This window comes from Dermacentor albipictus, chromosome 8 (assembly GCF_038994185.2).
Source record: "Dermacentor albipictus isolate Rhodes 1998 colony chromosome 8, USDA_Dalb.pri_finalv2, whole genome shotgun sequence".
Lineage (NCBI taxonomy): Eukaryota > Metazoa > Arthropoda > Arachnida > Ixodida > Ixodidae > Dermacentor > Dermacentor albipictus.
This window is the reverse complement of record NC_091828.1, coordinates 96,553,170-96,624,971: the sequence shown is the minus strand read 5'-3', so window position 1 is coordinate 96,624,971 and position 71,802 is coordinate 96,553,170. Positions and strand designations below refer to the sequence as shown.

Genomic DNA, 71,802 nt, shown 5'->3' with positions numbered 1-71,802 from the left:
AGGCACGGATGACTTGATTCTCGGGCGATAACTTGCAGAAGTATAGTTTCGCTTTCGCGAGACTTGGCTCGTTTTGGCACCGATTTCCTCGAAGTATACGGCCGACAACGCTCTTGACATTGGTAGCGAGCTTGGCAAAGCGCCTGGAGCGCTTGCCTGGGACGCTTTCGGTGCCGAATCACGCGAAATTTCGCGAAAATGAAAGCATCGCCTAAAGTCATCGCCCGAGAATATAGCCCAAGGAAAGCTCCGTCTCCTTCTCAGGCGACGATGATAAGTGAGGATAACTCGTTTCCGAATTGATTTTTTGAATAAAGGTACCATTTCACTTTCCGTTCATCTCGCGTTACATCAGCGGTTCTTTTTTATTTTTTTCGCTGACTGAGAAGTGGGCCCTCGCATTACAGTCGAGGTCGCTTTGGATTCGAGTAAATACGGTAATTGTGTTTTTGAGATGTCATCCTGGTGTGTGCAGTGTACAGGCAATGTGTGAAGGTAATATGCAGAGATACGTGCTGTGGCCCGTATTATACGTCAAATCCCTCGCTTTCAAAAAGTCAATTCATATTTCTATTTGTGAAGTTAAAGTTGCCCTCTCAGAGCATGTGTGATAGCGCACGAATCTGCTACAAGATACCAAAACCAACTCACCACTTGACACCCGATGCTGATTAGCCATCCATCAAACCGGCACACGGATGCAACATGTGCTAGCTGGGCTGCCACCTGGGGCACGAGACCTAAGTTTTTGATCTCATCAATAGTTTTGCCATCGTCCTTGCCTAAGATGAAAGTTCCTGGAAAGGCGGGAGTAGTGAAAGAAGAAAATGCGACGTAACAATAAGCCGCTTTCTGACATAATTATGGCTGTGCAATTTGAAAAGCGCGAATTTTAATTAAATTTCACGCTCTATAAGTACTACAGTCGTCTGCCTTTATAAATATAAACATGACGAAACCACAGACTCTAGTTTGAACTATCTAAAGATTTCTAGAGTTGATTGAAATGCACTTCCAAATGCAAATAAATTTTGTAAGAATTCATTACACACCTGACTCTGAACAGATGTATGGCTAGAAGAGAAACACAAACTGACATGCGGCCATTTGAATTCGTGGAAACCATGTCAGCAGCATCACCCGATAGCTTTGCCCATTAGTTTAAGCGACACCCTTAGTATCCATAGAGTATACACTGCCAAACCTAAATACAAGTAACCATAAAAACGCAGCCGACTGTGTTTGACTAGGTATAAGACTAGAGCTGTAGATATACAAATATTCCAATTACATTCATAAAAACTATGTTGGATATGGCTGAATCTCATAGAGCTGTGACCACGAATTCTCATGGCGTGAATAATGTGATTAAGTAACGTGATTGACGTAAGCTGGAATGCTCACATTCAACACATCGCCACAAAAGCATGCAAAAAACTTAGTTAATGCCTTCATATATTTGATTTGTACACATTCCACTTACGCTTGAACTTTTTCGTCCGCCCCTATGTAATGCCCTAACGGGCCCTTAGGGTACTCAAATAAATAAATAAATAAATAAATAAATAAATAAATAAATAAATAAACGGTGCACGTTATGACTAAACAAACTTGGTCAATGCTCCCTCAGTATCTACGTTCAGCCACGCTTCTTTCTGCTCCCTGGCGAGCCAAAAAGTTTTAATTGACCAAAAGTTTCAACTATATGAGCGGCTCCACAATGGAAACTGAAGCACAGCGTCTCAGCTAGTATACGTAACATTTGTTTCAATAGAACAGAATTTGAAAACCATATTTGCTTTGAACGACTTCAAAAGTCAATTCTTCCGAGAAGCTCCACACGACTCACCTAGAACTTTGACGCCATGCTTGTGGGCAGCCGAAATCCAGCCCGGAGGAGGAACCGTGACCATGTGGTGCGAGTAATAAATGAACGTGTCGATAATCTGCCAGTGGTGGAACCGGTACACGTGCCGCTCACTACAGCCGTGGATGAACCTGCAGTTGCAGTCAGCGCGAAAAGTAAGCCTAACTTCGTCTCCAAAAATACCGCATGTAAAGCCGACAGCCTGTAGTGCATGTGCACACATGTGCGGATCCTGCCCCAGCCCTAGCGAAAATATTCGTACGAGCCGCCTCCTTGGACTGACGTAGAAGACGACGATGGCCGGGGTGTAGCACGTGTTCAGTCATCTTGGCCATCCCTGTAGATAGTCTCTGTTTATAAATCGTGCTTCACTTTACTCGTTTTCACGGCCCGTCACATATTGGTGGAGTTGCGGGGTATACTCTCACCACTAGACGGAGCTTCGAAGCGGTCGGTGCTGCGGCGTGACCACAATGGAGCACGAGTAGGAATTTGCGTCGTCGCCACGGACCACGATTGTCTTAGCCCACCCTCGAAACCCCGGAACGTTAAATGGGACCGATGGCACCGACGTTGAGTAGTGGCTGACGCAATACGAAGCGCAATCACTGAGACCTGCTGGTCGTGCTGGCCAATGTGGTCTCTTATCTGAGTGGAACGGCAAAGTAATTGTGTTATGACAATCTTGTGGCCGCATTTGGGAGCTGTTATACATTTCAGCGAAAGCTCCGTGATCTGTTCGGTAAGGCATCCAGTCGCAAAATCGCTGCGAAGAAACAGCTGTCAACTCGAGCCCAAACGTCCAGGATGCCCTACGCACATCCTGTGTGCATATACGACGTGCCTGTACTACACGCACGACGTGCTGACACTGTGCCGTAAAGCTGACAGCGACATGCCAGAGTCTGACGAGATTGGCCACGAATTGAAAGGGATAGCGGACGACGCATTCAATCTATTCATGTGCAGAAATTGTCCTACCGTCGATGCCGTGACCGAGGAGTGCCATCGCTTGGAGAAGGCCAAGAGCCGCCGTATTGAACGACCATTCGCGCGGCTTCCGAACACCGCCGCGGCGTCTCCATGGGCAGAGCGGTCGCCATCTCACCTTTCAACGCCTTCGGCCGAATTGAGAGAGAGAGAGAAACAACTTTACTGGTCCATTATGAACTGAAACGCGTTAAGCGTCTGATGGGGTGGCTCCCTCTTCGCGGGCTCCATATGCTTCCAGCAGTGGCGTAGCCAGAAATTTCGTTCGGGGGGGGGGGGGCTCACATTGCAGCTCGGTCTCCTCCTTAAGAGGAAGCTTGAGCTCGGGTGCTCGTAGCTAAATACATGAAAAACGAAAATTCGTTTTTCTCGGCAACCAACGCACCGAATTTGACGAGGTTTGTTGCATTTAGAAGGAAAACTTAAATTCTAGTGACTGTTGGTTTCGAATTTTTCATTTAGGTTGTCAATTCTTTATTGAAGATTCACCGAAATAGCACATTTTCAGAAATCTAAACTCAAGTTTAAAACTATGCAACTCACCAATGAAACATATCACAATTCTGTGAATTGCAGCTAATAGTACATCTACAGCGGAAAAAATTCTATGCTACACGTGAATCTAAAAAAAATTTGCATTAAGGAAATACGGCTTTTGCAGAATCCTTTTACACAACGTAACCAATTCACGTAAGATACGAATTGACACACCAAATTTGTCCGCTTTGACTGTTATAACAGACACCGTTTACTGAACAGCGACATGTGTGCTTGATCCAGAGCTATTAGTTTGTAAACGTCGTGCTTCTATTTTTTTTTTAACTTTCGAGTTTTTCAAAATGTTTAAACAATGTAAAGGCCCTGAATCGAAATTCCGCTTCCAACAGACACTAGAATTTAACTTTCTCTCTCAAATGCAACAAATTTCATTAAAAGCGATCCGGAGGTATCAAAAATATCACACGAATTTTACAACTATGTTAGTTCGAAACCAGGAAGGCAGTGCATGCCGCTGATATGAAAAATGTAAAGGCCATGAAATTAACAAGCTGATGACAAATATTAATGAAACATTGTCATTAAAGAACGTTCTTTGGATTCTTGTACATATGCAACGGCCAGTGAAAAATCTCAATGACGCTGTCATTTGTTCCAATGTATAACGCAGGAGCAGCTGTCACTGTTCGTGTATCGTGAGTAATTGCACCGAAATAATAGCCGCAACAGAGAGCGCGTATACAAAGCAGAAGTTCTGCAAAATAAACGAAGGCGAGCCAAATGAAAGTCAGCCAATGCGAATATATGACAAACGGGGTACCGTATTCAAATGTAGTCTCCATGATCATTTAGACATTTGCGCCTTTGTCTAACGAGTCACGTGATTCTCGTCTCATTAAATTCCTTGGGTTGCTGCTTCAAAAAGTCTGCAACTGACTCTTCCACGTCATCGTCCGACAGGAATCTGGTTCGCTTGAGCTGTTTTTTCAGATGCTCCAAAAAGTGGAAGTCGCAAGGCGACAGGTCTGGGCTGTATGGCGGATGTTGCAGCGTTTCCCACTTGAGCATTGCAAGTTTTGTGTTAACCACATCAGCGACGCGGGGACGGCATTGTCGTGGAACAAGATGACCCCATTCGGCAATTTTCCACGTAGTTTGTTGTTGATTATGACACGCAGTTGTTCTGGCGTTTTACAATCACGAAAAAAACTGATAGTCTCTCAAGATTCATTAAATTCTATCAGTAATGGCCCCTGACGATCGAAACAAGAAAGTCAACAACACCTTTCTGGTGGAAATGACGGCCTTTCCTTTGTTGGGGATGGTGAATTCGAATGTTTCCACTGTAAGCTTTGCTGTCGTGTTTCAGGCTCGTAGAAGTGGCACCATGGTTCGTTCCCGATCACAATTGGAGACAAGAAGTCGTCACCCTTATTGCGATACCGGATCAGATGAGTTAAAGAAGGGCTGAACTTCTCCGTCTACTGGCGGTAGTTCAAAATCTTGGGCAACCATTGCGCACACGAAAGCGGATAACCGTCATGATGTTCATGAATTATGGCGTGAACCAAACCGTGACTGATGTTCACACGCTCTCCCAGTTCATCGATACTTATTCTCCATTCTTGTCTCATCAGCTCATCAACCTTTTCAGTTTTGTTAAGGGTGATTGCACGATGGCTTTGGCCCGGCCTTGTATCGTCTTTGCAACTTTCGCGTCCTTCTTTGAAGCGTTGCTCGAATGCTTCACAGTGGCCCATGAAATGCAATGTTCAACGTACACGGCAGCCATACGGCGACTAATTTCTTTTGGGGAATACTTTCAGCTGTCAAAGACCTCAGGGCACCACACTGCTCAACTTCTAGAGCGTCTATTATGCACTCAACCATGTTCAACCTAGTGTATGAGAGCATTAAACAACTTTGATACTCACACCTGCGTGTCACTTTTGTAATAGAGAGATGCCTCTGTGTCACGTGCATGCCTCAGATAATGGACCGAACAATTATTGCGCGGGCTGGGTTGGCTCACTTTAGTTTTACTTCCCTTCGTACATTAGAAATGCGAAGATACAATGAAATATATAAATGCGAAGATACTGCTTGATAAAATGCAAAAAGGTGTCACTGGAAACAAAGTTCATTGCATGTGTACACAAAACTCCGCAACAAGATATTTAAATATAGGTATAAGTCTCCAATAAATCCACGTATTTAAGAAAGGTCACTGTATACAATGCGTCAAACAAGGCAAATAAACATGTTGCGCAATTAGAGATTCACAGAATCCTGGATCCCATCCCCATTCCATCCACTCCCCCTGATGTATCGCGCGCGACGGAAGGCGGCGCGCTTGCTCCGCTTTTTCTCTTTTGCGCACACAAGACTGAGCCACCATCGTCGTCTCACCAATTCCAGCCCCCATCCCCCTCCCTACGCTTTCACTCGCACATACAGCGTGTGGCGCGTGGTCACCACGTTGTCGCCCTTGAACTTTATACGAAACATGTGGGCGACGGCCGGAATGCGCCTGGAGTGTCCATACAATTGCTATCGCAATGCTATATAATAAGACTATCCGGCAACTGAACCGTCCTGTGGCCCATTACAGTCCGCAAAAGTAGTAACAAAATCGAGCTTTCACCATACAACAATTCGCTGCGCCACAACAATGTCTTCTTTCTTTTTTTGTGTGGAGCCGAGGCACCGAAATTAAAAAGCGCAAAGTATGTTGGCCACAATCGAATGCCTACTTTGGGCACCTAATGTAGCTACGGAAAGAATATCGAAGAAAACGTGAGACGCGTGGTCCACCGAGAACGATACGCATACTGCTCGGTATATCCTACACTGGCGAGACAAGACGTTACGGAGAGGTTGCGCTCAAGCGAACGCCATGCAATTCGTCGAGTCCCCACAGTGATGGCGGCGGGCGACGATAGTTTATTTTTCTCCTCTGCTAGCCATAAAGTGCCCAAAACTCTGCACGCGAAAATCCACTCGGACAGAGAAAAGCGAATGCGCACCGAAGTGCGCCGCGCGGTGGTCGGAGCAACACGAGAAAAACGCATGCGCGCTGGCTGCCTCTGGCAGCCCGTGGGTAGGGTAACGAGGACAAAAAAATAGAAGAGGCTCAATGTTTCCTCGCGAATAAAAGTCGAAGTAGAAAAAATAAATAGGAACGTAGTTACCTTGGCTCACTTTACTGTCTTGACACGGATGCTTTGGCGTTAGTGGAGGAAAAATGTTGATATTCTTTTATGTGTCATGACGGCACAAATGAACTACCACAACGCTTCATCTCATCCGACGTCGCTGCTGGCTTTTTCAACTTGTCTGATAGTGTGTTGATTTGGCTTGTCTCGTTGTATGGTCCGATGTAAGACTTTAGAAAAATCAGTGCACCTTTGGCGTCCAATATTTATAGTAACATCAAACCCACAAAGTTCCGCAATTGAAATTCTAAAGCACAACTTTGGAAATGTCAATGCAACTTTCACATCAAAGGTTTATGAGAACTTTATACCCATAAATTTCGGAATTGACATTCATGCGCTGCGTAGGTTCCGCGGCCTCCGCAAGATGCCGTGGCGAGCCAGTTTGCCATCAAAACGCCCTTGCAACTTTGTGCTCGGATGGGGCTGATTGCGTTATGTGACTCCCGGTGCATGGGCGCGTCCGCGAAATCCAGCCGGAGTTCACATGGTTCGCGCTGGATTATGTTTTCGAGCGTGAAAAATACATTCTAGAGAAAATTCCGAATAATTTCCGGCACCGGGGATTGCCTGGGTGAGCGGTGCATGGACAGCACGACAAAATTTCGGGGGGGGCTGAAGCCCCATAAGCCCCCCCCTTGGCTACGCCCCTGGCTTCCAGGGCCGCCTGGTCCCTGTGGATCAGTCGGAGCTGGTCTTCCAGGGCGGGGCTGGACAGCATGATCTCCCATCGCTCGGAAAGACTGGGGATAGCAGGGGAGTTAGTTATGGTTATAGGTGGGGTGTGGTCTATGGAAAAATTGCACTCTCCTATGACGTGCCGAAGGGTGCCTAATGCATTTCAGTGAGGACATGTGTTCTTATATCTCTCTGGGTACATTTTGTTCTGGAGGCAGGGGTGGGGAAAGGATCCTGTCTGGATTTGCCTGTATTGACGAGGATTGTCCGCTGCGGGATCGAAGCGATGGCTCCAGCTAGCCTCTTGGCCGACTCTAACGCTGGCGACTGGAACGCACCGACGATTTGACTCGTCCAAGCCATTGTGTGATGCAAACTAGCGAATCTCGGGGTTCACGCTGCTTAGGGCGTGGATAGTCGTACGTCCACTTCTGGGACTTCGACATCGTTACGCGGTCATCAAAGGTTCGTTTCACGGTGTCGGAACCCTGCTGATTGGAGAACTGAAGACGATCGGCCTACCTGCTATAACTGCCGCCGTGTCCGGCACGTTGCTCGCTACTGAAGCAACCGTTGGTCGTTCCAGCAACGCACTCCATTCTTTACCCGTGCTCGCCGCCTTGAGCCACTTTCAGCAGCACACCCATACAAACCTGACGCTGCCACGACACGGTCCAGCCCCTCGCCGTCACCTAGACGTCACCAGTCGCGTTCGCAACCTTTCCGCCGTCCGTCCTCCCGCTCTTCGCCACCTCGCCGCGCGACGTCGCCGAGCAACCATGGCTCCTTCACTGCAGAAAACTAGACGGTGCAGCGCCCGGAGGTAACGCTGCATCCACGACTCCGCTCCAAGACCCTCTAGTTACTCTGCCGACTCGACGATGTGTGCTGGACGTTGACGTCTACGGCGTGACCATCTCTATACTTTTCGACACCGGGGTACATATTTCTCTCGCGAGCTCTGGCCTTCGTAGCTGTACACCGCTCAGTAAGAGTGGCGGATGTAAGAACTCCAGCCGTCCTTGGAATGTGCACCGCCCGCATCACCATCGCCGGTCGCCCAACTTCTATCTTATTTGCCGCTCTTGAACAATGTCCTTATGATGTTATACTTGGCACGGACTTTCTCACAACTTATTCTGCCCTAACTGACTGTGCGACTGGCCTCCTGCAGCTCGAAATACCTCACCCAGCCGATGCTCCAACCACGTCTTCGGCCCGTCTCTACCCTCTCGACTATGTGCGCATGTCCCTCCCCCCAAGCCGCCATGTATATTTCCGTGATATGGAGCCCTCCTGTGGCTGATGTTAATTACGTGCTCTCCCCGGTAACAGACTTTCTGCTCACACCCTCGTGAATGTAACCGGCAATCGCATCTGCGTTCCCGTTTTAAACTTCAGACCCACTCCTGAATTGATTCGAGCAGGCATGTAACTCGCCGCCATCCCTGCTGCCGAAGACTGCGAACTGACAAGCCAGCGTTGGATCCCTCCAGTCCCTCCAGTTCATCCTTAATTTGTACCACAACCAGTTCACTGCGCGATAACTTTGGCGAAATGACCCTTGCTGACCTTTTTGCTGCTCAAGCTACCGACCTTCGCCTCCTCCTGGCGGCATACCACGACGTTTTCGACTTCAACGATCGTTTTTTGAGCCAAACGTCTGTTGTCCAGCATCGAATCGACACCGGGGACGCGACCCATATCCGCCGCCGTCCCTATCGTGTCTGACTCGCTGAGCGCCGGGTGATCCAAGGAGAAGTTGACAAAATGTTCACAAAAGCTGTCATCCAACCTTCTTCCAGTCCATGGGCGTCCTTGTGGTGCTAGTCAAAAAGAAAGACGGCAGCTGGCCCCTTTGTGTTGACTAGCGACACTTGAACAACACATCACGCGCAAGGACGTATACCCACTGCCAAGAATCGATGACCTCTTGGACTGCTTCCACAGAGCCGCGTACTTTTTTTGTCCGTCGACCTGTGCTCCGGATATTGACAGATTACCGTTGATGTCATGGACCGCGAGAAGACTGCGTTCGTCACACCAGATGGACTTTACCAGTTTGAGGTTATGCCCTTTGAATTGTATAATGTCCCCGCAACCTTCGAGCGAGTGATAGATTATCTCCTTAGGGGCTATAAGTGGTGTACTTGTCTTTGCTATCTAGATGAATTGATTGTCTTTTCGCCTACTTTTGAGAACCACCTGACCCGCCTGTCGGCCATTCTCGATGTGTTTCGCTGCGCTGGCCTGTAACTTCTCTAAGTGTCGTTACGTTCGGCATCACATCACCGTTCTCGGTCACCTTGTCCTCATGGTGTCCAACCTGACACCAACAAGGTGCGTGCCATCGAAGACTTCCCTGTTCCTCGCTCAGTCAAACATGTCCGGAGCTCTGTGGCCTTGTGCTCTTACTTCCGCCGCTTTGTCAGAAACCTTGCCGACATTGCCCGGCCGCTTACTGATCTACTCATAAACGACGTCCCGTTTTTCTTGGGGTCATGAGCAATCTGCCGCATTCACAAACCCTACTCAGTTTACTTACATCGCCGCCCATGTTGGCGCATTTTGACCTTTCGGCCCCTGCAGAAGTTCGCACCAAAGCTAGTGGCCACCAAAATAAGTGCAGTTCTCGCCCAATGCCAGAACGGCCAGGAACGTGTCATTGCTTACGTCAACCGCCTTCTCCCGTCGTCGGAGCGGAATTTTTCGATAAAATCTATTGAATTCATTTGTGGCCATTGTGCATTGTTCATCAAAATTTATGACACTAAAATTGAATTGAACTGAACGTGAGTAAAATTTTCTCGAATTTAGACTCAGACACTTTTTGCATGTGCTATTGGCTCTCCCTATAACAGTTTACCAGGTTTCTAAGCTAACGTAGTTGTCGATAACTGCGTATGGGCTCCGGGTGTACTTTTTGCTAAGGAGAGAAAGCATTGTGACCATTACGTATAACTATACTAGAGCGTTTAAAAACATACCAGAGCGTATTATCCGCGGAGAGAGATTGCAATGCTATAAATATTTTCATTTTTTGCATCGTGATTGTATAGATGGGGCATGGACTGCCACTACAGTGCTACCATTCAGTTACTTTTCTGACAACTTTGCAGTATTATTTAAGGTATTATATTTTCCTTAGATTACAATTTCTTAATTGTACGAGGCTCCACATGACATTATGAAAACACGCCACGGAGGAACACTAATGCGGCTTAGATGGGCACATTATTCAAAGCGCTATTCGCATTTTTGTGACGCGGAGGAGTCCTGAAGCCAAAGTTTTAACGTTTTCGAATTTCGCGCCTAAAGCACGACGCAGGTGACGTCGAAGTAAAGCTAAATTTGGCGATCTTTACGCGTATTTGTGCACTTGATGATTGTTTTGTAGACAAGGTGTTCTTGGGCGACTTCGTGCGGGTTTCGCATATCTGGGAGCTGGCTATCTATAATACGTGACCTCTTAACAAAACGGGCAATTACGTTGCTTTGGAATGCCGCGCGAACCTGGACAAGGCATCAAATTATAGATCTCAATGAGCCGAAAGCAGAGAAATAATCGGTAAGCGCCTTAATTACCAGTATGTGCGTAATTTACCCCAATATAGTCGAAAATTAACCGCATCGTACCGTAGACTGCGGTCTCCGGGATTAGCCCACTTGGCCTAGCTCTTGGTCTGGCAAAGTGCGTATTGGTTTCATCAAAGTATCATAGATATCATAGATATCATGGTATCATAGTAGCCAGGTCCCAGATATGCGAAACCCGCACGAAGTCGCCCAAGAACACCTTGTCTACAAAACAATCAAGTGCACAAAACGCGTCTTGCGCTTATGGGCGATTTAGGTTCGTTCCTTCTTTTTCAAATGCTTCATCGGTAAATAAGTATCTATAGTTCTTTATTCAAACTTGTGGGGGAAAGTGACGTCAACGTGCGGAAAACGGGTCGCGCGCTAAGCTTCGACGAAGACTGTAGCAGCAGAAATTGCGGGACGCAGACGGCAAAGAGGAATGAACAGACGTGGGCGTGGTAGGCCTCGAATTCACTCGCCTGTCCTCGTTGTAGCCGCCACCCATGTCGTGGCAGAAGATGGTCCTCGGGTCTCCTGGCTTACCGCGCTTGATCGCCTCTGACAGCGGCTCCACGGCGCACAGGAAGGGCTGCTCCTTGTACGCGAGCAGTTCGTCGAGCGTCCTGAGCGGTGCGGCCTCCCGATCGGGCTCCCATTTGATCTCCCTCACCTCGGCAGGGCCGCGCTTGGCCCGCGACAACTGAATGCCCATCTCAGGAACGGCAACCGGCGCTGTTGTGACCGAGCGGCCGCCTCGAACGCAGTTAGCCTTAGTTTTGTGATGATTATGAAGAAGAAGAAGAAGAAGAAGAAGAAGAAGAAGATGATGATGATGATGATGATGATGATGATGATGGTGATGATGATGATGATGATGATGCACAAACCCACTGTGGGCGGTGCGCCATGAACCGACTGGTAATATGATCGAGAAATGAAACAGATTAGTTAATAAATGTATAAGCATGTGATAAAAGAAGAACATCAGTGAATAATGGAAGATGGAAAGTAAACCGATAATGAATGATTTGGACGGCAGCGCGCTTCGTTTCGTCTTCCTTCTATGATGACGCACACCCACAGTGCCTCGCTCTGGACTTTTGCCTTCTTCTGGCACACCATCGCGAGCTGCCCCTGGTGCGGCGACACACGCCCTGCACTCTTTCACATCTCGTGCGGGTGCGGGAGCAAACGTCAACACGCCTACCGTCAGAGCTGTACCTCCTACCGCTCAAATGACGCCTAGCACGTCATTTGAGCGGTAGGGGTACAGCTGACCGGCGATACCCTGGCGGGACAAGAAGTTCTCGTCAAGCAAGTACGTCGAGCAGCCATGGCCAGTGAAGTCCTGGAATGAGGACACCACCCGCTCGACCTCAAGAGCAACGACCTCGATGGTCCAAATAAATGTTCTCTCTCTCTCGGCTGTTGTTGTTGACGTGAGTGGTCGTGGCGCATACCCACAGTGGGGGATTGGCCGTGAATCCGGTCGAGACCAAGCTCGTGTCCGTTAAAAAAGTGCTGCCTCCTTTTATTCTGACCTAGCCCGTCTAAAATTATATAGCCGATTTCTGGTCGCAATCCGGTGTGCGACTATACATAGGCGTGCTCGTACAACGTGCTTTGAAGGAGACAGTGATTCTTCATCGTAAGCATGACTCGGAGGCCTAAACAGGGGTGTGGGTAAAAGGTGGATTGTTAAGCAATAATAGAAAAATTCGTAGCATATTGATCCTTTGGGGAAGATCTGCGACGTACGGCGATTAGCGATATTTCTTGTGATGGGTGGGTAATATTGGTGATGATACATAAGTTGCGATGCTTATTCCACATGATGAATTGTTGAACCACCAGAGGAACTGGGTCCTACAATGACCACTGGAGGACTACTAGAGGAATGGCGCCATGCGGACGTCATACCTATGCCTAAGTAAGGCAAGCCACTATCGCTTCAGCAACTGCGACCCATATCATTAACTTCGTGCTTAGGTAAACTTCAGCGAGTTGTACTCTTCCGGCTACAACCCTTTCTCGAAGACGGCGAATTCCTTTTTCTATAGACTCTTGTGCTACTGCCCTAGCCTCTCTACGAAGGACGACAACGTCTTCGACATCGCCCCACTAGATATTCTCGACAATCTGGCTTTCTCGCAATGCGGCGCACGCACATGCAGATACGTCAGAGGTCCGGTCGGACGTCATCACATTTACAGGCAGAGGAACGTCACCGGGCTAGATTCTATCGCCCACCCTCTTCAGCGTTGGCTATGGCTAAACTGCCCCTCTTACAAGGCCAGACATGTACCATCCAGCACGCTCTCTACGCTGATGAGGTTACGATCTGAGCAGCTTAGGGATGACACGGTGTCGTCCAGGAAGCTGTGCGTGTTGTGCGAGAACTAAGCCGAAAAGTCCGAATCGCTCCCATATGGCACAGGCGGCGCCGCGGTACCGACGAATCCACTAGTACCTCTCTGTTTTTACACGGCAGACCTATCCCTCAGATAGCTGGACCCCGGAACTTAGGACTCCGCATTCAACCTGATGGCAAAGCCTCGCACGCTCCGCACTTTCTGTGTCAGCAAATAACAGGGGCGACACATGTGATACACCGCATTACCAATCGTAGAAGAGGCCTTCGCGAGGAAGTTGTCCTCCACATAGTGCAGGCTCTGATAATCAGCCGGCTCACCTTCCCCGATTCCATTCTCGCCCTCATTCAGACTCCGAAGAGGGACGCCCTTGTACGGAGAGCAGTGAAAACGGCTCTTGAGTTGCTTCTAATTGCTTCCGCACAACGCGTTCTTCAGCTCGGTATCCACAACACCGCGAGCGAGCTTTTCGAGGCCCATCACAGCGGTAAGCTCCAACGTCTCAGGCGCACCCGGCGGGGAGGCGTTCTGAGAATAGAAATGTTTGGAATAGCTTTACGTTATAGCGCCCCTAGCGTCCTGAAGTGAAAAACATACTGAAGCAAACATTGACAACAGGATAGGGCGTGGATGTGATGCAGCGGAAATCGAGCACAACGCGGAACATCCTAGTTGAATTCGAAGACGCTCCGCCAGCGAGACCAGTAGGTAAAGTCCACCTTACAGGAAGGGTGGCATTGGAAGATGATGCAAGCATCAATTTTTCAGCAGTCGAGACAAGCAAGAGAGGTTTATAGTATAGGTGGGGGGGGGGGGGGAAAGCAGGGAAGATATTCATAGGTTACATGCCCATTTAACTGTACAAGAGCCTTTTGAGTGAGAGAGAAAATATTAAGCAAATTTAGACAAAATGCTGAACTGATAAGCGAGCATAAATTACCTGATTAGCTCAAGCAGGCTAGGTGACGATTTGTTACCGACGCGCTTCAAGCCGGATGCCAATAAAATATAATTATCGTATCCTTTTCATACAATAAAATATATTTGAGAGCAAGTGCACTGTTTTGTTTGTTTTTTGCACCTTTTTGGCGCTTTTGCATCATGTTTATCTGATATTTGTTACGAACCATGTGCAGTCAAACCCTATTATGAAGAACAGGTGTGCGTGCTAAAAATAGTTCGATGTACCATGTGATTCGAAATACCCAAACGCGACTACAGACAACCGTAACACACTTTTGTGATGCAAATTTTTACGCATGAATTTGTCATTTTAGTGGAGGTAAGCCCTGAAGAAATCTATTTGTAGAAAACAAAAGTAAGCATAGCAGACCGTAATTTTTACCTGTACCTCGAACTCTTTCTCACATTCACTAATGGTATTCTCGATTCGAGATAATGTGCGGGCCTCTTCCACTTTCCTGAATGTCCACACGTACCAGCACAGCGCATTCACCACAACAGTGAGTCTTCAAGTGCCGCGCGAGACAGCCCCTCACATAGCAGCAGACGTCCCATGTTCGATATATCGAATGTCCAGTTCATTACGAGGAAGTTAACCTCCATTATTATCCATAATTCAGTTTCGCGCGTTCGATATACAGAACAATTTACTTTAATCGCGTTAGTCATGTAAAGTGCGATCTCGTTGCTACGATCTTCACGAGAACTGGAAATTAAAACGTATCATACGAAAATCGTAACATCCAAACCAAGCTCCAAGAAGTACGAAAATGGGTGTACTCGGTCCCAAACAACAGCAAAGGCTCGTGTTGCGTCGAGTCATGCTGCTCCACACTCCGTGTGATGCACTCAACGCCACACGAACCGAAAACAACGCACTTTTATTCAGCAACGTTGAAATAGCTTGTCCGTTTGCGCTGAGGTTTATTCATTTCTATGTCCGTGAAAGGAGTTCTTGAAGCTAGAAGGAGCCGCCGTTCCCTCACTCAAGTGAGCAGTGGTGCACCGCCAGTCGGGGTGGCCCCACTTTCGCAGCGGCGTTTTTCATGCAGTGTGCCTGGAGCTTAACACGTTGTTCGTGGGTCGTTTGAATGGTATTAATGCTTATACATTAAAATATAAAGCCACGAGTTTTGGAAATACCAGTGAAAGCCCACGTGTGCCGTCGCATTATCCAATTTGACGAGGTGAAAACGCAATTGGAAATACCGAATGGAAATATATCGCTCCTATGTGTAGTTGGCCGGGAACATTACAAAAACTATTTATCCGCCGAAAAACGTACTATGTGGAACGTTATCAACGATATCCCACTGTATATTTCGGTTTGGAAGCATTTGTTACGTGCAGCTATTTGCAAGGGACTTCGTTAATTCGTACTCGTTATATTCGACTGAATTAGCCTCGGATATTTTTATGCATCTTAAATTTTTGAGCGCTTCGTAGCTTCCTCAACAAGTCCTGTGTGTTTAGCATATCTTTATGCCTTTTCCTCTTGCGTCGATTCAGCAAAACCACAACACCTTGCAGGTTACACGTTTTTTTTATTACTCGAATTCAATCGCTTCAAGTCCGTCCTGGTCGTCTCGCTGCCGCTTCTTCTCCGGTTCGTAGTCGTCGTCGCTGTCGTCGCTACTGTGGATAACGTTTTCAGCGGCTGGCCGTGAGACGTCAAGTTGGCCCAGCAGGCAAACGGTAGCTTCCCTATTGACGGAGAATAAATGGAGGCCAACCTCCACGAGAATGGCACCGTCCGCACCCCGCACGTCTTCTTCCAGCCGGTATTTCCTGAAAGGTGAATCGAGCCCGACAACCAGTTTCAGTGGGCACGGGAACGGCCGCCGATTACCTAATTGTACGTGTGCGCAAGTATGCGAAATTTCAAATATCAATAGCTTTTTTTTCGGATACTTGGTTCATATTCGATGTGAGAATACACTGTTTATAGTCCCTGCTGTTCGATTCTTATTTCATTCGAAAATTCGTCATTTCATAGTTATACAATATTTGTTTTTTTTTCAGAACGTTAAGGTGAAAACATCAAAATCGTGAGGGACACAGATTACATCATCATGCAATGCAATGACTGTGCATTTTCAACGGCAGTGTAAGCTCCCGATCGATCCGGATTTGGTTATTTCTGTCGCATGCACTCCAATCGTATTTTTATTCTGCAAGTTTCCTTCCCGTGTTCAGGGTCCCGGGTGAGTAATTGACAAATTGACATGGATAAGCGCACTACTTCACGGACTCTAGAGGCTGACTGGCGATCATGAATTCTTCGTTTGCCTGACCATTGAACAATACCGTTCAACGCTGCTCTTACACAATCTCGCTTAAGGTCCCCCATCATTTTGTTGCAATTCATCTCCAGTGTTGATGAACAGTACAACTTCATCTGCAAGCCGAATCCTAATTGTTGAGATATTCGGCATTCATCCCAACTGCCAAGCCTTGCCAATCTAATAGGCTGAACACTTCTAAGAATGCAGTGAAGTGCATCGGACAGGTTGCGTCTCCTTGTCTGGCCCCTTTCTTAATCAGTGATAAAAAAAACTTGGCAAAGGATAGGGCAAGATGGGGGCAGTGAAAGATAATTAGGGTAATGCCAACAGCAATGTTGTTATATAGCAAAAGAAAAACGATTCTACACTGAACTTCACATTACCCAGAGCATTATCATAACCTTCATTCGAAGCGCTGATGAACTAGACACAGAGGGGCCTTCTGTAACGTTCGATGACGTTGACACGGCCTTGAAAGATGTGTCCCAGTGAAAAGCGCCTTGGCAAGATGGAACAAAAGTCGATTTAACCAAAGATGGAGGAAATATGCTTGAAACGTTTGCCGCCTTTTATACACAATGCCTCAAAACTTCATGTTTACCATAAAGCTTGAAGAATTACAAAGTTCTACTAATCCCTAAAATAGGAGACATAGAATTGAAGAATTATAGACCGATAAGCTTGCTTTCAGTATTGCATAAAATATTCTCCAAGATTATTTGCAATAGAATCAGGATCAGGGCAACACTTGACATCGATCAACCAAGATCATGTTAAATAAACTTTTAAACTTTCAAGAAAACTAGCCTTCATTAATCCCGATTCATTAATAGGCTGGCTTCAGGAAGAAATATTCTACAATGGATCGCGTGCATGTCATCAATCAGGTAATTGAGAAATATGCTATGTACCATCAACCTCTCTATATTGATTTCATAGATTATGAAAATGCATGGGATGCACTCGAGGTATCAGCAGTCAGGGAGGCAATGCGAGATCGATGATTACAGGAGGCATACGTGAATATCTTAGGAAATTCTACAAAGACTCCGCAGGTACTTTAATACTCCGAAATTGGAAAACTACTTGTGAGGACAACCTATATGTGAGCATATATAGCTCCACCTCGCGTACTTGGAATATCCCAGTCACTCGCACTATAATCATATTGGGATAATTGTTTCTGGCGCTTACCTTGTTTTTGAATAGGTATACTTCTCACCCCTGCACAATAAACTTTTGTTGGAATTAGAGGGCCCGTGTCGTGAGTTACATTTAATCACCATCCCGTTCTCGCACTGCTTACAATAACATGTTAATTATTAAGTTTAACGACTGCCAGCCTTTCAAACAGAGAGAGGACGTTGAGTTCGTGCAGCTGTTGATCTCTGTAAGATTGGTTCCTCGTGCAGTGGACTTCAGAGAGGTGGACTCGCTGTTTTGGTAGAGTTTTCTACAGGAAAGACTAATGGGAATGTGGAACTCTTGTGCTATTATCTACGACAGATGCAAGCAGGCAGTTCAGCCAGCATGGTAACGATGGGTAACATATAAGGATCTGCTTAGACTTCATCCTTATGTCTTCAAGTGGTTCTGTGACTTTGCATTTAGATCACTTCATTTAGATCATTTAGATACAAGTATGGCAGTTCGGCCAGCATGTGAACAATGGGTAGCATACAGGGGAATATTCGCCTGAACTTCGTTCTTATAGTTTGGAGTGGCTTTGTGACTTCAATTTGGTCACGGCCAAAAGGACTGCTTCATAAATTTGATTCGCAATATGCATGTACACAGAGGCTTGTTGCCTTGGTGTGCTTAAACAACACTGATTGTTCGGAAATTAAGAAACATGAAGTATATTGAATATCGCCGCGTGAAAGTATGAAGCTACAAACACAAAGATTAGTGAAGCCTATGTACTGTTCACTATTGCCATGGTAGCTAGACAAACACAGCGCCAGAGTTCCCACCTATAATTTATCTGTGCATGACCTTCACTACACATATTTAAAAAAGGTAGGCTTTGAGATTTTTGATTAATGCGTCAAGTTTAGCAGGTTGGTAAGCTTGCATTGTAATGCAACATTATGATAGAAAAACAATGCTCAAAACATACTTGCGCAAAGGAAAGGTAGACGTAAGATGCGCTGATACATCACGATGAGCGAAGTGAGAACGGTGGAATGAAAAAGTAAAGTGCTAGGGCTATACATAGAACAGTGCCCTTTGTACTAGAAATAAGTTCAGGGATGCTGCAGCTTTATAAAGTTGTGTTGTTAATGTAAAGCATCACTCAAGAATTACGAGGACAAAGAAAAGGTTCTTGTTGGACCAAGGACAAATAAAATCTTCTTGGGAAGGTATGCACCTATAGTAGTGAGTCTTTAAATCCCCGACATGTCTTCACTGTTAGCGGGCCTTTCCCTGGTCACTATATTTCCATGGTTTATGGTAAAGCAACACCCTTTCGGAAACGAACGTAAGCACACATCTTTAAAATATGTAGATTTTGAGCTTCCCTTTGAGAAAGTACGCACCTAGTGAGCCAGTAAGTCCCGGACTCCCCCTCGCTGTCCGCGGGCCTTCCGCTGGCCTCCCATGTCACCGTGAAGTTGTCACCCTCCGGCAGGCGAACCGTGATGCCTAGAAAGATGTCTTCCATCTCCCCTGCGGCAGTTTTAGCCTTCAAAACAACTGCAATGTCCTGGCCGATTGCGATCACGGAGCTGATGTTCTTGAAGGTGTAGCTCACCACAAGAGGGCTCAGCGGAAAGTCGCAACCAAACAACCTGTCAGCGGGCGGAACATTCAGATTTAAGCAGAGAATAATAAAGCATGAATTATCGCCAAGTGATTACAAGACATACCTTACATCTTTCACAATTTTGACCGATATACGCTAGTTCTTAAGCTTGTTTATAGTTGTCGTAATGGCGCAAATAATATTGTCGTTTCCAGTTTAGGAGAAAACTTTTATTTTTTTTAGATAAACCTCACAGGTCTACGAAGAGGCATAGCGTGAGGGGACGCGTATGGTACAGTTTATCACAAGATGCAATCGGTAAGAAGATGTCGATCCAAAAAGGTATTCAAACATTGGCACAATACGATGAAATTTTTCGTACGTATAGAAAGATGTCAAAAACAAATAAAAAGAAAAAAATGGCTGTGGCTTAGAAAAGGTTAAGCCCAGGATGCGAAGCATACTAGCCTTTATTTTAGTTGTTGAACCACTGTTTAGCTTGGTGAACTGCTGTTGCTTGGCTATATTTGGTTCGGCTAGACGAAGAAACAACTCATGCGCTACTCTGCTTAGCCTTGGACGCCCCGCATTGGACGCGGTGAGCGTCGAGCAACGCAGCGTTCGGCGCGGCAACGAAATGTGCGCCTGAGCAAGCGACGCACGCCTGAGCCTTAGAAACAGCTCGTTTCTAAGGCAACACCGCATTCACTAGAGGCGCTTTTGTACCGCTATGAAGCATCGTACTCGTGGCTCAGTGGTAGCGTCTCCGTCTCACACTCCGGAGACCCTGGTTCGATTCCCACCCAGCCCATCTTGCAAGAGTTGAGCCAAAGCCACTTCTCCTCTGTCGTGACGTCACGGTGTCACGTGGTTTCAAGGCGACACCGCCGCGCCTGAGGAGCTGGGTTGAGCCCTCGTAATATGCTTCGCACAAAAAAGAATTAACAGATAAGCACTGCATTAAAACAGCAAGAGCAGCCAGGAGTATAACATAAAAGCAGCACGACACTTTGCGTTGAGACGTTATACAAAGCGTAATGTTAACAGAACAAAAAAAGGAAAACAGACATATGGCATAACGCATGCCAATACATTGAAAACGTAAATGTAGTGTAGAAACGTAATGCAGCACCAACTCAAGCCTACGCACAGTGTGGAGAAAAATGTTTGACCAAAAAACTGGAGCACGCTTAAGCTTCGCCTTCAAGAGTGGAACGCGACACCGTTCCCGTCGACCCGCCAAGGGATGTAAGACAATGGGCTTCGGCGCAGCGACTACGCGCCCCGCATCGGACGCGGTGAGCGTCGAGCACCGCAGCGTTCGGCGCGGCAACGAAATGTGCGCCTGAGCAAGCGACGCACGCCTCTAAGGCAACACCGCATTCACTAGAGGCGCGTTTGTACCGCTTTGAAGCATGGAACTCGTGGCTCAGTGGTAGCGCCTCCGTCTCACACTCCGGAGACCCTGGTTCGATTCCCACCCAGCCCATCTTGCAAGTTGTTTTTTATTCATGAAGGACCTGCTGGAATTTATCGCTCACGGCCAACGCCGCCGACGCCGACACCGACGACACCGGCTTTTCTGCGACACGAGCTCCTTAACGCTGTCGCGTTAAAATACTGCAAAAGGTATCATGATTTCTGAGCGAAGCAATGTTCTCCGGAAGGCCCTTCCCGAGACGGATAGCGCGAAGCAGTGGTGAAAAGTTAAAGGCTTGGTGTCGCTCCATATACGCAGACATAGATGAAGTTATTGTGCAATCTGCGCGATGTGACTACGTAGTGTTTCAATCATGGTAGGGATAATCCGTCAGAGTGGATGAATTTATGGAATAATGACAGCGATGCAATATCACGGCGAGTACTCAACGAATGCAACGACAGTTCGGCTTTGATCCGCGTTATGCTAGGCCGGGCACTCTAATTATGAGTAATGAAACGACTTGCCCTATTCTGAATTATTTCCAACGCTTCAATTAGGTAGTGCTGGTGTGTAGACCAAATGGGAGACGCGTACTCAAGCTGAGGTCGCATGAACGTTAAGTAAGCCATTTTACGCAAGGCAGCTGGATGGACTTTTGGGCAAGTTCCGGCGCAAGAACAACCTAATGATTTGGATGCATTGGTAGAGCCACATGTAACGTGCTCAAACCATGATAGGTTAGGTGTAAGGTGCACGCCAAGATACTTATATTTTTTAGTCGGGGATGTATACTATTGTTAATGTTGTAGATGAACTGCAAATTAACAGGTTTACGGATGAAAGACATGGTTTTACATTTTGACACATTTAGTATCACGAGCCATGTAGTACACCACTGGTTGACTACCTCTGGGTCTCGTTGGAGGGCTATATGATCGTCACTATTGGCTACTGGACGGTAGATTATACAATAATCGACCAATATTCGTATGCAAGACGATATGTTGTTAGGCAGATCATTTATATAGATCAGAAACAACAGAAGGCCAAGGACGCTTCCTTGTGGCACACCATAAGTAACGTCAGATTTGGGGGAATAGAAGTCAGTAACAGAGGTAAATTGCTCTCGATTATATAGGAAGTCACGTTGCCATGACAATGTACAGGAATCTAATTTCAACGCAGATAATTTTGATATGAGGCCGCAATGTGCAACACGATCGAATGCTTTGAAAAAGTCAAGGAATAAGCAGTCAGTCTGTAAGTAGTGAGTCATGTTAAGATGGATATCTATTGTAAATTCGAGTATCTGTGTATCTGTGGAACCGCGACTTCGCGGTTCCGACGACGCATGTCAGACGGCGGTGTGATGACTCTATGAGTTAGTTGACGGTAAAAAGTTCGCTGCCGAACGCGGTATGGCCCATCGTATTTAGGAAGAAGTTTTGTGCGAGTCCTGTAGTGCGCTTCGGTACGGTCAGACAAACGCGGGCTCCCGGGAGAAAAGTTGGAGTCGAGTTGCGAGCATCGTGTTTTGATTTTTGGCGATTCTGATCGTCCGAAGTGAAGCGGCGGGCCAACTGACGAGATTATTCAGCTTGAAGTGCGGCGTCCATGATGGACAGGCATTCTGACGGGTCTGGGTGGTAGGGCAGAATGGCATCCATTGTATGAGAATGATGACGGCCATAAAGAAGATAGAAAGGGGAGAAACCGGTAGAGGCTTGCGTTGTGGTATTGTAGGCGTAGGTAACGAATGGAAGAACTAGGTCCCAATTTGAGTGGTAGGATGCGACGTACATAGCGATTATGTCCCCAAGGGTGCGATTGAATCATTCCGTTGCACCATTGGTATATGTGGGCCATAGGCTATGCATGTGCGACGAAAAATGGCGCATTCACCCAGCAATTTTTCAACGACTCCAGACAGGAAGGCGCAGCCTCGGTCGCTGAGGAGTTCTCGAGGGCCTACATGATGAAGCACAAAACACGGAGTATAAAAGTTGAAACTTCCTGCGCTGTAGCAGGAAATCTCTGCACAGCGTGTTAAGTGGTCGACGGCAACTATAATCCACCAGTTCCCGGACGTAGTCAAGGCAAGCGGACCATATAGATCGACACCAACGCAATAAAAAAGTTGAGATGGGCATTGCAGGGGTTGGAGTTCACCGGCTGGGAGGTGCGGAGGAGATTTGCGGCAAGAGCTGACGAAGTTCCGAACGAAGGTGTGCACGAAGGTGTAGTAGCGGTGCTGAAGTCGCCCATACGCCCTGAAAACTCCGGCGTGGCCACACTGGGGGTTCGAATGGAAAGAGGTTCAGACCTCTGATCTCAAGGCTCTTGGGATTACGAGCAACCATATACGTCCATCTGGTGCATAGTTGCGTCGGTACAGGAGCTGATCACAGATCCCAAAATGAGGAACTTGGCGCCGAAGTGTTTGAGAGGCCGGAACTGTTGTGGTATCCGAGAGAAGGTCGAAAAGGGATGCAAGTCACGGGTCACTGTATTGTTCGGCAGCAGTAGTGTGAAATTCAAGAGTTGACAGCGTGCGCTCACATGCGTACTCACGAGTGGCCTCTAGCGAGAGTGGTGAGTGGGAAAGAACACCAGCGTCAGAATGCTCCTGCCTGGAACGACACACCACGCGTATGTCGTACTCATGGATTCTCAGGGCCCAGTGGGCGAGGCGGCCAGATGGGTCTTTTAAATTCGAAAGTCAACACAGCGCATGGTGCTCGGTCGCTACGTCTAAAGAGCGGCTATATAAATAAGGGCGAAACTTGTCAAGTGCCCAGACGATGGCCAAGAACTCTTTTTCCGTTACGTTGTAATTGCCCTCCGCAGTGGTCAGTGTGTGGCTCGCATAGCCACGACGTATTCTGCCTGACCAGGATGACGTTGTGCGAAAGCAGCACCTAGGCTTACACCACTTGCGTCGGTAGTTCAGTAGAAGCTTGAGGGTCAAAATGGCGAAGAAAAAGTGGCTTCGTGACAAGAAGGCGCAAGGTGGTGAACGCTTGGTTGCAGGCAGGGGACCGCGATGCCTTTGGCACTGCGAAGCAGTTGCGTGAGGGGTGACAGCGTCCATGCAAACTTTCGAACGATGAGCCGGAAATAAGAGCACAAGCCGATGGAACTGCGAAGTTTCTTCACTGTAGTGGGCTTAGGAAAGGCAGAGGCGGCCCGCAATTTCTCGGGATCCCGAAGGATGCCATCCTTGGACACAACATGGCCGAGGATCGTCATATAGCGTGCGGCAAAGCGACATTTCTTGAGATTAAGCTAGCAGACCGACGTTGGTCAAGGAGCGCAGCACGAGCTGAAAGCGACGCAGGTGTGTTGCGAAATCATGGGCAAATACTACGATGTCGTCAATGTAACATAGACATATCTTCCATGTAAGGCCACTCAAAACGTTATCCATCATCCTTTAACATATAGCAGGCGCGTTGCGAAGTCTGAAAGGCATGACGGTGAACTCATATAAGCTATGTGGTGTAACAAAAGCAATTTTTGGATGATCCGCCTCCACAATCAGGACCTGCCAGTAGCCTGACCGCAAGACCAATGAAGAGAAGAACTCGGCGCCTTGTGAGAAGTGCAGAGCATCATCAATGCGCGGCGGGGGTAAACACCTTCCAGCGGGATCTTGTTTAAGCTCCGAAAATCTACGTAGAAGCGTATGGAACCATCTATCTTTGTGACAAGTAGCACAGGAGAAGCCCATGGGCTGTGTGAAGGTTTAAATACGCCTCAACTGAGCATGTCGTTCACCTGGTCGTCAATGACGCGGCGTTCCGCAGCGGATTCGCGATAAGGACGTTGGCGCAGCGGTGAGTGGGAGCCAGTGTCGATGCGGTGCTCGACTGTTGGCGTGCAGCCTAAGAATGCTTGTGTGACGTCGAAAGAAGTTCGGAAGTGCTGCAGAATGGTCAGAAGCTGGGATCGCTGCGGGAGTGTCAGGTCCTCGGCGATGAATGGGCCGAAGACATCCGTAGATGTTTGATCAGGACCAGAGGGGGCGCATAAGACAAGGACAGCGGTAGAGGACGCCTCGTCGGGGACGGATACGATGTGCGTATAATCGATGTTCTCGACGGTGCCAAGGCATTCGCGACGAACCAATGTGAGCGGGGATGAAAGCGTGTTAAAAACGGGCATTGCGCTGAAACCAGCGGCGAGGTCAAGAGTAGCAAAACGCAGAGGAAGGGTGCAACGAAGTTGGACCGCGTGAAGAAGACCGTTCCATCGTAGATAGCACCGCATAAGACTGGTACAAATGCTGGCAAGCACGGCCGTATGTTATTCATGCCTTCCTTGAGGACAACTTTAGCAGAAGACCGAGCATCAATGAAGGCGAGGGTCACTGAGCTGGGTGAATTCAACCTCACCGCGAGCGTAACCGATTGCAAAGTTGTGGTAAGAGAGATCCAGTGACCTCGCCTCCGTTGATCCTCGTTCTTCAGCTAAGTTTGTAATTTGCCAGTCAGAGGTTGAGTTGAGCTTGCACGTCAAGTGAAACATTGTTCAAGAACATGAGAGTAGGTGCCATGACAATTGTTCCATGCTGGAATTGAGGGGTGTTTTCAAGCAGCTCCGCATGGTCTGAATCAATCGCTGAATGTGGTAACGAAGCTGCGTGACTACGCACAAATAAAACACAAGCAATACACTAGGATACGTTAAAGGGATGCATCAAATGAAATATGTCCACGAACACGGTTAACGTAGTGTGACTGCTGCGGCTGGTCACGTGACAATAATGTTAAATGAAGATGACGTGCCTTGCCGGTCACAAACACCTTGTTGCCAAAGCCTTGGCAAAAGCTTGTGGACAGCGGTAGCTTGGTGAGACGCCATTCAGAGCAGCAGTCGTCCGGAAAATTCCAAAGCCTGTACATGCAACAATTATTCAACATGTGCGCCTGAACAAAAAGGAAAATTTTACTGAACACAGTAAGACTGGTAATAACAAAATCCGAAACAAAGAGAAAACACTTTCGTTTGAAATATCCCATTTCCCTTATAAGCATGCACGTTTATGAAGGCGAGAAAGGCTACCGTTTTTCTGTATTTTTTTTCTTTGTATCTTCATTCGGTAAACTGGATAAGTTGTTATATCCATCTTCGTCGTAACAAAATTCAACTGCATGAACTCTCAGGAGTAGTGAACAAAAGCAGCACATTTCAGAGTGCGTAAAGACGTGAATATTTATTAACGCGATAGCGTTAAGGAGCTCGTGTCGCAGAAAAGCCGGTGTCGTCGGCGTCGGGTGTCGGCGTCGGCGGCGTTGACCGTGAGCGATAAATCACGGCAGGCGCTTCATAAATAAAAAGCAACTTCCAAGATTGGCCCGGTGGGAATCGAACCCGGGTCTCCGGAGTGTGAGACAGAGACGCTACCACTCAGCCACGAGTTCGATGCTTTTTAATCAACCTACCTTTTATCCCACAGCGCCCGAACACCATTTCACTTGAAATAAAATTTCAACTTGCTAACTTATTTTCTTTTTGCATTTGGAGAGTATATTCGTACGAAAAAACAGTAAAGTAATAATTGATAAATATGAAATATAAGCGCAGCTATTAGGTTAGTGATTAATATACTGAACTATCAACTGAAAGCTGCTTCCAGCATATGAAGGACGCTAGTATGGGCTCTATATTCGGCTACCAGCGCTTAAAACAGAATTCTTAGGCATTAACTTTAGTGTATCATAAATGATACGCTGGGCTTTGCATGACTGCGGCCCTTTAGTTGAAAGTATTACACAGGTGGAACAAATACACAATAAATGAACAGTAACAGAAGATATATGATTCCAGAAAAAATGTAAGTCACGAGTTAATGGCGCAAGCGTATACAAGCTTCACGAAACAAAATGTCAAGCCCAGGAGCGTATAGATGTTACGCAAAATATGACATGCACATTCACAAACTTATTAATCCAGGCTATTACTGTGGCGCTAGAGAACATGCAGTATCTTCCGCCTTGGCGACTCACCGATACTGGTTCACTCGAAAATGCTTCTTTTCCATTTCCTCGTAGACCCAGCCGGCCGCAAACACAGCAGCTGACAAGCCACATTTACGAGCCAGCCGAACGGCCTGAAAGTGAATTTTTGAACACAGCTGCCGAAACTGATGTAGCAGTTCTACACTCATTTGGAAAGAAGAGAAAGAGGATTTACTAAGGTCTACTATACCCATGTGAAGATGGAACGCTTTGGCCAATTTGGCCAAGTATTTTCGTCAAAAGAAACTAAGCAATATTGCATGCGCAATTGCAGCTGACTTCAAAATGTGTAGTACTTCTGTTGCATCAAAAGCATACAAAGGGACTGGAGGGCATTCAGTCATGTCCAACATCTCTAGAGGTTTCTGTCACTCGAAGACGCTAGTGAGGCGCTTAAGATGACATCTGTTTGGCATTAACTTATTGAGTTCTAGTCCATGAGCAGCATTCAACTTGCTTACTACTTCACACTACTGAAAAAAACGAATAGCTCGCTTGAGGACAGAAGCTGAATCCTTACTAAATGCCCAAATACCTTGTACATGTCGAAGCCGCCAGAATAGGGCGTGCCCCGTGCGTACACGTCAACCCCAGCGTAGACGTCGGCCTTGCGGTTGCCTGCCAGTTGTGCCGACCTCTGGAGCATGGCTTCAGTCCACCGGAAGTTGAGGAAGATGCCATCGAATAAGTCGAAAAAGCAATAATTTTTTTCGTTGAGCTCGTTGTGCGGCTCGGCCTTCCCGTTGACGTCGACAGCATCGTACCAGAGGACAAGGGAGCCAGGCACGGCTTTGTGCATTTCTGTGGTGATGGCCCTAAGCGAGTCCTTGAGGAATGGAACGAAGCGGGGGTCCTGAAACCAAGCGCGATGCCACTGCTTTGGTGGATGTTCCCACTACGGCGCTGCGCATTAACTACCATCTGTATAGTATAATTGCATGCACGCGATATTATACAAATCCATGGCCCATCTATTTGCACCCGCCGTGGTTGTTCAGTGGCTATGGTGTTAGGCTGCTGAGCACGAGGTCGCGGGATCGAATCCCGGCCACGGCGGCCGCATTTCGATGGGGGCGAAATGCGAAAACACCCGTGTACTTAGATTTAGGTGCACGTTAAAGAACCCCAGGTGGTCGAAATTCCCGGAGTCCTCCACTACGGCGTGCCTTATAATCAGAAAATGGTTTTGGCACGTAAAATTAATTTAATAATTTAACCCATCTATTTGAAATCACACCTCATTAATTCTTCAGACCTCCTCAACGTAGGGGTGGCCGACTATTCGAAAATATTAACTAACGAATCGAATAGTCAGCATTCGTAACACAACGACTTCTGTTACAATTTCCGGTGCCAGAGACCTTGGCGTCATCTCAGGCCTCGTCGAGTGGCTGAACCTCTACGAACGCATTAGTGCTAACAACAAAGTGGGCCCAAACTGTTTATGCTCGTCAACATTCTCTTTAACCATGGCGTAACGCCTCGAGTAGGCTTTCAAATCCATGAACACGAACGAGCTCACAAGCTGGGACAGCTTCAAGCAGAAGGTCGGCGCTTAATGTGGGAAACCCTTTGGTCGACAACACGCCGAAAAGAAGGAATTCTTCGAACTCGTGAAGACTTCAACCGAGCCATGGGTCACTTACAAGACGTCTTAGCTCTCTGCCTCAAAGCCATCGAAAACATAGTCGAGACCGATAAAGTTGCACACGTTCCTGAAGTTGTCTCCGCGGCAATGGCTTTGACTTGGCTATGTCTACAAGTGTTTCCACTGTTGACGCCATCATTAAAGAATGTCACCACCTGGACCAAGCCAGACAGTGACGCCGATCGCGCATCAGTTCGCGCGCCCGAGAATTACAGCAGTGACATCGTCGTGTGACGACCTCTTTCGCCCAACTAACATCTAAATTAAGCTACGTGTATATTTCGTCATGAACTACCCTAGAACCCAAGTTCTTCGTCCAAGCAGTCGTACGAAAGATGATCGCCAACATGGGTATCCGCTGTTTCCTCGACTATTTGGAGCTCCTGGACGGTGCCTTTTCAGCCGAGGGTAATGCCACGGAACCTCAGTGATTACGGTATGCCGCCTTCCAATCCAACAAATGTTCCCATTGCCCAACAGCACACCTATCATATTTAAAGGACGATTATAATAACGGTGTAACCTTGCATGGCTTTCTTTTTTCGTTCTGGGCAGGGCTAGATGCATACGCTCCGGTGAGTACATCTGTATTTAGTCCCTCCCATGCCCTTTTATTTACGTAACAATATGAACATTTTCAAAATAGTTAAAATTGTCAAGTGCGCATGATCAAACGTCCGATTTCTGATAAATTAACCTCGGTGGCTACGGAACAAGTTACGTGGTGGAGCATGCTACACATATGTCAGGGAATCGGATAATTCCTTTTAAACCGTGAATTTCCGATATGATCACCTGATGACTGTGATCACCGTACGAAGAGTCCCGAATATACGAAAATGCTGCTTATTTACGAAAGGGATAAATTGTCGTCCAGTCGACTGTAGCACGAAATCACAAAGAAAACCCATACCGAGTTTCTCAGAAAAACCCCGGCAGCCTTTCCAGGCGGTCACTTTACCACCTGAACTTACCTGGACGCTATCAGATCGCAAAGCGAGGGCGAATCAATAGCCACCGTTTCTTCAACTGCTACAATTTATTTTTCAACCGCCAAGATTTCCGGGAAGCCATACGGGTTTCCTTTGTAGCCTCGGGCTACAGTTTCCGGGATGAGAACTGCTCCTTCTTATGGACGTTCCTCCAGCTTGTGGGCATCCACAGAACAGGTTTATCAAACTGCTTATTTCTTCCGTACACAATGACATTTAGACCTTTTATAAAGAATATTTCGTAGTGTGTAATGTAATGACGGAAACTTGCTAACATTGCGGACGCTAACATTTGAGCACCATCGTATAGTATTAACGGAGACAACGGCTTGTTAATATGTGAGAAATATACGATGTTTAATTCGTTTCTTCAACTCATTGATTCCTATTCAGTTTGGTTCATAAATCCCTGTTAGCACATGTTTACTTTGAATGCTAAGCAAAGGGTACTAACCAAGAGAATCAACTCCTCTGTAGTGTACATAGAACTAGATGAATGCAGCACTATGTTGACTGGTTTAAGCAATTTGTCTTCGACATTCAGAAAATTTATTTGGGCAAGACTATTTTATTATTACGGACAATAAAGCTCACATTCAAGCAGTTTTCGTGTTTGTGGCGTACTGTCCGTGGTTGATTTCGTTCGTCGAAATTATAGTATGTGTGATGACGTCTGTTGATGTAATTCAGAGACCACAGCAGAATTCTGTAGCGGACCAAGACGACAACGCGTAAATTTCAAGTAAGTTCTTGCGAAGACGCTATCCCCTTTCCTGTTACGGACACGTCAGACTATAGCTGGATGAATTGCTACTTCTGCTGATTTTCCACAACATACTTTTGCGTGGATCACTTTTTCTGAACAGGTCCAATCAGAAGTGTCTTAACCCATGTGCAGTAGGCTATAAAGGTCCTCCTTTTTTTACAGTACCATATTTACGCGATTGTAACGCGTCTTTTTTTTAATGATATTCGTTTCATGAACTCGACCCCCGCGTTACATTTGAATAACGACAAAATTTACTATCTTGAAACAAATATTCTAAATTAGGCGGTTTTTAACGTTACGTTGGCAACCTGCACCTTTGCTTCGCTGTTCAATTTATAGACAAGGCGACCGAAGTCAAAATTTCCTTTTTGTCGGAATCTACGCCTTAGATGCCGTATTCGCTGTGCTTGTGGCTGGTGTTGACGTTTACGATGCTTCAATACCTTGCGGTCTTTCGCGCTTCGACTACGTTCGTTCGCAACGTTCGGTATGAGCGTTCGGTATGACGCTCGCTTCGAGAGACGAGTGAGTTTGGTGGCCGCGGAGCTGGCAAACTCCGCCGGGATTCGGCGGCTCGACGTCAATGAGTCGACGAATCTCGGACGGTGGCGCCAATGGGAGGCCCTTTGAAAATGCGGGACCAGTCGGAAAGTCCTCGTAGTGACCAGGTTCAGCCCCCCAATGAAATGGCTGTGCGGTCTTTTAAGAAGTAGTTAATCATGAACAAGCTCGCGGGCAAGTATGACTTGATTCTCGGGCGATCACTTGCGGATGTATAGTTTCACTTTCGCGAGACTTGGCTTCGTTTTGGCACCGGACTCCTAGAAGTACAAGGCCGACAGCGCTCTCGGCACTGATAGCGAGCTTGGCCAACACCACCTAGATAGCACAAGGCCTTTTCACTGTGATCCATGACGTCATGTTACCTAGCCGAACTGTAATAGAATCTAATGGGGATGCTCCCGAGTAGGCAACAGTGATTTTGACGTCACCGCTTTCATCACGCCAGCTATGTCAATAGTAATTTCGGGCCAGGTAGCCTGACGTCATGGATCGGAGTAAACAGGCCTTGGGCTATCTGGGTGGTGTTGGCTTGGGACAGCGCCAGGAACACTTGTATGGGACGCTTTCGGTTGCCGAGTCGCGCTAAATTTCGCGAAATCTCCAAGATGATCGCCCGAGAACATCGCTGAAGGAAAACTGCGTGTTCTCAGACAACGATGATAAGTGAGGATAACTTGTTTCCGAATCCATTCTTTGAATAATGGTACCACTTCTCTTTTCCGTTTGTCTTGTGTACCATTCGCAGGCTTATGTTCTGTTTTTTCTTATTTCGCGGACTGAAAAGTCGACCCTCGCATTACACTCTGGTTGCGTGATATTCGAGAGAATGCGATAATTTTGTTTTTGAGATGTCATCCTGGTGCGGGCAGTTGTAAAGGCAGTGCCTGAAGGCCATATGCAGAGATATGCGCAGTGGCCCATATTATACGTCAAAGCACTCCCTTTAAGAAAGTCAAGTCCTGTTTCTATTTGTGTGTGTGTGTGTGTGTTTCTATTTGTATTTGTGAAGTTACCCTCTCCGAACATGTGTGATAGCCCACGAATCTGCTACATCATACCAAAACCAACTCACCACTTCGCACCCGATGCTGATTAGCCATCCATCAAACCGGCCCACGGATGCAACATGTGCTAGCTGGGCTGCAACTTGAGGCATGAGACCTAAGCGTTTGATCACACCAATAGTTTTGCCATCGTCCTTGCCTAAGATGAAAGTTCCTGAAAGGCCGGGAGTAGTCAAAGAAGACAATGCGACGTAAGAATAAGCAGCTTTCTGGCATGATTATTGCTGTGCAATTTGAAAATCGCGAACTTAATTTTAATAAATTTTCATCCCTTACAAGTAATACAGTCGTCTAATTTTATATTCTAACTTCAGGAGACCACAGACTCCAATTTGAATTGTCTGAAGATTTCTAGAGTTGAATGAAATGCACTTGCAAACACAAATAAATGTTGCTTTAAGAATTCACGACACACTTGGCTCTGAACAGATGTATGACTAAAAGAGAAATGCAAACTGACATGCGGCCATTTGCATTCGTGGAAACCATGCCAGCAGCATTACCTCATAGCTGTGCTCATTAGGATGTGCGACGCCCTTAGTATCGATAGAGTATACACTCCCAAACCTAATTACAAGTAACCATAAAAACGCAGCTGACTGTGTTTGACTAGGTATAAGACAAGAGCTGTAGATATACAAATATGCCAATTACATTCATAAAAACTATGTTGGATATGGCTGAATCTCATAGAGTTGTGACCACGAATTCGCATGGCGTGATGAACGCTAAATGGTGGACATTTTGGCTCTTCAAACTTTGTGAATGCTTCCTCGGTATATACGCTCAGCTACACATTTTTCTGTGCCTCCTGGTGAGCCAAAAAGCTTTAATTAACCAAAAGTATCAACTACATGAGTGGCTCCACAACGAAAACGAAGCACAGTGAGTCAAATGATATATGTGATATTTGTTTCAATAGAACAGAATTTGAGAACCACATTTGCATTGAACGACGTCAAAAGTCAATTGTTCTGGGAAGTCCAACATGGCTCACCTAGAACTTTGACGCCATGCTTGTGGGCAGCCGAAATCCAGCCCGGAGGAGGGACCGTGACCAAGTGGTGGGAGTAATAAATGAACGTGTCGATAATCTGCCAGTGGTGGAATCGGTACACGTGCCTCTCATGACAGCCATGGATGAACCTGCAGTTACAGTGAACGCGGACATTGAGGCAAGCTTGATCTCAGTTAGTACAGCGTGTAAAGCTGACAGCCTGTAGCGCATGTAAATATATGTGCAAATTCTGCCCCAGCCCTAACGAAAATTTAAATACGCGCCAGCAACTGCAGAGCATTTGTTATGGGAGTGCGAACAATCACCGCCCAAGCACTCGGTACAGATGGTTAACGAGCGAAGCTGAAACGGGCGGCCCCGGTGTTTATCACTGGGTTAGTCCCGGCGGTTCATTAAACGACGGCATTGTTGGCTGCCAGATCCTCGGCACTCAGCTGCTGCTTGCGCTCGGCTGCACGAGCCTGTTCTTGTGTCCAGGAGGCAGCATCGGCACGGCGCAGACGAGCTCTTTCCCGGTTCTTCTCGCGGCGTTGCTGATCGAAAGTTGCCTGCTCCTCGGGAGTACGTATGACGCGGGGCCTACCCATTTCGGAGCCGGAGAGAAACTGCTGCGCGCGCGCTCGCCTGCAACAGAGAGCAACGACGTCACTACTGGTCTAGCCAATCGCGCGCCTCTCTTTCTCTTCTTTTTTTCGCGCATGCGCGTGGGGTTGCGCCGGAGGAGTCTTCGGCGTGCACGCGACAGACGGACGGACGGTCGAATCGGCTAGCCAAACACAGCTTCGCTGTGAAGCCAGAAGTCGCCCAGGGAACACGTTTTGTCGACGCTGCCACTGTCAGACAGACAAACAAACGCTCGTCGCGGTATGAACAATAATTATCCTCTGTAATGGTCCGTCGTGAAACATATATACAGCCAGAACGGCCACATCACTTCTGTGAGAACAGGGTAAGCGAAATGAAAGCATAGCGCTTATCTCAGTGCGTCAGTGGCACAGACGATCAGTGCATATCAGGATGACGCCACAGCCACCACCACTACCACTGAAAACCTTCTTGGAATGAACCCACCCGAAAAAATTGCTTGATGATTGCAAGATAGTCTTTCGGACCCTTGTCGACTTCGTGCTCTGCGAAATGCTGGAGGGGTGCATAAAAAAATTGGAGGACGCTTAAGCTTCGCCTTCAAGAGTGGGACGCGACAGCGTTCCCGTCGACCCGCCAAGGGGTATAAGACAATGCGCTACGGCACAGCGATCACTTACGATGCGCCCCGCATCGGACTTAGCGCCCACCTATCACGCGGTGAGCGTCGAGCATCGCAGCATTCGGCGCGGCAACGAAACGTGCGCCTGAGCGAACGGAACGAACCAAAGAACTCGGTGTCTCGGAGGGGAAACGATCTACGCCAGCCAAACGTCGTGATCGGCACGGGTAGAGAGATAGATAGTAATCTAAACCGGGAGCACGGCGAAGCGTCGTCAGGGGAGAGGGAGTCCCGCGACGCGCCTGGCAGCGGTCCCAATGCGCGCGCGGCGCGCCTCCTGTCGGGGCAGCGCCGTACATTGAGAGGAGGGGGTCTTCTGTGTTTGCCGCAAGATGGCTCTGCGTGTGCGGAAAGCGCAGAAGAAATGCAGCGGAAACGCACTTCGCAACTCGTGTAATTGTGACTTCTATACGTTACATGTTCATAATTACCGATATACACCGCAGTATAACTTGCCACGGCTCGTTTCGAAGGCAACACCGCATTCACTAGAGGCGCGTTTGCACCGCTTGGAAGCATCGAACTCGTGGCTGAGTGGTAGCGTCTCCGTCTCACACTCCGGAGACCCTGGTTCGATTCCCACCGGGCCAATCTTGGAAGTTGCTTTTTATTTATGAAGCGCCTGCCGTGATTTATCGCTCACGGTTAACGCCGCAAACGCCGACACCGACGCCGACGACACCGGATTTTCTGCGACACGAGCTCCTTAACGCTATCGCGTTAAAATTACAGCCTGCCTTTCCCAGCACATATCCCCCTATTTCATACCATCCGCCTCCAGATGCGAAGAACAGAAGGAAAACACCGTATCCCATTTCTAGAATTTCAGTAAAGACATGCGTTTCCCTCATCAATACAAGTCTGTGTGAGAATATGATGCTTTTGTATTTGATGAATAGACAATTTAGCTTGTGTTACAAGTTGCAGCTGTGAGCATGTATGCAAAGAACTTGCAATCTCGTGGCCCATCAAATGCCTACTATACATTAAAAAAAGTTTTCAATTTCACACAGTCTACGAGAGAAACCATTCTACGTATTTATATAAAAGAAACGTGTATCGTGCCCTGGAGAACACATACTCTTTATAATTTTTCGTACAATATGCGTCAAAGTTGGTTTGAAAATTTCTTATCCGCATAGCAGAACTGTTGAAAATTGGCAGCCTTGTGTTCTGCCCATATTGCTCGCCATGATTGCTCCAAGCAGCAAAACGTTAATGAATTATCTATTGGTGTGACATATCAACATTTATATAAGTCAAGTGCAATCGCCGAGTAACTTTTTGCCAATCTAATAGAAGTTTTCTAGGGGTACATATTCGTCTATAGATTGTTTGATTAGGGGCATGTACATTGTGATAGCGGCTTCTGATAGACTAGTAGAAAAGTATGTGTTAGGAACATCATCAACTAGGACTGTCACAGATTATTAAAACTTTCTTGCTTTGTAAGTTGGAGCAAAGCTAAGAAGATGCATATTCGAGTTGGATTTTGCAGGGAATTTTAAATAGTTAATTGGTCACAATTGAACGTCACTGGTTAATACAACACAAAACGACGATGTAGATTAATAGTAATAATAATTAATCATCAATTTATTTACTCTCCCCAGGAACAAACATGAAATCTAAGTGCTGGCGCGCACATACATTAAAAAAATGGCAGGAACAAGGAACAAAACAAGGAACAATCTTGAAAATTAGGGTACATACAACAAGGCGCATGGTGAGTACAAAAGAAATAGGAGAAGAAGGTCAGCTGAACAATGTGCGAGTCTATGACACAACAATGTAAGCCTCGGAAAAGAACAATGGCAGATACAGAAGGTCAGCTCGATTTCGTCGGCAGCGAAGTAAGGGCAATGGCATTTATCCAACAGTGCTAGAACAAGGTCCAGTACCCGTGTTAGCAAAGCGGTGATGATATATGCGTATAATCTTTTTCTGTTCTCGATCTATAATGTCACTGTTGGATCTAGAAATGCCATTCCAGACGACAGGTGCGTATGTGAGTTGAGGAAGACAGATTGTTAACTTGCGGAACGGTGCAGGAGAATTGAACAATTCGCGTACCCCGCATTGCAACGCATTTAGTGTTAGCTGAAAAGTGCAAGGTTGTTTGAAAAAGTACTGATTCTGCAACTGCTGCTGTTACTACTGCCACCGCTGCTGCCGATCTTCGGTGTTTGCAGAATGCGCGTAGTGGGGCCGGTAGCATCGTGTTCGCTGTGTTTCGACGTTTCCTTCGCGTTGGAGCGAGAGATGCACGAAAGTCAATTCGCTCGCTACTGCTGCCGCGATTCCTCATTCCAGCGTTTTGACAGCGAGTTCTCGCGGTCATCAAGCGAGATGTCTTCATGTTTACCTGTGCGCGCATGATACCGTACTTGTTAATTTAGACTGTAAGCGAATGTTTGCAAGTTTATACGGCCGATAAATCTACTATCCTTAGTTCGTATAGCTATCTACTAATTTGCTATCGCAATCGGTGCTTCGCCTTGGGGTGAAAGTGCGACTTTTTTTGTTTGAAGTATAATATTTTTTTAAGATTACCACGTCACTTCATTACATTCATTACTTTTCACGCTAATGATGATGATCACGATGATTTATTGACATTTCATTTGAAACGCGGCGGTGGCGTAGCCACCTAGCCTGCCTAATTTCATCTTGTACCACGTAATTTTATCGCGTACCGGTAAAATCACACCAATATATTCGAAAATTAACCACATTGTACCATAGACTGCACAATCTCTGGGATTAGCTCACCTGGCCTATCTTTTCGCCTGTCAAGTTGCGTATTAGCATTATCAAAAGAAGATGGCGTCTTGCGCTTATGGACGAGTTACGTTCGTTCTTTTTCAAAATGTTTCGTCAATTAATAAGCTTTTCTTAAATCGAATCTGTGGGAAAAGTAACTTCGACATGCGGGAAAGCGACCGCGCGCTAAGCTTCTAATTCACTCGCCTGTCCTCGTTGTAACCGCCACCCATGTCGTGGCAGAAGATGGTCCTCGGGTCCCCAGGCTTACCGCGCTTGATGGCGTCCGACAGCGGTTCCACGGCGCACAGGAAGGGCTGCTCCTTGTACGCGAGCAGTTCGTCGAGCGTCCTGAGCGGTGCAGCCTCCCGATCGGGCTCCCATTTGATCTCCCTCACCTCGGGAGGGCCGCGCTTGGCCCGCGACAACTGAATACCCATCTCAAGAACGGCAACCGGCGCTGTTGTGACCGAGCGGACGCCTCGAACGTGGTTAGGCTTCGTTTTTAGATGCAGATGTAAAGCCTAGACGCTAGTGGCACATACCCACTCTGGGAGATTGGCCGAGAACCGGGTAGTTCCATATACCGATAAGTAAAAAGAGTTACAAAATATTGTAAAAAAAATTGGGGAATAGGTATATGGGAAGTAATTTATAGATTATAGCTTATGATTTTAATATAATGGAGTAATAAATGAAAATAAAAATACAGCTTATGTAATGGATGTTGTAGAAATATAAGGAAACTTCAAGTTCTGATTTTATAGATGAAATCTTTCTGGCCCTTCAATAAAATCTTGGGTGGCATTGCCAACCTTACTGTTGCTGTGCCCAAGGGTCGAGGCACCCAAAGATCGTAAATTTTGAACATTTAGGTCTAACCTAAAAAGGCAGAATGGCGTTTCTAATGTTCTTTTTTGCAATTGAGGATATCTTTGACAACCAATGAGGAAGCGATCTATTGGTCCATGTTCCCCGCAAGAGGGACAGTGCTCAGAGCTTTTCCCTTCTTATGACACGCCCCCGTGACCTTGGTTGTTGTTGACCTGCGCGCTCGTGGCGCATACCCACACTGTGGGATTGGCCGTGAATCCGGTTGAGCCCAAGCTCGTGGCTGCTGAAAAAGCGCTGCCACGCCCGCGAGGCGGCGGCGAGGCAAGCCCTCGACGTCCCTTCGTGGGAGGCGTAGGCCCGGCCACCATAAAGTGCTGGTTCTGCAATAAAAGTTTATTCCTCCTCCTCCTTCTATAGTCTTACGTGGCACATATAAAATTATATAGCCGATTTCACGTTGCATTGCGGTGTGCCAGTATATACACGCGCGCTCGTACAACGGGCTCTGAAGAGTCTGTTAATCTTCATCGTAAGCAGTACTCGGAGGCCTAAATAGGGGTGCGGGTAAGTGGTGAGTTGTTAAGCGATAATAGAAAATTCGTTACACACTCATGGTTTGAGGAAGAATCGCGACATCAGTGCGATCAGCGATGTTTCTTGTGATGAGTTGGTAATATTGGCGATGATACATAATTATGATGCTTATTCTATATGATCATTTGTTGTATCCCCATGCCATCCGCGAGTTACGCCAGTTCAGGGCTACACCCTACGAGGAAGTCACCCAATCTCGCTACAAATAAATGTTTCTCTCTCTCTCTCTCTCACGAAACCTTATGGGCACATCAGCAGGAACACGAAGGGGGCAATCTCGACGGCTACCACAATGTCGAATGTTTTACCCGGCACAGTACTTCTTGCTGTAACCCCTGCACCCCAGCTGAAACATTGTAGCAACCCCCATTCTTCATAGTATACTGGCTGCAACTTCATTGCAGTAGAGATGTCAGTTGCGGGCAGGACACTATCGCTTTAATGTATTTAAAATAACACACCCATTGTGCCACCTTGAAACATCCATTCTGGGAGAATGGCTAAAGATGGACACATCACGATACCACATAGTAGTAGTAGTAGTAGTAGTAGTAGCAGTAGTAGTAGTAGTAGTAGTAGTAGTAGTAGTAGTAGTAGTAGTAGTAGCAGTACTATAACGATTTTATTCAAGATGAGATCCAGGTCCGTAGACCAGTAGGCCCTTGGTCACCAGTAGATCAAGGGCCTACTGGTGATTGCGGCACGCCGGGCTAGGCTGAGGAGAGAGAGAGAGAGAGAAAACTTTTATTGTAAAGTTTTAGTGGAGCTTTCTTTCCCAGCGGTGTGGGCTAGCGTGGCGTCTGCTTAGCCGCGACGCTATCAGCCCATTCCGCCAACCGTATCTGGTCTTGCGGGTTGGACGTTTTCGTTTTTTTCTCCCACTCGTCATGTGAGGGAGCTCGCCTAAAGAGTTCTCTCGGGGGAGGGTTCTTTTGGCATCCCCACAAGATGTGATCTTGGTCCGCAAGGGGACAGCTACAATGTTGTACAATGTACTCTATATATGCACCCGGCTCCCGTTCGGTATTAAGATATTGCCCGATCAAGAGGTTTACGAACTCAGAGTCTGTTCCCGGGAAACTGTGTACGATTTTCTGAATCCTTTTATGAGCAGCACTTTTAGAGTGTTGTGGATCTAGCATGTGTTTAAGCAGGGTCCAGGGGTTCTTTTTGCTTAACTGGCCATTCATATTGTCGCATAATTGGTTCCATTGCATAGTGCTGAGCTCGCTAGAATAGTTCTGAATCTCTTTCTCTAGGGCGGCGAGTTCGTGGCGCAGCGTGCGGTTGATCTTATTCTTAAGCCATCTCTGCTGAAGGTCTTTATGCTTTTCCCATAGACCTAGGAGTTTTGAGTCTGGCACGGGGCCTTCCTCTTCTATCGGTGCCATGGTTGTGGCATTGTCCATGCATCCTGGATAAGCTCATTCGTCCACGCACTGAGGTCAGCTATATCGGTGAGCTGTTTGCGATTTCTTACGTATCGGAATACATCCCATTTGGTATGTGGAATCAGCTTCACTTTCTTTTTATGCCCTTTTGAAGGGATAGTGATAATAACGATATAGTGATCGCTCCCAAGACTAGTTTCGGTATTATCCCAAAGAGCACCATTGGCATTTTTGACGAAGCATAAGTCGGGTGTGGTATTCCTGCTTACACTGTTGCCGATACGCGTGGGCCTATCTGGGTCAGTGATGAGTGTAAGTTCCAAGTCACTTGTCACTGAATATAGTGCATTGCCTTTCCTAGTGCAGGTTTGGTATCCCCAGACTGTGTGCGGAGCGTTAAAATCTCCTACAACAACCAGTTGTTCCTTCTCTGCGGCTTTACATGCTTTTTTCAGGAGGGCAATAACTCTGTTGCTTTTATCTTTCGGGGAGCTGTACAAGTTAAGGATGAATACACATCTGTGCTCCTTTTTCCTAGGCAGTAGCTGTACAAACGTGTAAGGAATTTTGTCTTCCTCCAGATCAATTTGCATCGCCGTTAGGTTGCGTTGTATCGCAACTGCCGTAGAAGGTTTATTGTCGGCTTCAGTTAACTCATTGAACGTGGTATACCCAGTAATTTTGACTTGCGTGCCTGTTTCCTGTAGGGCTACAACATCTACCTTGGGATCAAAGGTAGCGAGTTGGAACTGCAGTGCTGCACGCTTTTGCTTAAAGGATCTGCAATTCCATAGTATAATCTTAATAGTTTCAGCCATCTTTTTTGGTGTACGGTTCTGCCCTTACCGGCAATACAGATGTCATTTTGAAGCCCTTAGTGTTGAGCACTTTGGTGGCTGTGGTGGCAAGTTGTTCGTGTTCCGGGCTTTGTGTAAGGCTCTGTGTACATTCAGCTCTATACACAGCACCTATCCTGGTAAGCTCGTGGGCTACCATCTGCTGAAATTCTGCGGTAGACTTTATGTGACTGGAGACTGTCTCAGCTAGCTGAGCAATTGCTACTTCTAACTTATCTACTCTGTCACTATGGTTTGAGGCTTCGGACTCCTTGGGTGTGTCCCGCACTGACGCTTTGCGTTTGTTTGACGGTTCTGCCTCCATCGATTCAAGTTCACCTTTCCGAACACAGGCCACTATTTCGCGTGCAGCCGGCGTCACAGAGGCGCCTCCAATTGGCTGCCTACTTTCTAGGGCCCTGATTTTGGCATTGGCTGCCTCTAGTTGTTGTCTCAGTGCTCTAATCTCTTCAGCGAGCTCCCTCACCTGGTTTGCATCCTGTTGAGGTCGTGCGGGCGTGGGGTTGGGCTCGGGATTGGCTGACCAGGCGACTTTCCGCGATACCGCCTGGTCACTTCGTTGTTTGGAGTTGGAGTGGCTGCGAGACTTGCTGTTGCTCCGGCTGCGCTGCCTGCTGCCACTTCTACTATTTGAAGCTTCGCGCTGCTCGGAACGCACGGAAGGGCGGCCGTCCCGCACGGCGTCTCGGTAGCTCGTTCCGCCCTCTGTGCCGGCGCCAGATGCGTTTTGTGTGCCACTCGCCGGTGGCCCTGCTGTCATCGACGTGGTCGCACTTCCTCTTTTTCCTTCCCCGGCTGGTTGTCTACGCTGCGCAGGTGGATAGAAGCGATAGCGGCAGCTGGGAGCGCCGGTAGGGTGACCGCCGCGGCAGATGATGCAACGCGCTTTGCACGCTGCCACAGTTCCCCGTGGCGGCGTCTCATGTTCTTCGTCGCCGCAATGGTGACATCGTTGTCGTCTTGGGTCCGGACAGACATCAGAGCGATGGCCAATCCGGCGACAGTTAAAGCAGGCTTCAATCCGTTCGCGGAATGGATGCACGTTAAAGATTGAGGCCCAAAAGCGGACGTGCTTGGGTAATGTTTGTCCGGCAAATGTCACCACAATATGGCGAGAGGATCCTATCCTTCTTGCTCCAGCGATTTCCAAACCTGGATTTCTCGTGCATATTTCCTTGAATATGTCGGCGTCAGTCTCATCCGAGTAAGCGTAATAGATAACGCCTTTCACTGAATTTTCTGGGGCCGGTGCGTATGCCAAAACGGCACATTCCTGTTGCTCAATTTTAAGGCATTTGATGTTATAATAAGCTTCAGCTCTTACCCTCGATGGGGTGCTGATCAGCGCAGTGTTGCTGGTAGGGTGTACTCTGACTTGATCTTCTTGCACCGCTTCATCCAGGTTAGCTTGGGCCGCAGCACACACTGTACGCAGAATCTTGGCTGGGCCGTAAGACAGCAGGTTGATCGCGCACTGTGGGCGAATGATGATCTTGTAATCTTCGGCCGGGAGCTTCGGTAGGGGTCTTCTCTTCGGTAACGACGGCGGGCGAGCGCGATATCTCGGTGCGCTGCTTGGCGTTTCATTCGGCGCCCCTTTGTTCCCTTCGGCGGCTGGCTGCGTCTCGGCGTCAGTCTTGCGTCGGGCATATCGCCGCTGCGTGTCGAGAGCGGTCCAACTGCCGTCATTCAGTTCTGCGTCGGTGATGTTTTCCCCATCCACGACGACTTCCATGCTGCAGAATTTTCGGATCACAAGGGTAATGCAGTGGTGTCGGCGTGGAGTCCCGACCACGCCGGCGCCGATAGGCTTCTCTCGATGAGGAGAGCAAGAAGTGAACGCCGGCGAAAAACACTGGTAATAAGGCGAAATGTCCACCCACCGACCAAAACTTGGTATCAGCGTTGTCCTCTCGTCTTTAGGCTTCCGTTGGTAACAAAACCCACTCGGAAACTTTCAAAATTCTGGCCGAAAACATTTTAGAAAGCGGGAGCCGATGTTCGCAAGACTGTCCTACTCGGCTTCTTCTTCTTCTCCCTAGGCTGAGGAGGGCCAGTACGTTATCCCGCACCGTGCTCGTGAACCACACTTACCACTGCCTTCTGTTTGAGTTTTGCCCCGGAAGGGGGGATTACACAGACAGTGCATTAGGTATTGTCCGTTCGGGCACATATGGACCTAGTTGTCCAAACTGTCTGCTAGACAGGATAGAAGTTCTTTATTTGGTAACAACGTTGCCTGCTCGGCAAGACAGCACGTACCTATAGTGGCCTAAGCTGTAGATAACTTGGGTCAGTGGCTGTTTGAAAGATGTTAGATACATACCGCAAACTCGGGGTAGTTTCCAAATGATGTCAGTCACAAAAATAAATAAGTAAAACAAGCGTATAGTCTACTGGTCAAACCAGCTAGCCGACTGTAAAACCCGAGGAGTGTTCTGTTATTCTGAACAGAGCTAGGGAACTATGGGGAGGAAAGTCGGCCGACCGTACGTTAAGAAGTCGGCCCGTTGCCGCCGCGACGATGCTCACGACGTCAGAAGTGCGCCGTTCGGAGAGTGAATGATTACCCGCCCTGCGCAGAACAATGCGCAGTAGCCGTAGCATAAAAAGGGGGCTCTAGCGCCGTGCGCGCGAGGTAGCGATAGAGGCGCAGTTTCGGACCAAAAGCACGCTCTTTGAAAATGCACATTTCGAGCAATCGGGTTTGAATCCGTCCGAGTTGATGTGGCGGATTCTGACCGGGTTTGGGAGAGTATCGATTTGTATTTGTCTCCATCTGACCTCTTGATCTTTGGTAAGCCTTTTCTGGGGTGGCGGTAGCGCTTGTATCGCTAGTTTAATGTATGACACGACGGAACACATCTTTTGGGACTGCCCCGCAGACCTAGCTACCACCCGAAGAACTCCAGAAGCTTGTAAGCTCACAAAAATGGGAAAACCTACTGGCTAGCTCGGCTTCGGAAGTACAAGTCCGGGTCACACAACAAGCCATGGAGGAAGTAAAGCGTGCGAGATGCCCCGCGGCTAGCCCGCATCAGTTGAAGAGCGTGGGGCGGATGACACGTGGCGTTTTTCGCAAAGAAGCACTGGGACATGGTGTGCCAAACATCTACGTTGCTATAGCAACTGCGCGCCTGGAGCTCTCGCGGCTGCTCTATAGGCCTCTGAAATGTGAGCTAAGTTTGTTCGGCCCGCGTCTTTCTCAGAGCACGTTCTATTTGCGAGACAAGTAGACCGTGGAGCGTGGTGTGTAAACTTGGAGAGTTGTGTTCAAGGTCTATGAGTGTGAATGTTAGCCAGCAACTGAGAGACTCTATTAACCAGGGCACGTGTCTTCGTGGTTTTCTTTAACGTACCACACAAAAGCGCAGGAGCGCATCTGCTTCACTAAAACTCTGACGGAAGTTTCGTAGGCTTTGTTCTGACGCACGTCGGCAGCAGATACTTCCGACGCCTCGTATAGCGGTGCAAATTTAAAGCACGTGCCTATCTGCTCCGGCAAGCTGATTGGAGGCCCAGAGAGTATGGCACACCAATATGGCTGCATTTCCGGCTTCAGAAGCGTGCCGTCAAGCTTCTATTTTGTTTATTTCCTCCATGGCACGAGCCCAAGAGGTCGCCTGTAGCAGCGACCGAGGGCCATCTGGTGGGGAAGCCGAGCCCATCACTTCCAGTGCCGACAATAAAAATTTATGAATTACTGACCGACTTTGAAAATGCGTGGTAGAAGAAGACGATGACTTGGCAGAAGCTGAGCAATGTGTTGAAGCAAAGCCAACAAAAAATGCAGCTGAGAGATAAAACTTTATTGGCTCTTTGATGGGCTGATGGGCTTCTTTCCCCCTTCCTCAGACGGCGGCCAGTCCTTGCTTTCTGGCGGCGTCTTCGGCCGTACGGACGTCCCAGAGCTGCTGTTCTGGGTCCATGCAGAGCAGCAGTCTCCCCCACTGCTCGGCCGTAATTAAGACGCGTGTAGTACTAGTGCGGTGTGTGTTGGTGGGTGATGCTTTGGGGCATGCCCAGATAATGTGATCGAGGTCAGCGTGGGCCTAGCACGCTTTGCAGAGTGGGGAGTGTGGATCGGGGAAAATGCAGCTGAGAGTCTGTCCAGATTGAGTTAGTTCGAGCCTTGGCAGATGAGTAGATTTAGAAGTGGGTTGCACTATGCTGTTTGCAGTAACTAATCGAGGGCATTAGCGACAGGATTTCCTTGGATACCGTGCCAGGTTTCTTAGTGCATGGCCCGCGGCGTTACATTCTTCCCGCCCTTATACGCTCGTAAACTTCGCTAACTACTCACCTGTAGTCAAGATCGATGTGCCAACATCGCCACCCTTGTCGCCGAAATTTCGGCCCCGTTTATAGGGTCATGTGTATGAGCTTCCTGTTTGTTACATTTCCGTTCCCGGTTCCCATGACCAGAAAGTGAGGCTGTACCACCCAAGTGGCATCGTCGCCGGTGGTGCCTACGTTGACCGCATCATGTAACTGCCGAAAGCAGTGATATTGCAGCACCTTCTATGTGTTGGATCACCATCATCGTGTTGACATCGCGACGACCTGAACACGGCTAACCATGTCGAATGCAGGCGAAGGTGAGGTGGACTGCATCAGTTGAGATTACAAAGATTAGTTGACAGTGAGCGCGTGTTCTGCTTTTCTACTTCCTTCCGCCATCGTCACAGTCGAATTTCGTGGAACCGACCCGAGACGAAAAGTTCTAAAAGATGTGTCGGGCATCCCGTAACGAGTGATGCGCACTAGTCGTAGAGAGGAGGCTTTGGTATTCGCACAGGCGTTGTCACTGGCAATATGCATGCCAGCCTTCACCCCGAAACTCGACAAAAAGAACTGTTAATACCAGCGTGCACGAGATCGCAAGACCGAGGATTCGGGCGCCAAAAAGGAAAAGCATTTTGCCTAGACCTGTTCCAGTTCCCTTCCCTCAACCTCTGCAGAGTAACACACAGCGCATCGACCAAAAAATTGTCACTTCAAGTGCCTGTCGGGACAGCTCCTCGCCTGGCAGCGGGCGCACGTAACCATCATTCAGTTTGTCATGAGGCAGTTATTTTACATTAGTAAGCGTCAGTAAACTTCGCGTGTTCGATTTAGAAAATAACTTGCTTTATCCGGGATCCTTACATTCCGGTTAGACCGCGTTCCTTACGTGCTGATATTGTTGTTGACTTCTTTATATTCGCAGTCGTTATATCAACTGTACCGCAGCCTTGATGTTTCTTGCGCATCTGTAATGGATCGGTTCGTTGAATATTCCCGGACGAACCCATGTGTACATGTTTAACTGAATGCCGGTTCACCTTTCTCTTGCACTGAGATTCGGCAAAACCAGAATACTTCGTATATCACGAATTTTTTTTTTTCTTACTCGGCCTCCATTGTGTCAAGGCCATAACACTCTTCCCGCTGCCGCTTCTTCTCTGGTTCGTCGTCGCTGCTGCTGTCGTCGCTGGAAGCTCCTTTTGGACCGGCTGGCCTCGTGACGTCCAGTTGACCCAGCAGGCAAACGTTCGCCTCCGTTTCAACGCAGAAAAAGTGGAGGCCAATCTCTTCCAGAATGGCCCCGCCGGCACCCCGAAGGTCCTCCAGAAGGTATTTCCTGAAATGTCGAATACGATGACAACATTCAGTGGACAGTGGGACAGCCGCGAATAGTCTAGCTGTAGGCGTACGCAAATATTGGGAGTTTCGAAATTGAACAGTCCCTGCTATTCAATTCGATAACTCGCTAACGGAAGTTGTCGAGTATTCGTTTCTTTCTGACGCAGGTAAGGAATAAAAAAATCTAAATGCCCTTCCACTCTGTGAAGAAAGATGACCAGCGAAGGTGTGTATGTGGGCCCTTTAATAGCGAACTGCACCTCCGCCGCGGATCGGGCCGGTATTTCACTATCTTCGGTATCGGCCCACGTGTGAGGAGTGCTTAACGCCTGCTTCACCTCCGCCGCGGGTCGGCCCGGCATTTCACTATCTTCGGGATCGGCCCACGTGTGGAGAGTGCTTAACGCCTGTTTCACCTCCGCCGCGGGTCGGGCCGGTATTGCGCTATCTTCGGGATCGGCCCACGTATGAGGAGTGCTTAACGTCTGCTTCACCTCCGCCGCGGGTCGGCCCGGCATTTCACTATATTCGGGATCGGCCCACGTGTGGAGAGTGCTTAACGCCTGTTTCACCTCCGCCGCGGGTCGGGCCGGTATTTCGCTATCTCCGGGATCGGCCCACGTATGGGGAGTTTTTTTTTTTTTTTTTGCTTACAACGACACCAGAACTTCCTTGGGCAGTAGAGGTATACAGCTTCGCTGTAAAGCATTTACTGGAGTCTCGAGGGAGACAGAACATTGCATCTGATAACTCTTCCAAACGATTCTGCTGCGGGATAGCTGCGGTGTTTGCCCAAATAAAGCAGTTCATCAATGGACGTACGGGTCGGACAACTTCTGCTCAATAACTTGCAGTCATTCAAAGTGACTATCTCGCTCTTAGGCAGCCTCGTATACAAATTTGTTCCGATTTAATATTTGATCAGGTCTGCGACCACTTGAAACAAAGCGCAGCGGTGTACGCGCATGCTTTTCTCTTTGAGGCCATGGCGGCCGCATTTCGATGGGGGCGAAATGCGAAAACACCCGTGTACTTACATTTAGGTGCATGTTAAAGATCCCCTGGTGGTCGAAATTTCCAGAGTCCTCCACTACGGCTTGCCTCATAATCAGAAAGAGGTTTTGGCACGTAAAACCCCATAATTTTTTTGTCTTTCAGCCAACACAGTACTGCACGCGCATTTGGCAAGATGCTGTTCCCGCGTTTCTTTACCGTCATTGACATGGCTCGCAGGAATAATACAAATTTGTTGTTTTACAGCGAAGCTGTTAGCCTCTCGTTGGTCGGTATTTTTCGTGTCATCGTCCGTGCGCAGAAAAAAAAAGCCTCAGCAAAATGCAGCGAGAAGTGCATACATTCTTTGGAATAACGCATGAAATGTACAGAACAGCATTCGTTTCTGTAAAGAACAAGCACAAAACGAGCGTCCGAATCATATAATTGATGATAAGATGCTCCTGATAATGCGAAGCTCGTAGCGCTCCCCGCAAGCGTCTTCCGGTAAAGATTACGATTAGGCAAGCTGCCACGGCGACGGCAGCTTGCGAAGTGGATAGTGAATTTCCCCTGTGTCGTCCTTCATGTCTTTCTTTGTTGGCCTCTTATGAGATGATTAATAAAAATCGGGCCCCTCGGTTAACCCCCTTTCGTCTCATTGATTATACCATTAGTAGCTGAACGATTGTCGCGTCAATGTTTCCTCGGGTAATTTTTCTGTTGGAATTTGTATGGGTTTATAGTTTTCCCAAAGTTGCATACAGTACACCGTAGAGTATAGGCTATGAGCGTTTTGTTGGAGAAGTACGCACCTGGTGAGCCAGTGGAACCGCGGCACGTCCGTAGTGGTCTCGGGCCATCTGATGATCTCCCGAGTCACTGTGTAGTTGTCACCGTGCGGTAGACCAGCCGTCATGCCCAGAAAGATCTCCTCCGTTTCTCCTGCTGCATTTTTAGCCTTCAAAACCAGCGCAATGTCCTGGCCAACTGTGACGCAGGAGCTGACGTTCTTGAAGGTGTAGCTCACCGCAAGGGATCCCAGAGGAAATTCGCAACCGAACAGCCTGCAGGAGCATAGGAATCATTTTAAGCAGGGAGTAATAAAGCAGGATTATTCTAAACACTTAAATTTTTATGTAAATTGGAAGAGAGCATTTATCTGGAAAGCACACACTTTGCAAACACCTGGCGGTCCACCTCATGGTACACGTTCGCAAAAAAAAAATGTATTCCGCATGTTAATTCCGCATTCCAGACAAGTCCGCGATTACTTGTATTTCGGACCTTGCCGACTAAGATGTCGCTGCGATATCTACGGGACATCATTTGTATGCAGGATGTGTAAGCTTTTTCGGACTTCCATGGGACTTTTCGTGTCATCTAAGGACTTGCAAGCTGAATATGCAAAGGCCGCGCTGCACAATACGCCGTTGTGAAGAGAAGTAATGCTATATATATAACATCGTATATAAACATTCATTTGTTTCAGTGAGACCGAAGAAAGTATACCTCCCTGTAATGTCTGTTGTCAGGCGTCATGTAGTAATGACATCCGTAGGATATCCACTAAATAAAATTTATCGGTTGTTCTGAACAATACAAAATGTGACGGCCCCTGTTCGTCCACAGAACTGTCTGTATTGGAGTTTGATGCTCGGATGGAGTCCGGACATCAGTAAGACATCCGTTAACACCCCTTTCTGAACATGGGCGTCTGCCCCTTGTCCGAACATCCGTTGCATATCGCTGGTCCACTAAAGCTGGGTGAAATTAGCGAAAAAATGGTAATCGCATTAAGACATGTCCGATGGCTGGTTTCGCACCTGGTTTCCTCAACACGGTGCTCTATTATTCGGACCATGGACAACCGGAGATCTCATGATATTACAAGACGTATCTGCCAACGATTTAGAGCTCGCTTATATGGTTGTCGCACTTGCATAGAAACTAGCGGGAGGGGGGGGGGGGTGATCAAGCTGCAATCCTTGCGACCCTCCTGCTTGGACACGAATTGCTGCCCAAGCAAGATATAAGTAATAAAAGATCACCGACGATGAAAATATTCCCTAACTCGAAATTTGAGCGCTGCTGCATACATGTTTTCATATTGCGATATATACATTGCATGGCGCGGGTGATCTGTCTCGTGCAGCACGTGGCAAACGAAGCGAAGTGTGGCGCGACTGCCTCGCTAATCGCGACGCGTGGGCGCGAGTCGCAGCAGCCGCCGCAGACAGACCGCCGCTCATGCTGCGCTTTGTGCTTCCGTACAGACGGATGGATGGATGGATGGATGTTATGAGCGTCCCCTTTGGAACGGGGCGGTGGGTTGCGCCACCAAGCTCTTGCTACTATGCTGCCTAATATCCTACCTAGGTTAACCAATGAAAAAAGAAAAGAAAAAAAACACTATGAACTATTTTCTGATCCCCTATTGCGAACTGTGTTTTTGTACGTCTCCGTCTTTTGTCGTTTCCCTACTTTTCTTCCACCAATCCTCCAATCGGCTCTTACTAAAGTCTATTGCGGACCTGTTTGCTTTACCACTGCTCTCTCTGAACCCAAGGGCTTCAAGGAGGCCAGTGGTGCCTAAATCGACCGCTGGGTAGACGTCTTCACATTCTAATAAAACATGCTCCGTAGTTTCCCTAGCTTTACCACAGCAAGCACATGCACGGCGCGCACTACCCTGGCGCCATCTGGTAGCCTGCGTCGGCGCAAAGCACGTCGTGTACGATTGTACGCTTTTCTTTTCGCGCTTTCGCCATACCCTTCTCCTCTGCTCTCCGCCTCATGGATATACCCTGCACCCTCCTCGTGCGCTTTCACTTCGCGCTCTCTTCCCTATCCTCGTTTTCCATCTCCCGCTGCACTCCGCGTTCGCTCTCATATCTCGCTGCGCAAGACGCCGCGCTTAAAAAAAAAAGCATGTCAATGGCCGATATTCTGAAAGAAAACTTGGCCTAGGCTGTTTTGTTGAATTTTCCAGTGCAGCTGACAGTGACCGTCCTCAAATTAAGTGGCGGGCCAAATGGCACTAACCCTCTCCTCCCGGACCCCTTTAAGTAATTACGCCGGTGGGTCGTCGTAATGATGGCGATATTTGGCGATTTGCATCCAATTTAGGACAAGACTGATTTGTGAAGAATGCAAATACAGTCGCTGACGGATTTTTCCAGCCCTATTTCACGGCAAAGCAGTTAAGGAGAGTTCCAAAATAGTTTCCGTGCGGCAAATGTGACGGCTGGCGGCGGCGTGCGGTGTTTCATATGTCGAAGAACTGCGAGTAACGCTGGCTGTACTGGGGCCTAAAAGCGGTCACGGCGTCGGTGAGCACGCGTAGCCGGACAAAGGCCGTGTCCAGGAATTTCGGACATTGCCATTTCACATATCTGTCAAAGTTCACCGCATTCCCCCAGCCTATAGCTGTGTGGTCGGCATTTGGAGCAAATGACATTTCAGTATAGGCCACCCGAATTTCAACATTCTAGAGCGCAGCTCTTAGGCGCCCGTTTCTGCGTGCGTTAAGTGTCGGCGGGCCTCGGCGTTGTTGTATACCTCGTAACCGAGCGAACGAGCACAGCGCAAGATGAAAGCGAACGCGCAGCGCAGCGGGAGAAGAAAGAGCGCGCGAGCAGATAATTGGAGGAGGAGGCTACAGCATCGGCTGCTGAGGTTAGTGCACGGCACCAGCTTGTGTGACGGGGATCGCTGCTCCTGCAAGGGGCGATGGTGAGCAGCTAGGAGTAAGGCGCGATGTGACTGGACCCCTTGGGTGTTTTCGCCGCTGACACTGATGGCACGATTTCCCCGCGACGAAGGGTCACGCACTCTCGTCGTTGGTGGAACGAAAGCGTGCGAAGAAAAGCGTAGTGATGCGCAAGACGGTCTGTTCGCCGACGATATGGCGCCAGTGTAGCGCGCGTCGTCTGTATGGAAACAAAGCGCTGCATAAGCGGGGGTCTGTCTGCGGCGGCTGCTGTGAATAGAACTCATGCGCCACCAACGCGCTGCCTCTCGCGATCTCCCAATTAGCGAGGCAGTCGCGCCAGACTTCGCTGCCCCCGCACGAGACATTAGACAGTTTTAGTTACACGTACGTAGAGGCTTTGCGTACGTAGAGCGTCTACGTGTGAGCAGTGCGCATGCGTAAAACGTAGCGGGCGTGCGCGCCTCTCACGGACGTACGTGAGATTCAATTCTTTGCGTGCGTTTCTTGCGCACGTAGACAGCTTTGCGCGGGAGTTCCGCAAGATCACGAACAAGCGATAGCGGTCCGCGCGCGCGCAGACGGCTCCCATCGAAACACGGCGACAGGATTGAATTGGCTACCGCCGTGTTCACATTTCCCGATGGATGGAGCTACGGGGTCCCTCTTGGCGTGCGTCGCGTACGTGTAGCTAAAAGCGTTTCAGATGGCGTGCACGTAAGGTACGTAGGCTTTTCACGTTTGCGTACGTGAAGCCTCTACGTACGTGCAACTAAAACTGTCTATTGTCAGCACCAGCTACGCTATACTCACAGCCGTTCTCGTCCTAATCCATGTACCTATATGATCATAATACAAAATCCGTAATTGTTGACGATTTTTTTTTTCTGCGAACAGTGTCGAGAGGGTACGCCCTTTAACATGTGTATTTATGGCGCTGATTCGTAACGCCTCTGCCGCATTATAGCAGAATTTTGGTCAGGAATAAAGCAGTGCTATAACAACGCTAGAGCAAAGTTACGAATAAGTGCCGTAAATAAGCACGTTACTAGAAAGGCGTAACCCTTTTAACGTTGCTAACTAAAAGCCGTTGATATTCAGGCGGCCTTTTGAAATATTATTGGAACTGCCGCCCACTGAGTTACGTGGGTGCATTGCGGTACAGTTTGACCGATACGGCCGCAGGATCAATGTCCAAAATTCCTGTGTATGGTCGGTGATGCGTCATCCCTAATAACCCGCAGCGCTGCCTCACCATGAGGCCGTCGAAAGGGGCAGTCGAGCATTGGCGTTGGGTACGTACAGCCGGCGCAGTGAACAGGAAAATATACGTCGGACACAACAAAACATACAAGTGCTGTAAGCTCAGGAATAACGAAGGAATCGTGCAGTATTATGGCGAATCGTTTATAGTCTTTAGCAGTTTTCGGGCAGTGGCAAAACAGACCCCTTGGGCTTGGGAAGGGCGTAAGATATTTTTGTGCTGCTTATGTGTCTGATGCACGAGTTTCTCTGATTGGCACACATCTGCGAAAGCTTTTTTTTCCCCCGGGCACTACATGCAGCACTATATGCTAATAGCACTACATGCAGTAGTGCCACTAACTCTGCAGAACCGATGCGTAACAGAAAACGAAATGAGTGTCTGTTTTGGTGGAGATTCTCACGACAGGCAACCTTCCACTGCCATCCAGAACTGTATGAAACCCGTTGAATTCCCGGGGACGGAGCTAACCTTATGTAAGGTTTGGTGTCCGGGAAATGGCGGTTGCGCTTGAAGAGCACGCGCAGGCTGCCGCCGCCGTTGTAGGCGTCGTCCGTGTGCAGCTTCACCGAACAGCAGGTGTCGCAGAGTGAGTTTCCCTGGTCCCGAGGCTGCAGCTGCTGCTTGTGCAAGTTGAACCACGCCCGGCTGGACACTCTCTGCGTCGAGTTGTTGCGAGGGGGCTATCGTGAAATATTTTGATGAGTGAACACGGATTAAACGAGATTCCCGTGAGAGTTTATCCTGGGCCCACTCGACGGTGTGAAATATTATGCTCTCCATAGGTGGGGACACTCCTCGGCTTGCTTGCGATGTGCGATCGACCGGCTGGAGTAAAGGCATTGCGCGCCCGTCGGTCCACTGACGGCAACGGCACTGGGAAAATACTTGCATACTAAGAAGCTCAACTTGATCTGACGCCTGACGTGAACGTGCCCAATACGCACATTGCGTTTCCTTCCGCGTTCATGTCGATTTTGGTGAACTAAATCGAGTGAAGCAGGGTGTTCAAGTTAAGGCACATGTATGAAAAAATGGGTCAGCTGCCCTATAAAAGGTCCACATGGTCAAAATTAATCCAACCTCCGCTACGGCATCTCATGGCCCAGCTGGTGTTGCTATGCAACATTAAATTCTGTCAACCAAACCACAACCCCGGCACTGAATTGAAAGGTATTTCTCAACGACCAGCTCACAGCAGGAATCGCCGAGTGCGTAATACATTTGCACTGACTCATGGAGCATTTGGTGATCAGTGCGGCACTCCACTCCGACAAGTTGAGGTGACGTGTCAAGATGGACAATATCCAAGAACAGGGGAGAATGTGCAGTGAGCATCGTTCCATGCTGTATCGTGGGGGTGTTTTTCAAGCAACTCCTCACGGTTTTAATCACTGAAAATGCTGCGGAGGTTCAGTGACTCTTCAAATTAAGAACTATCACTTCACCTCAAAGACGTTAAAGTGCTGCATTAAGTGCAACGCTGTGTCGGAACACGGGTAATGTACAATGACTATACTGCGGCTGGCCGCGTGACACTATAATTCAGTGAAAATTACTTACCTGGCCAGCGGTGAATGCCTGTTTTCCAAAGCCTTGACAAAAGCTCGTGGAGAGTGGTAGCTTGGTGAGACGAAACTTGGAGCAGCAGTCATCCGGAAAATTCCAAAGCCTGCACATGCGCCAGAAATCAAACGTATGTTCCGAACACTTAACAAAAACCTGCTGAAATTAGCTAAACCTCATTCTAACTAAGGCGCACTCAAAACCATATTACTTTCGCTATATGCGATATTCGATATAAGCATATATCCTGATATGAGAAAAAATATTCGCGCATTTTATATTTTACTTCGTTATATCCCATAATTTCTTACAGCCATGTTCTTCTTGATGCTCAGGTTTAACTACATTTCAGGGATAGTAAACAAAAACAGCACATTTCAAAGTGCCTAAGGATATGGACACACATATTTAGGGTACCAGACAGCAACCAACAAGACACTGTGAGTTACTTTCTTAAAAACCTGAAATTTCATAGTCCTTGCAGTTAAACATAACGCAAAAAAAAATTTGGATGACGCTTACGCTTCGCCTTTAAGAGTGGAACGCGATAGCATTCAAAGATCCCTGACTGCTTCTCACGCTTCCCGGCAACTGCAGCGTATGTAACCGCAATGTTTACTGGGAAACGCTGGCGGCGAACGCTATGCCCGAAGGCGGGCTTTCTGGTAGAAACGCAGCCTCTCGTGCGGGCCGCCATGCGGCAGAGGCGAGCGCCATCTGGAAGTATCTCGTACATTCAAATTATAATCCGAAAGCTATCATATCTGTAGGTTGTGTGCAAGTCGTACTTTACGATTTTTCTACGTATTTTAGCTTGAGAAATACAATTAGTTCAGTAAGTTCCTTGCACCACATGGAGAAATTGGATATAGGTCCGAAGATCGCTTTGCCGAAACGACGTCCGACGCCGACACTGGACTTTCTGCGACACGAGCTGCTAAACGCTGTCGCGTTAAAATACAGCAAGAAAGAGGGGAGAGGTGACAAGTCCCATTGGACCATATTGAGAATGGGCATGGAATATACACACAAGCAGTTTGAAGCCGTAAACTCTGAAATTCGGATGAGGATACGCACTGGGTAGTCGAATTAGTTGTGACAACACACGTTGCCTCAAATTCAATCGAGTACGCCAGTGTGGCCCTGCGTGAATTGCATTATGCTTTAATTATGCAGTTAACGACATTGCTTATGTCCATGTAGCGCAAGTATTAGGCACATAAAAGCCAATTCATTTTGCTCTTGGTCAATGAAGTATTTAGCCTATAAAAGCCGCGAACTGTGGCTCCTCCGCATGTTTGTGTCTCTTACAGAAATTTCAGAGACACCGCAGTGCATAACCGGAAGACAAATTTGTTCCTCGGCACCTGCCTTTTACCATGGCCCGACAGAACGTATTATTTTCCATCTTGACTCACTTATACTGGTTTTTCCCGAAATTCTTCTTTTCTTGCGTCTCGTAGACCCAGCCGGCCGCAAATACAGCAGCCGACAAGCCACACCTACGAGCAAGCTGGACGGCCTGGAATAGGAGTTGAAAACAGCTGCCGAAACCAATGTGGAAGTTCTACAGAGCATGCGCAGTGTCACCAGCATACATTCATGCCCACAGTCCTGAGCTACAAACAACACAGAACATCTGGTCATTGATGGATAACAAAACGAGGGTCTGCAGGTGTCGACTACATCAACGTGGAAGCAGTTCCACATGAGAGACGGAAGACTTTGGCCAAGTATGTTCATCAAAAGGGACTACAGGCACTGTACACGTAACTGCAGCTAACTTCAGTACGTCTTGGACTTTGTTGCATCTGAAGCATAATATAGGAAAAGAACTTAGACACTCATGTCCAACTTTTCCGGACATATCTTACGCTAGAATACTTGTGAAGGCACTTATGAAGGCACATCTGTTCAGCATTAACTTATGGAGTTCTGTCCGTGAACATCATTAAACTTTCTTTGCAATACTTCACCTGACTTAAAAAGAAAGAAATGTCTTGCAGCAGTACAAAATCTGAAACCTTGCTAAATGCCCGCATACCTCGTACATGTCGTAGCCACCAGGGTACGAAGTGCCGCGCGCGTAGACGTCCACCCCGGCGTAGACGTCGGCTTTGCGGTCGCCTGCGAGCTGCGCCGACTTCCGGAGCATGGCTTCAGTCCAGCGGAAGTTGAGGAAGATGCCATCGCACAGATCCAGAAAGCACGAGTTTTTCCCGTTGAGCTCGTTGTGTGGCTCGGGCATTCCGTCGATGTCGACGGCATCGTACCAGATGACAAGCGAGCCCGGCACGGCCTTGTGCGTCTCTGTGGTGGTGGTCCTGAGCAAGTCCTTCAGGAATGGAACGCAGCTGGCGTCCTGAAAAACAAGCGCGATGCCTCTGCCTCGACGACACCAGCTGTACCCGCTACGCAACTGACACGATTTCTATCTAAGCCGGCACCGTTGCACGCCATAGTATACAACTGCATTATCAGTGCTGACAGTGACGCCATCGGTGGGAGAGAACGTGGCTATGGGTTGGAGTACTTAAGTTTGTGTATGCCTTCTGATTAGCCGTGTTTTTCAATATCAGTGAAATCCCATTATCACTCACTACTATTATCTGCATAGATTTTCATCTCGATAGTGTACATATGTTTACCTTTTTCACTTTCAGTGTATAATTTACTAAATACAAATTCCTTTCTGTGGGTTGCTCGTAGCTATTACACGTACCCTGCCTTGTGTTTATGAATGAATGTTTATGTACGTATGATTTTTGATACTTTTTCGTATTGCTGTTAAGATTGTGAGTTATAACTAGCATGGATCCCAACTAGCCTTGAGGTGGGGATTCAGATGTCCTATTCAACATTTCCTGTGTAGTTTCCTATTTTGAATAAACTTAAACTTCTACTTCAATAGTTTAAAAAAAGTTGTCGTCTTGACGAGCGAAAAACGGCACCTAAATTTCTATTGGCTCCCACGCCACGTCGCAAGCGCACCTCGCAGGTGTGGAGCAGACGACAGGAGACAGCTGCTGCCGCGATAGCGCGCCAGGCATTGCGCGAGGGGAGAGGGCATCGCCGCGACGCCACGTCACCCACACTCTCGGAGGCCTGCGTCATCCGCGCGTTCCTCGTCCGCGCAAACTCTCGCCTACTGCGTTCTAGCTGCGCCTCGGCAAGGACAAATCAAACCGCGCAAAGCCAACGCGTCCTAGATAGCAGGGGACTCCGCTTTATGACGTCATGCTACTTGGATCAGAATTTCCATTGCCATGCCCGGCGTGACGAAAGCGGTGACGTCAAAATCACCGCGGCTTACTCTTGAACGTCACAATTAGATTGTGCGGCAGTCGTCCTCTGAACATGATCGTCACGGATCGAAGTGCACCGGCTTTGTGCTATATGGAGGCGTTGGCCACAGCGTCTCAACGTGCTCTCTACGTCATATTTATGTGCATGAAAATTGTAAGCTATCGTCTCACGCCATGTGTTGCAGAACATGAATTTGCTGCAAGATTGCCAAGGCACGCTCACCACTTTGCACCCGATGCTGATGAGCCATCCGTCGAACCGGCCCACGGATGCGACGCGTGCCAGCTGGGCGGCCACCTGGGGCACGAGACCGGAGCCTCTGATCCTATTGATCGTCTTGATGTCCTCCTCGCCTAGGATGAAGGTTCCTGAAAATCCGAGAGTAGTTAAATAAGATCGTGTGACATAATAAATTGTCTTCAGGCATGATTATTTCTGTGCAATTTCGAAAACGCGAATTTTTACGCCTATAGCTTTTTTTTTTAACTGCACAAATGGACCACTTCTCTTTACGGTTATCTATCTATCGCACCGAAAATATAGGCCGATCGCGAATGTAGTGTCGTTGAAGAGGTCGGCCAATCCCGAAGCTAATGCATTGTGCGTGGACCGTTCGCGTCGGTATGCACTTACGTTTTCTTGCCCCCCCTAGCAAGCCAAAAATGATCAATTAACCAATAGCATCAATTCTATGATCGGCTCCACAACAAAGTGAAAGCACAGCAGGCCAAATATTCTGCACCGTTAGGTTTAATTAACTGCAGTTTAGGATTATCTTCAGTTTGAACGATGTCAGAAATCAACTGTATAAGTTGGTACAACTTGAAACCTCTCACCTAGAACCTTGACACCGTGCTTGTGGGCAGCTGAAATCCAACCCGGAGGAGGGATGGTGACCATGTAGTGGGAGTAATAGATGAATGTGTCGATTATTTGCCAGTGGTGAAAGCGGTACCCGTTGCTCTCTTCGCAGCCATAGATGAATCTGCAGTGGATGTGAACGTGAATAGCCAGGCAGGCATTGCGTTCAGGCAGGCATCGCATTGGCGTTCCAGTTACTTGTGTGCTTCAGTTAATGTAAAGGACGTTTTGTTAACAAATTAACCGGAACGCCAACGCATTTCTCCGCAAAGCTCGAGAATTTATGTCTCTAAACTAGTGTCATCTTGAAAATTCCTTCCAAGTGGATCCGCCTAGCGAAATCCACGGCTAGAATTTGTAAATTGCAATATGGGCCCTAATATAATTAGTTATCAACTTAATTAGTGAGTTGTTACTAATTAGTCGAGACGATATGCTCCAGGCCGGCCTTGATACGGCATGCACAGTTGTACTCTAGGTCACTCTAGTTGTACTACATATGTGCAGAACCTAGAGAACGCTTCCCTTGAAATGAACGCTGGCTACAGAGGGCATCGAGAACGCCCAACATTTCCTACAAGATTCCAAGATATTATTCGTCTGCTCGCTAGGCTATGTATCTACCGCTGCTGTCAGAACTAATAGAAAACTATTAGGCATTTTAAACACCTTCAAATATCGCCATATTGTCCAATCCAACCCCCCTTCCATCTTGTTAGCTCTGATTGGCTCAGAACGCCAAGATGGCGGAAGTTGAGAGTTTCCACCACACCCCTGCCAAAGAGGGTGCGCGAGCCCTATCTCGATCGCAAGAACAGCGCTGCTGTCAGAACTAATGGAAAACCATTAGGCATTTTAAACACCTTCAAATTTCGCCATATTGTCCAATCCAACCCCCCTTCCATCTTGTTAGCTCTGATTGGCTCAGAACGCCAAGATGGCGGAATTTGAGCTTCCACCACACCCCTGCCAAAGGGGTGCGCGAGCCCTATCTCGATCGCAAGAACAGCTTGAGCCACGACGCGTCCTAGCTGCGCAGGAGACCGCCGACGCGTTCAGCTTCGAGCGCCCTCACCTGTCCTCCCTGTAGCCGCCGCCCATGTCGTGGCAGAAGATGGTCCGCGGGTCGCCAGGCCTAGCGCGCCTGACGGCGTCCGAGAGCGGTTCCACGGCGCACAGAAAGGGCTGCTCCTCGAACCCGAGCAGTTCGTCGAGCGTCTCGAGGGGCGCGACCTCGCGATCGGGCTCCCATTTGACCACCCTGGTTTTTGGACGGTCGCGCCAGGTCCGCGACAACGGGATGCCCATCTCGGGAAAACGGCAGGCAGCCGGCGCTGGGTAACCGAGCGGAGGCCTCGAACGGCAGCGCGCCTCTGAGCGTTTACTTCTTCTGGCACGCTCTCGCGAGCTCGGGAGACCTCGATCCAGCCGATGATGATGAGCCTTCAAGAGACGGCACGTACCCATAGCGGAAGATGGGCCGCAAACCGGGGGAGAGGGAAAGGGGGAGGGTGAACGCATGTGTTCCATCCTTCTGACATCGCGCACCTGAAAGTAGCAGATTTAGTTCACGTCGCCGTGCGGCGAATAGACTTCTGTGGAAGCTTTGTCGTTCACGTTGCAATTAACTTCGCCAGCCCTTCATCGCTTAAACATATGTAAGCCTTTGAAATGTGCTTTTGTTGGTGATATTATTAGTTGGTTTGGGTTCACTGCGGGACGAAGGCTTCTGCCAGGACCAATTGCCACTTTATCCTGTACTGCATCAGCCACGCACATCTTGTGCCTGACGATTCCACAATTCCATTGCTCCATTTAATCGATTGCTGCCAAACTCTGTTTCCATCCCCACGGCACCCATTCGTTTCCTTCGGCAGTACAAAAAGTTAAAAAACTTAATTGACAGTATAGTAAAAACACTCACTTCCTTTGTGCACTTTGCCTTTAGATATATCTACCTGGTAGCTCTAGGTGTTCTGGCGTCTTCCATAGTTTCCATTTCAGAGGACAATGAGTGCCGCACGTATCGCTAACATGACTGAACATTGCTACTACTCACCTCTTCGTCGTCTCAGGCTCGTCTCAGTTAACATTTTGGTGTTGCAACCGCGCTTCTCTGTCTCACGATTATTTTGCGGTGTTTCTCGCAGTTATACCAAACACAGCACCATGCGACCATGAAACAGCAGGCAATTAGTACCAAATGCTCACGCATCATTTAAATAACTCCCACAGGAGGTTTCGCGTGTAACTTTTGTTACGTATTCCCAGCTCTTACGCTACGAAACACGGGTCGCACTTAAATGGTGTCATGCCTGTTAGCTTCCCGCTTGTTCCATTTCCCTTCCCAGTTGTTTCCTTGAAACTGCTACTGTGCACCAAGAGATGCAGCATCGCCGTCGGGGGTGACTGCATTTACCATTACTGCCGCGATAGCGTTAAGGAGCCCTTGTTGCAGAAACACCAGACTGAAAACAGAAGCTTCATCTATGGTGATTACCAGCCGCTCCCCCCCCCCCCCCAAACGTTTGGCGGTCAATGTAACTTTATAAGTTTTCAACAGTTTGTTGGCTTTCTATTCAGCTTCGAATTTGGTTTTGTGCCGGTTTTCTGCTTCAGCTGCAGTGTTGCCACAAGCTTTATCAGATGTTACGTTTTCTCGGTTCATGTATTCACCGTCTTTGGACTGTTAAATAACTGTACCACTGGGATTCCACTGCACTACAGTAACTTACTTAGGGTACTCTGATGCGGTCCAGTAGTTATCCTGGTATTTATAGAGTTTATAACTTCATTATATGAAAACAAGGATGGCAATTCGAAAATGTCATGTCAGTTCTCTTTTAACTGCAACTTTGATTTACCCAAACTGATTCGATACCAGTCTGCTGTGTTACATAAATAGAGGATTGATTTCTTGGCGAGCAGGTTGTGACTCACCTAATGTACAAAATCGTACTGGAACAAACAATTCAAGTTCAGAGAAAACTATTTATTATGGGCTAACTTGTGCCCGGCAAGTAAATAAAAAGATGGTTGCAGCATTCCAAACAGGAGATCAAGAGTGCCTTCTCTTTTTTTTCTCTCTCTCTCAAGCGGCGCTTCACCTCTTCTTCTTCTAGTATTCCCCAACAATGGTCGAATATTATGTGAGTGCAGGAGGCAAATGCACATGGCATTATGTGTTTGTATTTGCATTTTCACCAATATACCATTGTCCTCAGGGCGCACTAACCTGCACGCATTCTTTAAACATGTCTTCTATAATATTGTGCATCAGTGCACGTGGCAGACGGTGTTGGCAGCCAAAGTTGGCTGCACTACCTCAAGGAAACATGACAATGGCTGTACACTTTAAGTTTACGCTGCCCTCTCAGTGTCCTGTAATCACTGACGCTTCATATGTGATCTCCACAAGCGCTAAAGGATATGTAGTCGAGCCTTGTTATAACTTAACTGGACATAACGAAACAATTGATATCGCGAAGTGAAATTCCCCTCGAAATCCCCATATTGCAGGGCATGCAACAATTAATATAATGAAGTAATGGATATAACAAAGTAACTGTCTTTCCCTTCAACTTCGTTATAGCGAGGTTTTAATGTATTTCATTTTCCTGGACCATACCTTCTTCTTCCTTTGTCCCCCAAGAAACGCATCATTGGGGTTCTGTAGTGCAGCAGATTATTTTGGAAGTTCTGATGCTTTCCAGTGTTTTTTTTTATGTATACAGTTAAACCTCGATATAACGAAGTAGGTAAGATCGGCAATTTGCTTCGTTACATCGAAATTTTGTAGTATTGAAATTTGACCTTTTATGAAAGTAAGTGCAGTCGCCGATCTATTTTTCTTACACGAATAGGGGCCGCAGAATTTTCCGAATTATGGGGCAATGGGAAAAGAAGCAAATTTGAATGAAAAAACAATTCATTTTGACGAATTTGGGATTGGGCGACGAATGATACGGTTTCGTGCCAGATCGACGATATCTTCACACAGGCGGCACGAATTAGGTGAAGCCAGCCCCGGTTTCGCGCGCACTCCGCCCCCGCTGCTGCTAGCGTCGCCCGCACTGGGACGACGCTATCGTGAAGAGCGCTGGCAGAGGGGAGCGAATGCTTCGTCTGCCTCTCGCTCCAACGGGTCACCGAAACTCGAGATTAAGCAACCTTCAATACTAAACGCCTTAAAATTGGGGTGCCATTATGCCGTACTAACCGGGACAGTGACTCATTCATCCCCAGGAAAAGCACGGACTGGAATCGCCTTCCCGCATCAATCGCACTCATCACCGACCCTACTAACTTCAAGACCGCCGTTCAGAATGCCTTTTGTTGATATTTTTTGTTAATACTTTTTGGTTGTATTTTTACTGCATTACTTCTCGTTCTGACTCCACTCCTTCCTGTAACGCCTCCGGGCATTGAAAGTACGTAAAATAAATAAATAAATAAATAAATAAACGCGTGGGAAGACAGCTTGAATGGTGCCACGCCGTCTCGGCACGGCCACTCTTTGCACACGCGGTAAAGCAGGGTGCGGCGCGGCTGCTTATGCGCTCAGCCACGCTTACAGCCATGCGCAGCCACTTCGAGATGCGCGCCGGAAATCGCGAAGTGCATCAACTTATGCCCCCCACCCCTCAAAAGACAAACCTTGCGCGCGCTTGATCGCGTTACCGCTTCCTCTGTCCCTCTGCTTGCGCGGGGAGATGGCATTCGTGCGTGAAGCCACCATCTTTCTTCCTCGGCCTCGCACAGTTGCACCTAAAGCGCGATAGGATCTTATCGCACTTGTGTGGCTCCACTTCGGCGGTCGCTCTTGTGGCGCCGCGCGCAATTTGAGAGGTGCGTTTGACAAGCAGCTGCTTGTAGTTCAATCATTTGACCATCTGCGTCCGCGGAAGTTTTCATTTATTGTCTCGGCATTCCTTTGCTGCGGAAGCGAAATTTCGTTTTATTGAAATCGCATACAAGCACACTTCGTTATATTGAGGTTTTAATTACACGGTGTTCTATGGACAAGAGGTCATGAAAACTCAAATACTTCGTTATATCGAGAATTTAGTTACATTAAAGTTTGTTATAAGGAGGTTTAAATAGATTCGCACCTTCATTAGGTGCAAAAAAGAGAAAGACATTGACAAGTAGAAAATGTATCGCCAGTAGTGGAATTTCGAATTTCCCAGGCACAATTTATTGGCAGTCTACTGGGTTGCAAACAGAGACACTCGATTTATGAGTGAGCAGGCTGCGACTAGTTTAATGTATAAAGTCTTCTTGTGCATGGCTGCACGTGGCAGGCGCTATTGGCACTCGTCGTCATTGGAGTTTCAAGTTCACACCACTGGTCTCCCCGTTCTAAACTCGCTGACGCTTTGTGTGCGGCTCGGCTTCATCGTCCTGTGCCCCAATGTCGGGCACTGAGTCTTCCAAACCTTCGTCGCTGGAGCTCTTGTGCACTGTCTTGTTTCCAGATGCGTCATCCGGTCGTTTCAAGACAAGTTCTCCCAGCAGGCAACTACCGGCAACTGTCGAATCAAAGGACAACAAAAAGACGCCGATCTCTTCGAGAGTGGCACCACGGTCCTTCGCCAAATCCTTGACGAGGTACTTCCTGAAAGCAACAAGGGTTGAGAGAAGTGAGGTGCTCGTTTGAACAGATGTGTGAGGGCCTCAAGTCCCTGAAATCATGGTGAGCACAGGGGAATCGCTGTGCACCAGCGGTCAAAAGAGTGCAGCCCATGGGTTCTGAAAATACACTCAATTTTCTCCCTGCGTTGGCATTTAACCTGAAAATGAAGACCGCACGTCAGAATGCGCATTGCAAACAGCGCAGTGAATCTTTCAGTTTAAAGTTTAAATTTCATAGCTGAGTTGCCATGAAATTTGTTTTTTTTTGCAGAACCCCTGGTTTGCAAGCTTTTCACCATGAGTATGTGTTGAAGGGACACATAAGTGAAAAATTTAATAGGTTTTAGACTTCTAATGTAATCTTTCAAAACTCTATTTTCATTGTTGCAGTATGAGGCTGATGGTAGGAAAAAATTACGGCCAGACATTTGCTTTTTGAATTGTGCACTGGAGCACCCAGCATAGGCACATGAGTGCTAAGTCGCAAATTACAAAGTATTTTCTCGTATGTGTGTCACTGTGCAGCAGCAAAAAATTAGGGGCGTGCCAATACCAAATAGCAGATTTTGAATCAAAAAGCCAAATATCAAATAGATATTTCATTTTATAAGAGACATCACGAAATTTAAAGCTTACAAATTTTGGGCAAGAAAATAGTGCTGAGCGTGCTCTGGAGTCTCCTAGCATTGCATAACAGAATGTAGCAAGCTGTCACTAACTTACGTACACGGAAATCAGAATATACAGTGCAGACTACTCTTATTAAAGGGAAACCAAATTAGTATGCCAGCCAGTGGCGTAGCTAGGTCGTCCGGCACCCGGGGCCCATAGGTCTTCTGTAACCCCCTCCCCCCGGGTGTAGTCAAGGAAGTCGAGGATATCAACAATTTCCGGGTGTCAGTAATGCATTATCAGTAATGCAAAATTGCTAATTTTGAGTTGAGTAAACGAAATATACAGATGTCTGCGATCTCAAAAAGTAAGAAAAACCATTTTATCACTGCCCTGCATGCAGCTGCGTCTGCTGCGAGTGGCCTTCTAGTGGCCTTCAATCTGGTAGCGTAGTCTACAGTGGCCACCACGGGGTGCCGCGGTGAGCCCTCTCACCGCTGCGACACTCAAATTTTTGGCAGGGGCTTTGCCCTCTTGGCTTCGCTGCGTCGCTTTTAGCGCGCTAGTGGAGACGAAAAGTAAAAGAAAGCCAAGTGTCGGTGCGATAGCTCCACTTATAGTTGAAGGATATGAAAAATTTTTGCAGCACGAGGTTCGTGAGACGAGGTCCTTGGAGAGCGTGGCCATTCTATGATCAGGTCAATAAGCGCTTCAGGGCCCCTTTAAACTACTGCTGTACATACACGAAAAAAAGGTACATTCTCAAACAAATAACGCACCGGAACCATGTGCAATTTAGAAACCCAAGCGTAAAATGGTTGGTTTCAGAACAGGCTGTGGCCGCCAAACTCTGTTTTATAATGCAGAAAAAAATACTAAACATAACTGATGGAAAGATTGATTATTTGAAATCCTTCTTTTCATTCAAAACTGGAGCTACCCTGTAATAAATATGTTGGCCGTTTCACTCGTATAATGTCCATGAACATTACATTAGATAATCACTTTGCCATATTTCTGACTTCTGTAATGTTTCGCCCATAATACCTGTTTCTCCCAATGCTCTTTTCGGTTGGTGCAACTTCCGAGTCAATTGAACAAATATGTATGTGAATATATGTATAAATTTGATTCCTTTCACTGTGTTTACTTTTTTTAGTTTTATCCTACGAGTCAAGTGTAATTTCAATGTTCTTAATCATGCTCTCACAGATTTGTGAATACTTACTGGTTGGAACTGAACAGTTGTTCACTGTTACAAGTTATGTACTACTTGCATTTTAATTACAAGTGTGCAGAACATATCTGGCAGAACTGTTAATTGCCAAATTGTGTAGTTACTATGTAAAGAGGGCCAAGACCCCGTCCATCAGGCATTGCATGCCTTTTATCTCGGCCTCCTCTTAGAGCATCGCTGGGGGGGGGGAACAGAGTGGCCAATAATAATCACTTAGCGTGCTTGAGCTAAGCAGGTATTGTACACATATACCAGTCTGGCATTTTGCCTCTCTCTCCTGATTTTCTTCTCTCTTCATGACGAATATGGCAATGGCACCATCTGGTTGAGGAGAAAAATACCACGTGCCCATATTTGGCCAGCATGACAAACCCATCACAGAAGCCACGCTAGCATCACAGCTCAGCACAATGACGGGCGCAGCAATGCACATTTGCACCGCAGCATGACATCAAGTGCAGTAGGAGTAACTGAATAGAGGAAGACCGTGAAGACTTAAGAACGAAAACACTGCACCATGAAGATGCAGCAGGGGTGACACTTGATTACCAGCAACTACACTCGTACACAGTGAATAACTTACGGACCTTTTCGCTGGAAAAATACTTGTGAACTGATACCTTTTAATACCAAACGCTATTACACAGCTTCCCTGACTCCTTCAGTCATGAATTGAGACTGAGTGTTCAAAGTTTATGTACTTCCCTGTAAACAGAGTGAACTGTGCCGAAAATGTTTCGAATATGCACCGAAAATATTTAGACCACATCACGGCAGCTGTTATAACTACAAAATTAAACAGGTTGACGATATCGACCTCTCATAAATGTTCTGAAATTTTGTTACGTGTACTAGATGTAGTGGCTATTGTTGCTATGAAAGCCTTTTAATGCAAGAAATAGCGCTAATGATGGCCCCAAGACAGAGCAACACGTTGAGCTACTCGTCAAATCTGGTAGTGCAAATTTCGCATTATCCTCCCAACAATGGTGATTTATTTTATTGCCCTCTTTCCTGGGGTTGAGTCAAGCTTTCTTCTCCACATACCTTGTCTGCCAATGGCAGCCACTGCCGACAGAACTCTTGGCAGGCCCGTCAGAAACGTCACGTGTTGCCTCATAGCGTTCCTCGCTGGGGTTTGAGACCGCGGCGCCCAAAAAGAGCTCTTCCTTCTTGCCCGATGCCGTCTGAACCTTGAAAACGAGCGTGACGTCAAGGCGGTTGGAGCAGTCTGGGCTTGCAGCGAAGGTGTAGCTGACACACAAGGACCCCAATGGCAGGTTGCAGGGAAACAACCTGTTACAGAACATACAAATAGCGCTGCTTTAAAAAAATCTATATAATCAATCACAAGACTATCGACAATGCGCTGCTCATGCACACACAACTGCATATTTCCGAACAGTCAAACACCTTGTAAAGAAAAAAAAGCAAGAGTATGCATGCTTTTGGTCATATATGTTTGCTTTTATAACAATCACACTCTCTACCGGTTGATGACACAGCACAATAGCTATGGTGAAAAACAAAAATGAACTGTTCTGCACGTTCAGCTCACGTTCAAGAGGCTTGGAGTGAGTGGTTGCAAGCATGACATCTCCAGCAGAAATTACGAAATGGAGACCTGGTGCGAGTGTTTACGTGAGTTGCAGGTATGGCCATTAAGTCAGCGTGGGAACAACGGGTAGTACATGGATCTCCCCATAAGCTTCATCCTTCCGGCTTCAAAGAGCTTCGTGACTTCGCAAAATGATCCTCTTCAATGAAATGTAGCGGTACAAATCCAACAGTTCACAACGGTTATGCATGCGCCCAGTTTACTGCCTTCCGTACCTGGAAAGACGCGACCGATTGAAAAATTAGTCCAACAAAGGCAGATAATAGCAAATAACTCCAGAAGAAAACCTAAAGCCATAAGCACAGAGATAAGGTAAGATATTGCACCCAGTTACACGATCCCGGTTACACCGAACTCACAAAAACACCTATAAATTCAAATCCATATAGGGCATAATCAAACATAAACATTCTAAATAACTGGACAAGATAAAAGCACACACAATTTGTAACAGCATATTATTGACAAAATGAACCTACTTTTGGTTTTACTGTGGTAAAAAATTGTCCCGAATCTTCCTCTGATTAAATATGTTCATTGCCTCGAAGAGCACACTTTATTTATTTTATTATTATTATTTTTTTTTTCACATTGTCCAAGGACTCATAGCAGCTGGGAATGCAGCCTTCCAAGTTTGTGAAGAAGCGCTGGTACAGGGCGAGCGCACGCATCACATGGAAGCGGGTCTGAGATTCGATCACATGGAACCTGAGTTGTTGTCCTTACTGTTCCCTTTCCTAGCATCCTGATTCACGACATCGACGGTGAAGTCCTCACTCTCAAGTACGTCAAGCAGCCATGGCCAGTGGAGTCCTGGAATGAGGACACCACCCACTCGACCTCAAGAGCAACGACCTTGATGGTCCAAATAAATGTTTTCCCCCTCTCTCTCTCTCTCATAGCCGCGGCACCTACGTCTGCAGACACAAACTTGTTTACCACTGACCTACAAACGGCTTCTTGAAATGCTGACAACTCGCTCCAAACTTTGTAGAAACCAGCGACGGCTTCACTGCACTCGTCAGAACACTTTTCGTTGTCGTCACCGGGAACGTGCAAACCAGCATGGCGCAAGCAGTTATGCTCAATTTCCTTTTTAATGGCCTCCCGGAATGCTCCAGCGACATGAGAACCTTCCCTGCGCACTCGACTTGATAATCTTCCATTTCATGGTGAATGGCAAATTACACTTCACGCCAGCCATGATGCAAAAACAAAGGCAACACAGGGGGAACAGCACGATACGATGGTGTGAACCTCCACAGCCCGCAGAGATGCAGAAAAGGAGGCTACAAAGACAAGAAACTCTGACTGGCTGGATGAGGGAGTGCTGCAGGGCAGGGGAGGGTAATGACAAGAAACTCTGATTGGCTGTGTGAGGGAGTGCTGCAGGGCAGGGTAGGGTAATTTTTTGTAGGAAGGTGCCCGTCTGCGTGAGTGAGTGCAGCCATACGTGAGTGCAGCCATACTAAATAACTTTTTCCAAGAGGGGGTCTTGGCAGCTCGCCTGGCTGCAATGTGGGAAAGCCAACTTCTGGGGCCAGTTCACCCTGTTTGAAATGTGCCACCTATAAGGGTAGTTGCTGCTATTTTTGTTCGATGTAACCGTGCTCTTTGCTGTATATTCACTGTAACCTTATGCTGTTCAGAAATTGTTCAATATGAGGGATAATTCGACGTGAACAGGTGCGATATAGTCGGGTTCTGCTGTACACAGCATCGCCGCAGTAGCTGAACAATCACAGTGTGCCCAAGTTCCCTCTAGTAATTTCAGTAGGAAACCCCATAAATACATATACAGGCAAACAATCTCTTGATGAATGTACTGCAATTGTGGCTTGTAAAAGAAATTCAGCCTTTGGTCACATGACGAAGCACTCTATGTCAATAGCTTGGCAATTTCTTATGAACAGATTAGCAATTTTCTGCACCAAAGAATAACCTTAACCAATCGGCTGCCAAAGCCAGCAGACTGCCGGGAGGGAGGCACTGCTAGTTTAAAGGAAACCATTCGTAGATGTTGCGAAAAGCAATGTACATTGGATAAGCTTAGAAATGCTGTCAATAGATGGCACTCAGTGACCATTTCAGGCATGGTCCAATTTGTCTTATTAGTTTATACCCTAGTACTACAGTGGAAGCCCGATTATATTACTTTCTCGGGACCACATGAAAATGTCGTATAATCCAGGCATCGCATAACTCAACCAACAAAAATTATGCTGTGCAAAAGAGCTGCGAGGAACTTCAATTTAAGATATAGGCTAATAGTCTACAGGGCTTGGAGACCAAGACTGCCAAAAAATGTATGTGCAATGTACACTGCATTGCAGCTGCCAATCACACTTTATTGGAGGTGAGGGTTGCAATGTGGGCTTGTATAAGTACGACCTGTTTTTCGAAAATAAACATTGTTGGAAGTTAGCGCTGTGTATGTCCCTGTGTGTCTTCTTTTGTACCGTCTTTTAATCGCACCACTGTACACCACTTGAAGATTTATTGGAGACTTAGCATATCGTGTACCAAAATCTGCGCCCGCCAGTATGCTAAAACATTCATTTTTCATTTACAGACTTTAAAAAGATCTGTCACTTTCTTATAGGCTTTCTTTGGCCCACACAGCAAGAGCTGTCTTTCAAGTGCAGCAACACCTGCAAGGACGTCACCAAAGTTAACAATTTAATTTTTATTATGGAAAATTACAAATTCATAACATACGCCAGACCTACGACCTATAACAAAAATTCAGCTGTTAGTTCCTGCCTCATTTCCTCGTTTTCTTGCTTGTATGTTTATGTCATGTTTTATGCTGGTTTTTCCCCTTAAATCATGTACCAACCGATCCAGGCCAGCTCTGGGCCTTGTTGCCAAGAGGATAATTCACTTTATCTGGGTTCCTTGTGTTCGGGTCCGACTGTAGCCAAACGTGGCCATTAACTCTTTTTTTTTCTTCCACCGCTCGAAAAGCCAAGCATCGAGTTTTGTGCACATTAGCGCGAACTGTTTTGCTAGGGGCAAATTCTTACGTTTAAATACTTTACGCTGCGCACGGACGATCTACGGGAATGTCATCAGGCGCACGATAGCGTCGCCACTGTGAAGCCACTGGCTTTTACCTGAAGTAAGGACTGGCCTCTGGCTTTTCAGCGTCGGGGACAAAGCGCAAGAGGAGGCAGCTGCCGCCATTGTATGCATAATCTGTGCATACGGCAGCAGTTCCACAGCCCTCACACAGCGAGCTGCCTTGGTCGCAGGGCTGGAGCTGCTGCTTGGACAGGTTGAACCACGACCCGTGCTGCACCACCTGTACCCAAACCACGCGACAAAGTATGATAAACAACTCTTTGTGGCCCCGACACGAAGTTGGCAGTCTTTTTTTTTTTTACTTACATCTCAAATGCAACATTTGACAATTATTAAACATCAACTGCAGTGAAATTTCACTTCCTATAAATCAGTATTATATAAACGAGTAGCATGTATAATGTCGAAGCAATCACTACTGGCAAGATTGCAGGGCTGGCAATTGTCTCACTTTCTTATCGACAGCCTCTAACAGCCTCTAATTCCCATTAACAGCCAGGATCAAACAAACAACCTCGTATTCAGCAGCACAATGCCACAGCCACTGAGCCTACCGCCGCAGGTTACCCAGCATATAATCAGATGACATTGCCACCTGGTGGTTAGTGGATGCGACGCAGATCTCAGAACATGGCCTCTCAAGATTTTCAGCGCACTGAAGGTGCCACCTGATTTTAGAACCCGTTGCTGTGCTGGTTCTGAACATTTCGGCATACGTGTAATCATGGCTAAGTGATAACGGTGGCTTTTTTTTTTTCAGTCTTATTATTGAAAACATTTATAGCAAATTTAAGAAAAATACATCCGCTCGTATTCGAAAAGTAAACCTTGGCGCGGAGGCCACTCCATATCTGCGCTACCTGAAACTAGCCTCTTTACACACTCCAATATTTCACCACAGTTGGCCCTTGAGTTTTATTTGGGTGCAAGAGCAGCTAAGACTGAAGAGTGCTAGAACTTCCATCACCACATGCATGGTCAATGGCTCCAAGGAATGCTGAACAGAGCAGTGAATGGAACTAATATGTCTTTCCTTTTTTTAGGGTATGTAAACATCCTTTAAATGTAGTGAGCAATGATATATATGTGTAGTGAAACAAATAGTGAAAAACAGATGTAAAAAAGCAAAGGCTACCAAATGTTTACATAATGCTTGTTAGACGGGCTAGTTGGTATGAGGTCATAATACAACAAACAGGGCAAAATAAATGCAAGATTAGTGGAATGGACGACACTTCCAACTCAAGTTCATTGCGCAGCAGTAAAAGATACATGATGAGAAAAACGTTGCAAAAGCAAGAAACATACACATAAAAAAAATATTACAACAGAGACTGAAGTGCCTGTGTTGATGCACCCAAGTTTCAATAAAGTCAGCACCAGTATCACTCATTTCTCTAGTCTTGTCTTGATTTTGCGCTCTTTGCTGTACTACATCACCAAATGCTTGCTTTGTGTTGAGCTATGCCGCATGTGTAGGATAGCAACAGAGCATGACATCACCAAGATGCACGGTGCCATCACATTTCACGACGGCAAAAAATAAAAAGAATAGAAAAAAAAGCTCTACTAGCATAAATTTACTCAGCAGCCAAGATGACTAGACATGGCCAAGTTTTCTCTTACTTTGCAACAACCATAGTTCGAAGTGTCAAGCAATGACAAACAGAAGTGCAAACTTTGTCGTCTGCTCTTTTTGCATGTTTGTTTATGGACATGAAGCCGGTATATAAACGAGCAGCAGTATTTTGGCATTTGGAAACACTCATCCATCACTGCGAGTTGGCCTAGTTGGAACAGATTCATCTTAAAACTTTTTGTGCGCAAACAAACAGGGACGAAGAATAGGGCCAAGACAGCGCTCGTCCTTGTGTTGCCCCTATTCTTCGTCCC

General features: G+C 47.3%; 3 protein-coding genes across 3 annotated transcripts in view; all 3 read right to left on the bottom strand.

The window, feature by feature from the left end:
* The window catches only part of LOC135912909 (cytosolic endo-beta-N-acetylglucosaminidase-like), a 30,761-nt gene extending 19,171 nt beyond the window's left edge, over nucleotides 1-11,590 (bottom strand). Inside the window, exons 1-3 of the mRNA XM_065445510.1 lie at nucleotides 11,307-11,590; nucleotides 1,850-1,998; nucleotides 652-797 (exon numbers count right to left, since the gene is read on the bottom strand). Coding sequence (XP_065301582.1) covers nucleotides 652-797; nucleotides 1,850-1,998; nucleotides 11,307-11,539 — 528 coding nt within the window. The 5' untranslated portion in view covers nucleotides 11,540-11,590. The remainder of the gene's footprint in view (nucleotides 1-651; nucleotides 798-1,849; nucleotides 1,999-11,306) is intronic.
* A 4,106-nt stretch (nucleotides 11,591-15,696) lies between these two features.
* Nucleotides 15,697-59,190, bottom strand: LOC135912908 (cytosolic endo-beta-N-acetylglucosaminidase-like). Its single transcript, XM_065445509.1, has 15 exons — nucleotides 58,800-59,190; nucleotides 57,700-57,848; nucleotides 57,086-57,231; nucleotides 55,602-55,919; nucleotides 54,976-55,079; nucleotides 53,555-53,663; nucleotides 52,463-52,650; nucleotides 47,831-48,082; nucleotides 45,790-46,020; nucleotides 32,671-32,819; nucleotides 31,682-31,827; nucleotides 27,172-27,489; nucleotides 26,625-26,728; nucleotides 18,988-19,239; nucleotides 15,697-15,950 (listed from the first exon to the last, which is right to left on the bottom strand). The coding sequence occupies exons 1-15, from the start codon at nucleotides 59,030-59,032 to the stop codon at nucleotides 15,710-15,712; spliced, it is 2,940 nt and encodes a 979-aa protein (XP_065301581.1). The 5' UTR covers nucleotides 59,033-59,190; the 3' UTR covers nucleotides 15,697-15,709.
* Nucleotides 59,191-62,872: 3,682 nt separating this feature from the next.
* The window catches only part of LOC135912907 (cytosolic endo-beta-N-acetylglucosaminidase-like), a 24,862-nt gene continuing 15,932 nt past the window's right edge, over nucleotides 62,873-71,802 (bottom strand). The window contains exons 7-9 of the mRNA XM_065445507.1: nucleotides 69,942-70,129; nucleotides 66,255-66,503; nucleotides 62,873-63,341 (exon numbers count right to left, since the gene is read on the bottom strand). Of these exons, the coding sequence (XP_065301579.1) occupies nucleotides 63,086-63,341; nucleotides 66,255-66,503; nucleotides 69,942-70,129 (693 nt within the window). The 3' untranslated portion in view covers nucleotides 62,873-63,085. The remainder of the gene's footprint in view (nucleotides 63,342-66,254; nucleotides 66,504-69,941; nucleotides 70,130-71,802) is intronic.

Coding starts and splice junctions, on each gene's coding strand:
- LOC135912908 (XM_065445509.1), bottom strand. CDS start 59,032: ATGGGCATCCCGTTGTCGCGGACCTGGCGCGACCGTCCAAAAACCAGG. Junction 57,232..57,699: donor GCACGGTGTCAAGGTTCTAG/GTGAGAGGTTTC, acceptor TCGGATTTTCAG/GAACCTTCATCCTAGGCGAG. Junction 48,083..52,462: donor GACACCAAACCTTACATAAG/GTTAGCTCCGTC, acceptor ATGCTCCTGCAG/GCTGTTCGGTTGCGAATTTC.